Source organism: Balaenoptera acutorostrata, chromosome 9 (genome assembly GCF_949987535.1).
Source record: "Balaenoptera acutorostrata chromosome 9, mBalAcu1.1, whole genome shotgun sequence".
Classification (NCBI taxonomy): Eukaryota; Metazoa; Chordata; class Mammalia; order Artiodactyla; family Balaenopteridae; genus Balaenoptera; species Balaenoptera acutorostrata.
Window position 1 is genome coordinate 94,190,563 of NC_080072.1, and position 60,948 is coordinate 94,251,510.

The 60,948-nt window shown below is 47.0% G+C and overlaps 1 protein-coding gene across 1 annotated transcript; it reads right to left on the bottom strand.

The window, feature by feature from the left end:
- Window positions 1-36,093: 36,093 nt before the first annotated feature.
- On the bottom strand, window positions 36,094-49,046 carry TMPRSS5 (transmembrane serine protease 5). Its single transcript, XM_007171998.2, has 13 exons — window positions 48,961-49,046; window positions 46,633-46,756; window positions 46,149-46,247; window positions 45,520-45,642; window positions 43,915-44,050; window positions 43,453-43,566; window positions 41,895-41,938; window positions 41,042-41,204; window positions 39,924-40,102; window positions 38,222-38,320; window positions 37,598-37,740; window positions 37,162-37,314; window positions 36,094-36,234 (listed from the first exon to the last, which is right to left on the bottom strand). The coding sequence occupies exons 1-13, from the start codon at window positions 48,961-48,963 to the stop codon at window positions 36,226-36,228; spliced, it is 1,389 nt and encodes a 462-aa protein (XP_007172060.2). The 5' UTR covers window positions 48,964-49,046; the 3' UTR covers window positions 36,094-36,225.
- Between the last annotated feature and the right edge of the window lie 11,902 nt (window positions 49,047-60,948).

The following is a 60,948-nucleotide window of genomic DNA, read 5'->3' on the forward strand; positions in this document are numbered from 1 at the left end:
AAAAACACTATGTCTCATATGTTACAGAAGATTGGGGGTATCTAGCTTATTTCTAAGCAGAGCTTGGGATGCTGAGCCATTTCTTTTTAGCATTGTTATGGTTAGGTGAAGTGGGTCTATCCAAGCTCCCTTCTCCCCTTTGGGTCCTTCCAGGATGCCCAGAACCTCCAAGAGGAGTGTAGTCAGCCTAGAGGGTAGGGAGTTGAGCCCACCCTCTATTGCCAACCCCTCCCAAGCCTCCCCCATGAGAGCTCTGGAGTTGCTGGATGATACAAATAAACTTCTAGAGAAACTCAGTGCACATGAGGAAGCAGCCCACATAGTCCCGCAAAGAGCACAGACCACGAGTGTTTACTCAGGGAGTGCCCACCCCACACCAGGAACATTTCAGCCTTACCTATTTGGGCTCCCAGAGTCTGGCTCCCAGCCCCTCTACGAAGGCTGTTTCCAGTAATGAAAACACCTCACCCCTGGCAAGTCCAAATCAGAACGTATGACCTTCCCCTCCGATCTGTTCTTCCCACAGTCTACCAGTCTTAAGAATGACGTTCCCATTCTCCAGGTGCTCAGGTTAGAAACCCAGGATACACCTTTGCCACCCTTCCTTCTACACCCCCCCCCATCCATTCTTTCACCAAGCCTAGAATAATCTATCTCCAAAATTTATCTCTCCAAAAAAACCGAAAACACTAATTCAAAAAGATACATGCACCCCAATGTTCACAGCAGCATTATTTACAATAGCCAAGACAAGGAAGCAAACTAAGTGTCCATCAACAGATGAATGGATACAGAAGATGTGGTATGTATATAATGGAATACTATTCATCCATAAAAAGAATGAAATTTTGCCATTTCCAGCAACATGGATAGATTTGGAGGACATTATTCTAAGTGAAATTAAGTCAGACAGAGAAAGACAAATACTATATGATATCATTTATGTGTGGAATCTAAAAAATACAACAAACTAGTGAATATAAGAAAAGAGTAACACACTTCACAGATAATAGAGAACAAACTAGTGGCTACCAGTGATGAAAGAGAAGGGAGGAAGGGCAATATAGGGATAGGGGAGTAAGAGATACAAACTATTAGGTATAAATAAGCTACAAGCTATATTGTACAACACAAAGAATATAGCCAATATTTTATAACTATAAATAGAGTATAACCTTTTAAAAATGTGAATCACTATATTTTATACCTATAACATATAATATTGTACAGCAAATATACTTTAATAAAAAAGGAAAAAATAATATATATATATATATATCAATTCCTCTACTTCTCTCCTTCACTGCCATGACCCTAGCCCAGGCCACTATCATCTCCCAAGTGCACCCCCAGTTATTCTCTCAGCTCCCACATTTGTCCCCTTTCAGCCTCTTCTCCCCCTAGCAGCTAGAATGAGCAATCCAAAACCATATCTCCTCACATCATCCCCTGCTTTTCTTCAAACTTTTCACTTAAACTGAGAAAAAGAGAAAAGATCCCAATCCCTTACAAGGCCTGTAAGACCCTTCATGTTCTGGTGCATCACCACCTCAGACCTTGTCCCAGGTTGCAGTGCCCTCTCGTCCCTCCTCATCCATCATGGTCCTCAAACACTCCTAGTCTTTTGGCGTGCGCTGTCCCTCATGCCTAGAAGAGGACACTGGCCCAGGCGTGCCAGGGCTCTTTCCTTGCCTGGCTGACCCTAGATCTAACCCTAACCCTAATCCTAACCTTAACCCTAACCCTTCAAGTCTTAGCTTAGAATGCATGTCATTGGAGCAGGCCTTCCCTGACCACCCTAATCTAAATTCGGTTCCTCCATTTTATTCCCTCCTGGTACCCTGTACTTCTCCTTCACAGCTTGTAATTGTGTAATTACGTGTGCAGTACTCTGTTTCATATTTCCTCACCAGACTATGAGCTCCATGAAGGTAGGGGTCATGTGTGTTTCTTCACCCCTCTATTCCTAACTTGGGGGCACAAATATGAGCAGGTCGTTATCCTCAGGGGACTCACACTCTTATGGTAAAGGCACATGCATGTTCTAATTGAACATCTAAGGCATCAAGGCTTTGAGCTTTGACAAGGTGCTAGGGAATGGCCAAGTTAGCCCAAGAGAGCTCCAGTTTCCCGGAGACAGCGGATGAACTGAGGTCGGTCAGTATGCTGGCTATTTGGTCATGGTGCCTACTACACCTACAGCTCCTGCTAAGGGCCAGCTGCCCAACTATGACCTGCTGAATGAGTAGTCATCACCTGTCTTACCTGACACCATTAACATTGCATAATCATGGGCACCTGACAGAGGGCAACCACACCCCTGGCTCTCCAGCATGGCATGGAGTAGCAATGCTCAAACTTTCAGTCTCAGGATATATTTACATGGTTAAAAATTACTGAAGACCACAGAGAACTTTCATTTATAGGGCTTATACCTATTAATATTTACCAATTTTTCTAATTCTGAAAATATTTATTCATTAATTAACTTGAAAATAAAAATAAACTCATCATATCCTAACATAAACAACATATCTTTATGAAAGACAACTAAATTTCCCAAAATAAAAAAAATGGTACTGTTTTACCTTTCTGCAAATCTCCCTAAGTCTGGTTTACTAGAAGACAGATACTCATATTTGCTCCTACACGCAATCTGTTGTGATATTTTGTTTTGGTTGATACATACAAAGAAAATCCAGCCTCACATAAATATGCAGCTGGAAAAGAGGGGGGTATGTTAATAGCCTTTTCAGATTATTGTGGACAGTCTTCTTTAATACTTCATCAAAACTCGACTCAAAGGTTTGTTGTGATGTAGAATCTGAAACCGCATCAGTGAACTTTTCACACTCTGCTACATTCAAATCTATTGGTCTCTCCAGTACTTTAACTGGATCTTTTTACCCGGGCATGATTGTGTAACATCCTGTCTTGGTCATTTGGAAAATATTGGTTTATTGACTTATGTAGATTTTTTCAAATGACATACTTTATTATGCTATATCTAAAAAGTCACATTCATCAATATCACCAGCAATCAGAAAAGTCTTTAAGTATTGGGAAGCTATCCAGTTCATGGTGGATACAAGTTTTCCAAAACCCTAATGTTTACTGGAAACTTCAAATGTCATCATAATCAACACCATCAGTTATTTTCTTGAAGTGGCAGGCTTGCTTCATCTACTTTCAAGAAAATATCTACAAAATATCAAATCTGAATAACCATAGTTTTTCTGTCCATAAATCTCACAAGTAAAATGATGTTCTATGAAAAAAGTGGTGAGTTCAGCTTGGAACTCAGTCACACAGTGCTTTTCCTGGAGATGACCACTGGACTTCAGTGTGTAAGAGAAGCGCTATATGCGTCCTTCACACAGACTTAAAAAAGACATGTCCTCAGGGGTCGAGATATAACCAAATTAATACTCTTTCCTGCTTCATCAAAGACATACTTTAGTGAAACTAGCTTCTTTTTTTTTTTCCTGCGAGTGCATATGACTACTAGAATGGTTTGGTGGCATTGCCTTGATCTGTGCCAAGGTGCCAGCAGTTTTATCCACAATTATTTTTGTGCCATCACTGCAAGTACCCGCACTATGGAAAAGGCAAGTGAAACTAGTATTATCATGAAAATGGTTTTAAACATATAGAACCCCTGAAAAAGGTCTCAGACCCCAGGGGGTCCATAGACCATGCTTTGAATACCACCAGCCCAGAGCAAAAATAATTATCTAGGACAACCAGATTCCCTCTCTGGAATTTTTAAACCAAGAAATACTGGGCCAATAAGGTAGTTGATAGTGAGAAGTGAACTTGAGAACAGCAGCACCCTTATATCAGAGCCAGCAGGGCCCCTATCCCAGGCCCCATACCTCAGGCTTCCTCTCTGATGCTTGAGACCTTTTGGGGCTAGCAGTATCATCCAGCTGGGGCACCCCAAGCCTGGACTAGGGTTTTCACAGGCTCTGTTCCCTGTTTCTTTCCTTCAGGGTGCTCTAGAGCCTCCTATATGTGGGATTGACCAGATATCCTGAAAGCTAGAGGTCTTGCACCAATGTAGTTGTCCCAGGCTTCCTAGGCAGGCCCAGGCTCCAGGAGGGCAGCCTGGCAAAAGCATTCCTTCTACTGGCCAGTGTGGTATTTATTTCATGGGATTGTACAAAATTAGGTGGACCGAATGATACCGTCATATTTCTTTTGGTGACTCTCACTCATGTCAGACACAAGATGAGTTCAGAACTCTACAGCACCAAAAATCCACCACCAGTCCTTGGGCCTGAGGGGGGCTGGGAGGGTATGCATCAGCTCTCACCCATCTGTATTCCGTCCATGGTGCTGCCTTCAGTCTACAATACCCAAGGGCAATGGGGCACCCAAGCTCCCCTACCAGTAGCACCCCACCCCACCCCACCCCAGGTCTCGCAGGTTCCATGCTTCATATCAGACAGTCCTCTGGGGGTGGCTGACCCATCTCCTCCAAGGGTTTTAGGGATCACTGCTCCATATTGCCAATAGGATTTTCCTATCGATGTCCTCTCTTGATTCTGATGGATATTCCTCCAGGTTGGTCTTAAGCCATCCCAGACAAAGGACTGCCCTTCTTCCTCCACCCATGGGTCCCTCATCTATCCTCCCTGCAGGTGGCATTGTATGGAATAGGAGTGGAGTCAATATTGAAAGAAATCATATTCTAAAGTGCCTAGCAAAGTCAAAAGAAGGTATGTTTGTAAAATGTGCTGTTCAAAGTTTATGGTATAAAATTTCAAAGGATGAATCTAACGTACGTAATACAAAGTATTGTTCACAATCCCTTGAAGACTCTGGGTAAGACTTGCGTTTGTGGTCATCATGAACAAAGAAGCACAGTAACAATCTTTGAGAGAGTCATTAGAAGCCAGTACTCACAGGCGGTATGACAGATGATGCAGGGTCATGAATAATGATGCAAACCAACCTTAACTACATGGTATTAGGGAGCTCCAGAGGCAAGATGATTACATTGTTTCTATGAAAACACATTCCTAAGAGACATGGAATTGTGCATAAAAATATCAAAGCTTCCTTTTTCTCAGTAGGAGATATAAAATTAGCCAGGAGCTGCAAATTTTACAGTATAGAACACAAAGAGATGGCTCCTGGGCCTGAAGAGGAAGAGCTGATTATGAAGACTCTTCACGTGCCCAGACTAGACAATAAACAAATACATAAGTACCTCTCCTTTACCCATTATTCTAAATATTCACTGATAAATTACTATACCTCATATGGGCCCATGAACTTTATAATACATTTTTACAACAGCTTTATTAAAATGTAATTCATATGACATTAAAATTCATCCTTTTAGAGTACACAATTCAGTAGTTTTTAGTGTATTCACAGAGATGTGCAACCATGAAAACTATCTAATTATATGACTTTTTATCACTGCAAAGAAATCTTGTCCCCATCCTTTCACTCCCAAACCCTGGCAAACATTCATCTCCTTTCTGACTCTGTAAATTTGCCTATTCTGGACATTTCATATAAATGAAATTACACAATATGCAGTTTTTCATTTCTGGGTTCTTTCACTTAGCATAATGTTTTCATGGTTCACCCATCGTATAAGATGTATCAGTACCTCATTCATTTTTTTTTGACAAATAATATTCCATTGTGTGTTTATACCACATTTTATTTACCCATTCATCATTTGTTGGACATTTGGATTATTTCTGCTTTTTGGCTACTACAAATCATGCTGCTATGTATATTCATGTATAGGTGCTTATGTGGACATATATTTTATATACCTATGAGTGGAATTGCTGGGTCATATGTTGACTCTATATTTTAGCCTTTTGAGAAACTGCCAAACTGTTTTCCAAAGTGGCTGTACCATTTTACATTCCCACCAGCAATTTATGAGAGTTCCAGTTTTTCTACATCCTCACCAAAACTTACTATTGTCTATTTTTTTTTACAACTTGTTTTGTGGACTAATATATGGTCTATCTTGGACAATGTTTCACATGAACTTGTGAAGAAAGCATAGTCTATAATTGGTGGAGTGTTCTATAGATGTCTGTTAGGTCTAGTTCATTTATAGTGTTTTTACTATTTCCATATTGATTTTCTGTCTAGCTGTTCTATACATTATTGAAAGTGGGTATTGAAGTCTCCAACACTTATTGTTGAATTGTCTATTTTCCCTTCAATTCTGCCAGTTTTTACTTCATATATTTTAGAGGTCTCTTGTTAGGTGCATATATGTTTATACCTGTTATGTCTCCCTGAGGAATTGAACCTTTTCAGTATAAAGTTTCCTTCTTTGTCTAATAAATATTTTTGTCTTAAAGTCTATTTTATCTGATATTAATATAGTCACTCCAGCTCTCTTTTGATTTCTTTTTGCATAGAATGTCTTTTTCCATCCTTTTACCTTCAACCTATTGGTCTTCCTCTGTCTGACTTATTTCACTTAGCATAATGCCCTCAAGGTCCACCCATGTTGTTGCAAATGGCAAGATTTCACTCTTTTTTTATAACTGATATCTGAATTTTATATATACATCCATATCTATATGTCATAATTTCTGTATCCATTCATCCATCGATGGACACTTAGGTTGTTTCCATCTTGGCTATTGTAAATAATGCTGCAATGAACACAGGGGTGTATATATATTTTCAAGTTAGTGTTTTTGTTTTCTTCAAATAAATACCCAGAATTGAAATTGTTGGATTATATGGTACTTCTATTTTTAAGTTTTTGAGGAACCGCCATAGTGTTTTCCATCGTGGCTACACCAACAGTGCATGAGCATTCCCTTTTCTCCACATCCTTGCCAATACTTGTTATTTCTTGTCTTTCTGATAATAGCCATTCTAACAGGAGTGAGGTGATATATCATTGTGGTTTTGATTTGTATTTCCTTGATAATTAGTGATATTGAGTGTCTTTTCATGCACTTGCTCATGTATATGTCTTCTTTGAAAAATGTCAATTCAGATTTTCTACCTATTTTTTAATTGGAGTGTTTGAGTCTTTGCTACTGAGATGTAGAAGGGTTTTTTTTGGTTTTGTTTTGTTTTTGGACACTAGTCCCTTATCAGATATATGATTTGAAAATATTTTCTCCTGTCTAGTAGGTTGCCTTTTCATTTTGTTGATGGTTTCCTTTCCTGTGCAATATACAGGTCTTTCACCTCCTTCATTAAACTATTCTTAGGTATTTCATTATTTTTGATGAAGTTGTAAATGGAATTATTTTTTTAATTTCTCTTTCTGATAGTTTGTTATTGTATAGAAATGCAACAGATTTTTGTGTATTGATTTTGTATCATGCAACTTTACTGAATTCATTTATTAGTTCTAACACTTTTTTGATGGAGTCTTTAGGGTTTTCTACAATATATATAATATCATGTCATCTGCAAATAGTGACAGTTTTACTTTGTCCTCTCTGACTTGGATTCCTTTTATTTCTTTTTCTTGACTAATTGCTCTGGCTAGGACTTCCAATACTATGCTGAATAAAAGTGGCAAGAGTGGGCATCCTTCTCTCTTGCCATTCTCTGTCTTTATCACTTTGCCAATCTCTGCCTTTTGATTGTAGTGTCTAGTCCATTTACACTTAATGTAATTACTGCTAAGGTAGGGTTTACATCTTCATTTTGCTGTTTGTTTTCTATGTTTCATGTCTTTTCTATTCCTCTATTCCTCCATTACTGTCTTCTTTGCGCTAAAATATATTTCCTAGTAGGCCACTTTAATTCCTTTGTTTCTTTTATTCTGTTTTTTGAGTTATTTTCCTAGTGCTTGCCTTGGTGATTACAATTAACTTCCTAACTTAAAACAATCTATGTTGGATAAATACTAACTAAATTTCAATAGATTACAAAAACTGCTCCAATAGAGCTCTATTCCTTGCCCACTTCCTGTACTTTTATTGTCATACAAATTATAAATCCATTGAAACAGCCTTTATAACTCCATCCACCCTATCTGAAAGAACATCAGTGAGGTAGAACTTGAGCCATGGCAAGCCAAAGTTATGAGGAAATACAAACTATGAATAACATGAGGGAAAGGAAGCAGAAGCTATAGAGAGGATGAAAAAATAGAGTATTGGGGAAGCATAAGTTACTTGGTAGAGAGTAGAGCAAGGAGCACATTATAGAGAGTCGCAGAGTCACTTAGTGGCCAAACATTAGAAGAAAGACACACAAATTTCTGCTGCTGCTGTCACTTCAGCCACTCTGAAATCAGAACCACTCAACTGTTTCTGCTCTTTTTGAAACCTGTTCAGCCTCTCGTTGGGGTCTTTAAAATAAAATCCCTGTAAAACGACGTAATTTGAGTGACTGCCTGTTCCTTCAAGCCCAAAGAGGTAAATAAATCAGCCAGACAGAGAAAAAGAAAGGGAATTCCAGGCACAGAATTCAGCATGTGCAACAAAACAGCCGAGTGATAAAATAGCTTAGAGTGTTTTAAAAGATGAAAAATGAGGGCCAGAAAAGAGGAAAGGGCTGAGAAACAGGAGAAGAAAAGTAAAAAGAAAAGGATTGTATTTTGCAGTGGTTAGAGGAGATGCTGATGGAGGCTAACAAGAGTTTTCTCATGTAGTTTCTGTGAAGAGAGGACAAGGTACACAGCTTTATATCCTGGGTTTCCAGGAGTGTGTCAGGGTTTGATTCTCCCTCGTGAAATAAAATTCACATTTTATGGCAAGACAAGAAAAATTTAAACATAAAAATATTTTCTCAGCCCTTTGGCCTCCTCTCTCTCCTCTGCTGTGCACTGTGCATGTGCATTATGCATCAATCAAACCTCTCCCATTGGCCGAAATACCTGCTGAACCATAAAGAGCAACATTCTCCCAGTACCAACAAGACAACTCCTTAAAAGAAAACATTCCTTCTTGATTTTGTAAGGGGTCATGATGGCCCACCACTTTGTACTTGCATATCTGAATTGTGTAAACTGTCAGTATTACATCATTTAATATACAGACCTTTAAAGACGCAGACATAGAGAATGGACTTGAGGACATGGGGAGGGGGAAGGGTAAGCTGGGAAGAAGTGAGAGAGGGACATGGACTTATATATACTACCAAATGTAAAATAGATAGCTAGTGGGAAGCAGCCACATAGCACAGGGAGATCAGCTCCGTGCTTTGTGACCATCTAGAGGGGTGGGATAGGGAGGGTGGGAGGGAGACGCAAGAGGGAGGAGATATGGGGATATATGTATATGTATAGCTGATTCACTTTGTTATAAAGCAGAAACTAACACACCATTGTAAAGCAGTTATACTCCAATAAAGATGTTTTAAAAAAATATGTATATATATAGACCTTTGTCTCAAAAAAACCTACATAACTGTGCTTTGACTTCTAACGGATGGAATAGTTCTCAGGGCTTTCTGAGATGCTTTTCCTGTGTTGTAATCTTCAATTTGGCTCGAATAAAATTTTCCATCTCTTTCTTAGATTGACTGATTAATTTTTCTTTCTTTCTTTCTTTTTTTTTTTTGGCTGCCTTGGGTTATCATTGCTGCCCGCAGGCTTTCTTTAGTCTCAGCAAGCGGGGCTACTCTTCGTTGTGGTGTGTGGCCTTCTCCTTTGCGGTGGCTTCTCTTGCTGCAGAGCATGGGCTCTAGACTCATGGGCTTCAGTAGTTGTGGCACGCAGGCTCAATAGTTGTGGCACACAGCCTTAGTTGCTCTGCGGCATGTGGGATCTTCCCAGACCGGGGATCAAACCCATGTCCCCTGCATTGGCAGGCAGATTCTTAACCACTGCACCACCAGGGAAGTTCCCTGAGTAATTTTTTATTGACATCCTATATGGGGTTAACATCCAGAAAATCCAGACTGAAAGGACCTTGTTTTTTAAAGCAGAAATTCTCAAAGTGTGTTGCCCAGACCAGCAGCATCAATGCCACCTGGGAACTCATTAGAAATGCAAATTCTCAAGGCCCACCCTAATCCTACAAAATCAGAAACTCTGGCAGGGAGGAGGGGTTGGGGTGTGTGTCCAGCAGTCTGCATTTTAATAATCCCTCCAGGTGATTCTGGTGCATGCTAAAGAACCATGGATCTGTACATGCAGGCTTCTGCTTGGATCTAATGGGCAGAAGTCCAGGCAGAATGAAGGAGATACACATGCACAGAGCTTGGCAAGGTGATAACATTCGCCCTCTGTGGAGCCCACTTGCGTGTGACTGGGACTGAAGAAGCCTCACTCCAGGTCACAGGAGTCTGTGCATCTCTATCACCGGCTAAGTGTGGAAATGTGGAGGAAGGAGAGAGAGAGGGAAGCATTGCGTGGGGTAAGGGCAGTGACCTCAGGCCACCTCAGTGAGTAGAGGGATCCAGAATATCCTAGACCCAGGCTCATAGTCACTTATTGTAAGATCCCACCTTAGTGTTCCACCTGATTGCAGCTGTACTCTGCTGATTTCAACATAAACTCAAGATTATAGATGCAGGAGAGCAAGTCCTCCTCCCCCAGGCTATGTCTCTTATCCCCTTAATCAGGAGCTGGAATGTTCAATCCTCCCGCAGCCTTGGCCTATCCCGAGATGGTTCCACCCCTCTTCCAACCTCAATGGTCAGCCTTTGTGCAAGACCAGCTCACTCTCCAGCCTTCAGCAGCTTTGATCATGTAGTTTATTGACCACCAACATCAGAATCAATAGGGAAGCTTACCAATAAATTTTAAATCTGAACCCCATCCCAGAGCAATTAAATCAGAATTTCTGGAAGCAGGCCTGAAACCGAGCAGGACCCTGTGGGGCTCCTGGGCATGGAAGACTTCCTGTTCCCTGTTTTTTGTAGGGAACAGACTCCAGCCTCCATGACCTTCCCTGAGTTGCAAAGGGCAGATTCGAACAATTGCTAATCAGGGAAGGGAGGTGATGCAGAGACAAGGGGGGAGCAGCCAAGAAACCACCTGAGGCAAGATTAAAGGAACCAGAGGAGCTCATCAAGATTAGGAGACCACCTGAGACAAGATTAAAGGAGTGCAGGCCCTGCACACACTCTGATCCTTATCAGCAACCCCACCCTTGAACCACTGTATAAAACTCCTCATCAAATCCCCCTGGGTTGGGACATACAGTTTTTTGGGGGCAGGAGCCCACTACGTCCCCCTTTGCCTGGCAAAGCAATAAAGCTGTTATTTTCTACTTCACCCAAAACTCTGTCTCCGAGATTTGATTCAGCACTAGTCCACAGAGGCCAAGTTTTCGGCATCAGGCCCAGCATTGGTATTTTTAAGGTAATTGCCAAGGTGATTCTAACATGCAACCAGGGTAGAGAACCACTGATGATTAAAGTTTCTGTATGAATTCCATCTTCCTTCCCTCGTCTCTGGTGCTTAAGGGAAGGAAGATCCCCTTTGACTTTGGGACTTAGATCCTTGGTAAGGCGGTCCATGAGACCTGGCTATTCTGCAGGCCATGACATGGCAAAAATGTCCAGTAATTAATATATATACAGGAAGTCCCCTACACACAAACCTTCAAGTTGTGAACTTTCAAAGATGCGAACGTGCATTCCATCAACATCAGAGGTGAGTGAAATTGCAGCTTGCCCTCCATCTCCTATTGCTGACAATCCTTCAGTTCTACCATCTCCCACCTCCTCTCCCTCCTCCAGTCAGTAACTCTTCTTGCCTGTTCACTCGATGTCAGCCCCTGTATGCCAGCTGTTGTACTGTATTACTGTACTTTTCAAGGTACTATACTGTAAGATTAAAAATATTTTCTTTATTTCTTGTGTTTGTTTTTTATGTATTATTTGTGTGGAAAGTACTATAAACCTATTACAGGACAGTACTATATAGTGTGTTAGTTGGGTACCTAGGCTAACTTTGCTGGACTTAACGAACAAATTGGACTTACAATTCACTCTCGGAACAGAACTCCTTTGCATGTAAGGGACTTACTGTAATTACAGTTTAATGATATCCTTTATGGGGCAATCATTCCATAAATGTCTATTACATGTGCCGGACATTGGCGATACAGCAGCAAATAAAACAGACAAAAATTCCTACCTTCATGGAGCCTATGAAAATATATACTATGTTAGATGGTGATAAGTACTATGGGTAAAAATAAAGCAGAAAAAGGAATCAGGTATCTCCCAGGGCTAGAGAGGGTTTACTCTTTTTAGAACGTCAAAGACCTGAGGAGTGGACCCTGTGGTCATCTGGGGGAAGAACGATCCAAGCAGCGGGGACAGACCCTGAGTGTGGATGTGCCTGCAATGTGCTAATTTCTTTGCATTCATCATCTTATTTTATTCTCACAGCGAGTCTTTAATGGAGGTATTATCCCCATTGTTACATATGGGATTCAGGAAGGATAAGTAGTCTGCCCAAGTTCACAGCGAGTGTCGGAGCTGAGATTCCAAGTCAGTGTGACCTCAGCAGCCCTGCTTTCAACCACCACTCTACTGCCCTGTCAGCATCACGCCTCACCGCTGCCAGGGGGTCATCACGGGCGACAATGTCTGGGGAGTGACGAGTCCCCCAAGGAGCAAGAGCATGTGTACGGCCCCACTACCTCCATCCCCCCGAGTCTGGCTTCCATGTGGGCATTGATGCTGTCCCTCCCTGCTTCTCTCCTCCTACTTCCCCATTTCCTTCCAACACACACACATGCAACTTTTTGAACAGACCCTGGCCTTCTTCCTGTCCTATCTGTCTCTCCTGGTCTGCTGCCCACAGGGGGACTGTAGACCAGACAACCCAGTGTGTCCCAGCTCACAGGGTTCCAGTGTGACTCCAGCATCTCAGAGTTTCTGTTTAGTAGGTAATACCATCCACTGGGGACTTCCTCATCCCCTTAGCAACTCTCCCGGGCCTCAGGAGAGGCACCTTAGGTGCAAGGCTCAGAGTACTCTTTACTCCGATCCAAAGCCGTCCCAAGGCATTTGATTCCCCACAAGTCTCTAAAGGGCAATTCCTCTAAGAGGAAGGATACCTGCAACTTGCAAGTCTCTAACAGGTCAGCCAGGGGACTGGCCCCAAGAGTGGGCACCTTCTCCTCTCACTCTTCTCTTGGGCTTTCCTTCCTCCCTCTCTCCCCAGTTCGAGAATGGCTTCATGTCAGAACATGAGATGTGCTCTTAGTCATAGAGAAAGGTCATTTCCAGCAGGCATTTAATGGTGAAAACCCACATCGCCATCGTAGGAGCACAGGCAAGAGTCTCCATTTCCTAGGAAGCTGGCTGGACACACTCAGCTCTCAGCTGAAGGCGATGAAATGAAGACACCAGTGCAAGGCACAGCCCTGGTCCCTTCCCTACGTGTCCTCCAGGCCATCCATGCTCATCCAACAAACACTTACCAAGAACCAACTTGGTCCTTTCCACAGCTAGCTGGGAAGACAGAGTCCAACAAGGCAAAGTCCTTGCCTTCAGGGAGCGCTCAGGATGGGAGGGAGGGCCAACAACCCCCCCTCAGAGGCGACCACCGTGACGCCCATGCAGTGTCAGAAGTGTGCGAGCAGACGTGCCAGGACACCAAAGATGAAGGCGTCCCGGGCGAGGGAGAAGTAGGAGTCAGGGAAAGCTTCATGGAAGAAGTAATCACTGACGAGTTTGCAGGATCAGTAGGAGTTGGCCTGGCAAAGGGAGAAGAGTGTGACACCGTCAGGGCAGGAGGAGCACCGTGTGGGCAGGTGTGGGGAGGCAACTCTGAGAGCATGCAAAGGGCAGCAGGGGAAGTTCAAGAGACGGAGTGAGGGAAATGGCACCCGAGAAGTAGGAGGACCAGATTTTGCAGGAGTTTGTGTATTTGATTCAGGAGTTCTGACATTACCCTGGGGACACTGGAGAGCTATGGACAGACCTGAGACAGAGGAATGGCTCAATCCAATGTAGGTTTTAGAAAAATCAATCTGGTGGTGGTGTAGAGTGAGGACGGAGTAAATCAGGGAGACCAGTGAGGAGGCTGAACCCAAAAGCAGAAGGGGAGATGAAGAGAGCCTGAGCTAAGGAGCTGTGAGAAAGAAGAGGAAGGTTCCAGCTCAAGGACCATCAAGGAGGGATTCGGAGGACTCTGATGATTGGAGGAGGAAGGGAGGGAAGAGTCAGGATAACCCCAGGTTTCTGGCTTGGACATTGGAGGACGGAGGATAGAGGGTGATTCCATTGGCTGGGCTGCGGGTAGGGGCCGCCCTTTGTTGTCTGGTACCCAGACCCGGGTGGTTAGTGGCCCAGGGTGTAAGAGCCCAGTAAGGGAGCTGTCTGGGGCTTGGGCTCTGGAGTCGCTGGGTTGCATGTGAAAGGTGCACTTACAGGGGTGTCCTTTACCCTCTCTAGGAACCGGCCAGCCCTGGGAGGGGCAATCCCCCCAGAGTCAGGGAGGCCCAGAGGTCAAAGCATCAGAAAATGAAAACGTATGATTAATACGTGTCAGTTTATTTATCCCCGTCCTGTGTGCCTGGCACAGAGCAGCTGTTCAGTGGATGCTTGCAGAAAATGAAGAAAAGCAGCACAGGAAAAGCCGTTATGTGTCTGGAGGACCAAGGCCAGGAGTGGGAGGTGTTGAGCGGATTGTATTCTGTCCCCAACAGGCCAGAAAGTATAGGCTGAGGGACAGGTGGCAGGAAAGGGGTGTTCTGGGAGGGATGAAGCCTCTTTAGAGCACAAAGTGTTTTAAGAGAGGGGCAGGGCTTCCCTGGTGGCCGTGGTTAAGAATCCGCCTGCCAATGCAGGGCCCTGGTCCGGGAAGATCCCACATGCTGCGGAGCAACTAAGCCCGTGAGCCACAACTACTGAGCCTGTGTGCCACAACTACTGAAGCCCGTGCACCTAGAGCCCGTGCTCCGCAACAAGGGAAGCCACTGCAATGAGAAGCCCACACACCTCAATGAAGAGTAGCCCCTGCTCGCCGCAACTAGAGAAAGCCTGCGTGCAGCAACAAAGACCCAACACAGCCAAAAATAAATAAATAAATAAATTTTTAAAAAAAAGAGAGAGGCAATTTTAGTGGGACCCCACCACTAGGAAATAAATGGAACAGCTGGGGATTCAGGAGGGCTCCAAAGCCCCACTGAGTGGAGCCCCACAGGGCCTTCCCAGGGGTCCACATGGACCCATCATCTCCTTCTGCATAATTACCAACACCGTCCTCCCTCTCCCATCCAGTGTCTAGGATTCTGGCTAGAGCTGCCATCCTCATCCCGGGGCCTGCCCTCGCCTTGAGCCCAGGCAACTTGCATTGTTCCCTGGACTCAGCAGGCTGCCCAGGCCTTGAATCAAAAAGCTACTTTCTTTCTTGTGCTGGCACAAAAGAAAGTTTGGCCTCTTAGATGGATTTTTCCCCACTCTTCCCCACCAGGACCAGACCAGACCCTGAGAAAGGAATTATAAACGACTTTTCTCTTGGCTGAATAGTGAGATCTTCATCGCATCTTTCAAGCTCATTTTGGGGATCAACATTCTCCCCGAGATCCCCAGGGGTGCATGTTCTGGAAGAGGGGAGTGAATGCACTGGGCAGTTTAATACTGATAGTTCTGTCACCAAAAAGCTCCATGTATAAACATGTCCCTGACGGTGACAAAGGGCTTCTGCACATTTGCTTTTATCTGATATTCATAGCCCGGCAAAGGGGAAAGGGAGTGTATTATTCCCATGTTATCCATGTTGGAAACTGAGGCTCAAAACAGTCAAAGAACTTGTCCAAGGTCAGGGCAAGGACAGAGCATCTGAGTCCTGAGGGGAACATTCTGGCCCTGGCCCTGCTGGGAGGCACCGTGCGACCTGCTCCCGGGGTTCAGGGAAAGAGGTGAGCTTCTGGCCTCCTCAGGAGGCACGGGTAATGCAAAGAACACATTGCATTTGGGGCTTTGGGAACCCCCCAAAAATGTGTGCTTGAACCCTGTCTCTAACCCTCACCAGTTGTGTGATCTGGGGTGTGTTACTTAGCCTCTATGAGCCTTGGTTTCCCCATTTACACAAAAAAGAACAGACTGCCCCCTGGCAGGGTTTTTATAAAGATTCAGTGAACCAGCGTAGTTAACATGCCTGGCTCAAGTGCCTGATACGAATGAGGTGTCCCCAAAAGCACTGGTTCCCTCCCTGTTCTTCTGAGCCAGGGGCAGTGGTTTGGCCACAAGAAAAGAGGCCACACACTCAATTCTCAGAGCCATGGTTAGGTTGGAACAAGTTCCTTGCTCTTGCAGAAGCCTGAGTTTGGCGTGACCTGGGAAGCTGACCCCTTGAGGTTTCTGGGCTATGAGTCAGCGGTACGCAATCTCTGAGCACGATGCTCAAAGCCCGGGAATGGGTACCGCACGCCGGAAGCTGAGCAGAAGCCCTCGAGGGTCACTGGGCATCAGTGACTTGTGTCCACTTGGGTGAGCGGTGGCACCAGGGGACCGGGGGAGGGACGGGCTGCTGAACTTGACGGGGACGATCCCATGAACACAGGCAGCTTCCCTGCACCTCCCCGACTTCCCTTAATAGCCCTTTCCCTCCCACTCTCCAAGAACTCATTAAATCCTTCCTTAATGCTATTCTCTTCTGGCGTGAACACCAGAGATAACAAGCCCCATAAAATTGCTCCCAGCAGGAGATTCCTTTTGTTAATCCTGAAATAAACTCTTTCCAACTTCAAGGTGTGGTGACTAGTTTGAAACCTTGACCAACGGGTCAGCTGCCACCCCGTGACCTGATTCTAGAGGGTGCTGGTCCTGTCAATCTGTGCGGCTCTGACTGACTTCATTTACTCAGTCTGTTCCGCTTAGTGTTTGTTCTTGAGAAAAGCCAGCCTGGCCTCTTGGGACCTTCCCTTAACAGACTGAGTTTGCAATGGCTGTCCCCCCCCCCCCCCACACACACACACTCCGTTGTTTCCTATCAATTTAGCTGCTTTTCCTATTCCCTTTCATTCCAATCTCCTCTTAAGTTTTTCAACCCCCTACCTTCAGTGGAAGTTTAACGGGCTCTTTCTCTTTACCTGGAAGGACCAAGGCCAGAAAAAAGGTAGGTGTGAGGAGGATTCAGGAGCCAGGACCACATCACACCCACAGCCTCGGAATCCCACCAGCTTTCTGCACCGGGTCTGTCCCACCCTCTTGGTATCTTGGATCCTGCAATTAAAAGAGAAACAGAGGCTTCCTGGCTCACGGACCCACTAGGACAGTTTACTGACTTCATGATACCTGATACTTCATGATAGTATCATGAATCCAGACCAGGGAGGGCTCAAGCCCAGCTCCGAAGAGCACATTTCCAAAAAGTTCACACGTAGGTAAGTCCCCCTCCCCAACTGTATTGCATGTTGCACAGTTACTACTGAAACCCCATCCTGAATATCATCATCTGATGATAGCACTGAGGGCATTATTGGGAAAAATTATGTACAAAGGCAATGTTCATTCCCAGTGATAAGATATTTGACCTCAGAGGTCTAATGTGAATTCTTATCTTCAACAGGCACAAGAGAGCATGGTGATTAGGCATACAGGCCCTAGAACCAGAGCGTGGGTTCAAATCCCAGCTCTGCCACTTACTAGCCATGTGACTTTGGGCAAGAAGATGCTTAACCTCCTGGTACCTCAATATCCTCATCTGTAAAATGGAGTTAATAAGAGCAATCATCCCATAGGTTGGTGCATACAAAGTGCATAAAACAGTGCCCAGCATATAGTAGGTACTCAGTAAATGGAGCTGTTACCAGCTTCTTGTTGGTGGGCTTTTGTAGTCCATGGAATCTCCATAAGTGTATGCAGGTAGAATTTTCCAGTTGGTTGTGAGGTCTCTCAATAGCCTGACAGTTTGCTGGGATTCTCCTAAAGCCCACAGATCATAGATCAGACAGGTACCAAGATTACACAAATGCCACATGCTGTTCATGGGAAAGACGAACCCTGTGTAGCCACCACACACACACACACACACACACACACACACACACACACACACACACACACACATCCTGCCAGTTTTGAGAGAAGTGCCTCTCAACACCCACACTGAAGAAGTAGGTATTAGTGCAACTCTAACTGTCCAACTTCGGCCATGGTGAGGACCAACTTCTGTCCCCCAGGGAATGACCAACACACACAAATCACATAATGCCCTTTACTCTCAGGGTAGGAATAATCTCGTGTATCTTCAATTTCCATATGTGGTTCGGGATTTCTCAAATATTTGATTTAAATTTCATTTAAAATATATCAAAACCATCTAAAGCACAATGAAAATGTGATATGCCCAATTTGGGTACCTGGAGAACACCAGCCCATTTACTTAGGATGCCAAAATATCTCATTGCTACACAGGCCTCTGAGTTATGTTTTCCCTTAACTAGAGACTGTCCTGAGACTAAAAGTCAAGCTGTGAAAAACCTACTGCTATTTACAACTGCTTAACTGTGAAAATCAGGATTTCTTGGTGCTATATGACTGTTCTGGACTAAATGTTTGTGTTCCTCCAAAATTCATTTGTTGAAGCGTTAACCTCCAATGTGATGGTATTTGGGGGTGGGGCATTTGGGAGGTAATTAGGTTCAGACGAGGTAACAAGGGTAGGGCCCCCATGATAGAATTGGTGTCCTTATAGGAGGAGAAACCAGAACTCTCTCTCTCTCTCCATCAGGTGAGGACATAGTGAGAAGCATACCATCTACAAGCCAGGAAGAGGGGACTCATCAGAAACCAAACCCTTCTAGACCTCACTCTTGGGACTTTCCATCCAGGACTGTGAGAAAATAAATTTACGTTGTTTAAGCCACCTAGTCTATAGTATTTTGTTATGGTAGCCGAAGTTAAGAAATTTTAACAAACTAAATCATAATGAAAATATGTTTTACCATTTTGGGTACATTGGAGACCATTAGCACATTAACTTAGAATACAAAATTAACACATTTTTATGCAGGCTTCTGAATGAAGTTTTCTCCTTTTGATTAAAGAGCGTCCTGAGACTAAAAGTCCAGCTATGAAAAACCCATCGCTATTAGCAATTACTTAGCTGTATAAGTCAAGATTTCCTGGCGCTTTGCAACCAAACCAAAACCTGGAAGTGAACTGGGTCCAGAAACTGATATAACTCTGCAATTTGATGCATGGCCCCTGACTTCAAATTCCTATGCTCATCAAAACGACATTATTGCTCACATTGGTTTTATACTAAGTAGGTATCACCAATTTGGAACTGCAAGCTAAATGAATACTAACAAAACATTGTTTCTGTCTCATCTATTTAAGGGTTCCAAACAAAGATTTTATTTTTAAAATAAGTTAGAAATCTGACTCTATCGGTTATGATGGGTGCCTGTGCCCACATGCGTGCCTCTCCCAGAGGAGCCTCTCAATTATATACGCACAGGCTCGCGTAAGATCTGACTGTGACTCTCTCCGCCTTTAATGCTTTCAGTGACTCCTCTCCATTTCCCATAGAATAAAGTGAGGACTCCTTGGTTCATTCCCACATGTTGTTCACTGGCATCAGACCTGCTCCTGGTCCATAATCATAGGACCACTTGCACAGAATTACTTGGCATTTCCCAGAAATGTCAGGTATTTCACGCTGTTCCCTTGACCCAAAACGCCCTCATCCTTTCTTCCTCTCCCAGCCACATTGCCCCACCCCTGCCCCAACTCAGTTGACACCCATCAGTCAAGGTCCAGCTCAAGTGGAATCTCCTTACCCAGCTCCATGCCTCATCCGTGCTCCTGCAGCACCTTATTCCTGGCCCTGTCCTGAAATGGTTGGTCCAAGTTCCCGCATGACTGTGAGCTTCTACTGAAATAGTGAGATGTTTATATTTACATCCGCACACAACAGGTATTCAATAACAGTGAAGGAAAGAGAGGCAGGGAGGAGGGAGGGAAGAGGAAAGGGAAGAGGTGAGAAGGGAGGAGAGGTAGGAGAGAGGAAGGGATGGTCCAAGGCCAGCAGGGGAGATCCGGCAGGACTGGGTCCTCCATGGTGATGATACTGACAAGGCAGGCACAAAACTAAAGGCAGCCTCTCGTGCCTTGATGGTCCACCTCCTACAATCATGGAAAAAGCCCTTCCAGAATGAGCTATGTTCTGCACTACCTGTACGACTACTCTGTTACTCACTCTTTCAAGATAATAATACCTTTGATATCATTTCAGTCTCAAGACAGTAAGCCTTATGAGGTAGTATTACTCCTATTATATAGATGAGGAAACCAAGACCCAAGGACATAAAGTGATGGGCCAAGGTTTGGACCCAGGATTCCAAGATGAGCCTGATCTGACCCCTCTGAGGGCCCCCGTTTACCCACCATTGTGTTTGTGTGTACGTGTACAGGAGCACGCACACTTTGGCCAGGCACTGGCAGTGGGGGGGGGGGGGGGGGGGAGGGGCGCTTCGGGAAGAGAAGCGAGTTCATCTTTTCTGTTAAAAACATGATTCAATCAAGGCTAGCCATATTGCGAATTTGAGTCAGCATTTTGTCTTGGGCTTTTCATTCTCACAAATATGTTGGTATGGAAACCACACTTCTGAGATTATGATCAAAACATTGTTTGCCTTCATTGGCTTTCTTAAAACCTTACATGCTAATATAGTAGGTGGGAAATTTCTACATTTACCACATCAATTCTTTCTTGGCAGCAAACATCTATCTGTAAATGGCTGTAAAGTAGTTATAGCAAACTCTTTCAAAATATTCCATATTTGTGCTGTTTAGCAAATAATAAATATAACCCATTTTTAGTGTCTGTCTCCAACTAGATCATAAACCCTTCGAAGGTAGTGCTATTTTATTCAGTTCTGGGTGCTGAAGCCTTAGAGGGGTCATGGTACCAAGAAGGCATTCAATAAATGGGGTTTGACTGAATAGATATGACATCTGGCAGATTTGCCCCTACAGGTTGGAAACAATAACCTTTCACATTTGCCTAGCTCTATGCAATCTGAAAAGCCTTCTCATTACTTAATTTTACTGGTATTCCCATCTGCTCTGTGAGTTGCACAGGAAGTATATTATTAGTCCCATTACATAGAGGAGAAAATAGAAACTCAGCAAAGTCCAGTGACAGCTGGGCTCGGTTAACAGCGATAGAAGACAGATTAGGACCCAGACTTCAGGGCTCTGGGGCCAGCACTCTTCTCTCCTTCCACCCAGCCTCCTCTAAATGCGTCCCGCACGTGGTAACAAGAATAACTGAGCCACAGGCTCCATATGAGGCTGGCACACCCTGGGCTGCTCTTGTGTTGATTCTACTGTTTTATGAGTGTCTTCTACAGTGGTTTAGTTTTCTATTAAAATGCTAGAGGTGCCGTAACAGAAAACCGCAGACTGGGTGGCTTAAAGAACAAATCTATTTCTCACAGTTCTGGACCCTGGAAGTCCAAGATCAAGGTGCCATCACGGTGGGTTTCTGGTGAGAACTACCCTCCCCGCTGCCAGATGGCCACTGTGTCCTCACGTGGCCTCTTCTCCATGTGAATGAGGAAGGAGAGAGAGCTCTGGTGTCTGTTCCTCTTATAAGGACAGCATTCCTATGGGATTAGGGCTACACCCTTAAGACCTCATTTAACCTATATTACTTCCCTAAAGGTCCTACTCCAAATACAGTCACATTGAGGGTCAGGACTTCAACACATGCATTGGGAGCAGGGAAGTGGGGACGGGATGGGGGGGAAGGGGGTGGAAGACACAATTCAGTCCATGACCAGATCTCTACAAAGCACATACAGATTCATATCCCAGCTCCTTTCCCACTGCCTTTCCTTGAACCTATACATCTATTTTCCTAATTAACTCTGACTCTCCCTAGTTTTTATTGAATTCTGTGAGAGGGTTTGGAAGTACAATCTATTTCTACACTAGCAGTTTTCTCCATGTTTATCTGAATTAATTTCTTTTTTTTAACATCTTTATTGGAGTATAATTGCTTTACAGTGTTGTGTTAGTTTCTGCTGTATAACAAAGTGAATCAGCTATATGCATACATATATCCCCATATCTCCTCCCTCTTGCATCTCCCTCCCACCCTCTCTATCCCACCCATCTAGGTGGTCACAAAGCACCGAGCTGATCTCCCTGTGCTATGCAGCTGCTTCCCACTAGCTATTTGTTTTACTTTTGGTAGTGTATATATGTCCATGTCCCTCTCTCACTTCATCCCAGCTTACCCTTCCCCCTCCCCGTGTCCTTAAGACCATTCTCTATGTCTGTGTCGTTATTCCTGTCCTGCCCCTAGGTTCACCAGAACCATTTTTTTATTTTAGATTCCATATATATGTGTTAGCCTACAGTATTTGTTTTTCTCTTTCTGACTTACTTCACTCTGTATGACAGACTCTAGGTCCATCCACCTCACTACAAATAACTCAATTTCATTTCTTTTTATGGCTGAGTAATATTCCATTGTATATATGTGCCACATCTTCTTTATCCATTCAACTGTTGATAGATACTTAGGTTGCTTCCATGTCCTGGCTATTGTAAATAGTGCTGCAATGAACATTGTGGTACATGACTCTTTTTGAATTATGGTTTTCTCACGGTATATGCCCAGTAGTGGGGTTTCTGAGTCATATGGTAGTTCTATTTTTAGGTTTTTAAGGAACCTTCATACTGTTCTCCATAGTGGCTGTATCAATTTACATTCCCACCAACAGTGCAAGAGGGTTCCCTTTTCTCCACACCCTCTCCAGCATTTGTTGTTTATAGATTTCTTGATGATGGCCATTCTGACTGGTGTGAGGTGCTACCTCATTGTAGTTTTGATTTGCAAATCTCTAATGATTAGTGATGTTGAACCTCTTTTCATGTGTTTGTTGGCAATCCGTGTATCTTCTTTGGAGAAATGTCTATTTAGGTCTTCTGCCCATTTTTGGATTGGGTTGTTTGTTTTTTTGATATTGAGCTGCATGAGTTGCTTGTATATTTTGGAGATTAATCCTTTGTCAGTTGCTTCATTTGCAAATATTTTCTCCCATTCTGAGGGTTGTCTTTTCTTCTTGTTTATGGTTTCCTTTGCTGTGCAAAAGCTTTTCAGTTTCATTAGGTAGGTCCCATTTGTTTATTTTTGTTTTATTTCCATTTCTCTAGGAGGTGGGTCAAAAAGGATCTTGCTGTGATTTATGTCATAGAGTGTTCTTCCTATGTTTTCCTCTAAGAGTTTTATAGTGTCTGGCCTTACATTTAGGTCTTTAATCCATTTTGAGTTAATTTTGTGTATGGTGTTAGGAAGTGTTCTAATTTCATTCTTTTACATGTAGCTGTCGAGTTTTCCCAGCACCACTTATTGAAGAGACTGTCTTTCTCCATTGTATACACTTGCCTCCTTTATCAAAGATAAGGTGACCATATGTGTGTGGGTTTATCTCTGGGCTTTCTATCCTGTTCCACTGATCTATATTTCTGTTTTTGTGCCAGTACCATATTGTCTTGATTACTGTAGCTTTTTAGTATAGTCTGAACTCAGGGAGCCTGAATCCTCTAGCTCCATTTTTCTTTCTGAAGATTGCTTTGGCTATTCAGGGTCTTTTGTGTTTCCATACAAATTTGAAATTTTTTGTTCTAGTTCTGTGAAAAATGCCATTGGTAATTTGGTAGGGATTGCATTGAATCTGTAGATTGCTTTGGGTAGTAGAGTCATTTCCACAACGTTGATTCTTCCAATCCAAGAATATGGTATCTCTCTCCATCTGTTTGTATCATCTTTAATTTCTTTCATCAGTGTCTTATAGTTTTCTGCATACAGGTCTTTTGTCTCCTTAGGTAGGTTTATTCCTAAGTATTTTATTCTTTTTATTGCAGTGGTAAATGGGAGTGTTTCCTTAATTTCTCTTTCAGATATTGCATCATTATTGTATAGGAATGCAAGAGATTTCTGTGCATTAATTTTGTATCCTGCAACTTTACCAAATTCATTGATTAGCTCTAGTAGTTTTCTGGTAGCATCTTTAGGATTCTCTATGTATAGTATCATGTCATCTGCAAACAGTGACAGTTTTACTTCTTCTTTTCCAATTTAGATTCCTTTTATTTCTTTTTCTTCTCTGATTGCCGTGGCTAAAACTTCCAAAACTATGTTGAATAATAGTGGTGAGAGTTGAGAACCTTGTCTTGTTCCGGATCTTAGAGGAAATGCTTTCAGTTTTTCACCATTGAGAACGACGTTGGCTCTGGGTTTGTCATATATGGCTTTTATTATGTTGAGGTAGGTTCCCTCTTTGCCTACTTACTGGAGAGTTTTTATCATAAATGGGTGTTGAATTTTGTCAAAAGCTTTTTCTGCATCTATTGAGATTATCATATTTGTTAATATGGTGTATCACATTGACTGATTTGTGTATATTGAAGAATGCTTGCATTCCTGGGATAAACCCCACTTGATCATGGTGTATCATCCTCTTAATTTGCTGTTGGATTCTGTTTGCTAGTATTTTGTTGAGAATTTTTGCATCTATGTTCATCAGAGATATTGGCTTATCGTTTTCTTTTTTTGTGACCTCTTTGTCTGGTTTTGGTATCAGGGTGATGGTGGCCTCGTATAATGAGGTTGGGAGTGTTCTTCCATCTGCTATATTTTGGAAGAGTTTGAGAAGGATGGGTGTTAGCTCTTCTCTAAATGTTTGATAGAATTCACCTGTGAAGCCATCTGGTCCTGGGCTTTTGTTTGTTGGAAGATTTTTAATCACAGTTTCAATTTCAGTGCTTGTGATTGGTCTGTTTATATTTTCTATTTCTTCCTGGTTCAGTCTCGGAAGGTTGTGCTTTTCTAAGGATTTGTCCATTTCTTCCACGTTGTCCATTTTATTGGCATATAGTTGTTTGTAGTAATATCTTGTGATCCTTTGTATCTCTGCAGTGTCAGTTGTTATTCTCCTTTTTCATGTCAAATTCTGTTGATCTGGGTCTTCTCCCTTTTTTTCTTGATGCGTCTGGCTAATGGTTTATCAATTTTGTTTATGTTCTCAAAGAATGAGCTTTTCATTTTATTGATCTTTGCTATTGTTTCCTTCATTTCTTTTTCATTTATTTCTGATCTGATCTTTATGATTTCTTTCCTTCCGCTAACTTTGGGATTTTTTTGTTCTTCTTTCTCTAATTGCTTTAGGTTTAAGATTAGATTGTTTATTTGAGATATTTCTTGTTCCTTGAGGTAGGATTGTATTGCTATAAACTTCCCTCTTAGAGCTGCTTTTGCTGCATCCCATAGGTTTTAGGTCATCGTGTTTTCACTGTCATTTGTTTCTAGGTATTTTTTGAGTTCCTCTTTGATTTTGTCAGCAATCTTTGGTTATTTAATAGCATATTGTTTAGCCTCCATGTGTTTGTATTTTTTACAGTTTTTTTCCTGTAACTGATATCTAGTCTCATAGCGCTGTGGTCAGAAAAGATACTTGATACGATTTCAGTTTTCTTAAATTTACTGAGACTTGATTTGTGACCCAAGATATGCTCTATCCTGGAGAATGTTCCATGGGCACTTGAGAAGAAAGTGTATTCTGTTGTTTTTGGATGGGATGTCCTATAAATATCAATTAAGTCCATCTTGTTTAATGTATCATTTAAAGCTTGTGTTTCCCTATTTATTTTCATTTTGGATGATCTGTCCATTGGTGAAAGTGGGGTGTTAAAGTCCCCTACTATGATTGTGTTACTGTCGATTTCCCCTTTTATGGCTGTTAGCATCTATCTTATGTATTGAAGTGCTTCTATGTTGGGTGCATAAATATTTACAATTGTTATATCTTCTTCTTGGATTGATCCCTTGATCATTATGTAGTATCCTTCTTTGTCTCTTGTAATAGTCTTTATTTTAAAGTCTATTTTGTCTGATATGAGAATTGCTACTCCAGCTTTCTTTTGATTTCCATTTGCATGGAATATCTTTTTCCATCCCCTCACTTTCAGTCTGTATGTGTCCTTAGGTCTGAAGTGGGCTTCTTGTAAACAGCATATATATGGGTCTTGTTTTTGTATCCATTCAGCCAATCTATGTCTTTTGGTTGGAGCATTTAATCCTTTTACATTTAAGGTTATTATCGATATGTATGTTCCTATTACCATTTTCTTAATTGTTTGGGGCTTATTATTGTAGGTCTTTTCCTTCTCTTGTGTTTCCTGCCTAGAGAAGTTCCTTTAGCATTTGTTGTAAAGCTGGTTTGTTTGTGCTGAATTCTCTTAACACTTGCTTATCTGTAAAGGTTTTAATTTCTCTGTTGAATCTGAATGAGATCCTTGCTGGGTAGAGTAATCTTGGCTGTAGGTTTTTCCCTTTCATCACTTTAAATATGACCTGCCACCCCCTTCTGGCTTGCAGAGTTTCTGCTGAAAAATCAGCTGTTAACCTTATGGGGATTCCATTGTATGTTATTTGTTGCTTTTGCCTTGTTGCTTTTAATATTTTTTCTCTGTATTTAATTTTTGATAGTTTGATTAATATGTGTCTCAGCATGTTTCTCTTTGGGTTTATCCTGTATGGTACTCTCTGTGTTTCCTGGACTTGATTGACTATTTCCTTTCCCATGTTAGGGAAGTTTTCGACTATAATCTCTTCAAATATTTTCTCAGACCCTTTCTTTTTCTCTTCTTCTTCTGGGACCCCTCTAATTCAAATGTTGGTGCATTTAATGTTGTCCAGAGGTCTCTGAGACTGTCCTCAATTCTTTTCATTCTTTTTTCTTTATTCTGCTCTGTGGCAGTTATTTCCACTATTTTATCTTCCAGCTCACTTATCCGTTCTTCTGCCTCAGTTATTCTGTTATTGATTCCTTCTAGAGTATTTTTGATTTCAGTAATTGTGTTATTCATCACTGTTTTTTTGCTCTTTAGTTCTTCTAGATCCTTGTTAAATGCTTCTTGTATTTTCTCCATTCTGTTCCCAAGATTTTGGATCATCTTTATTATCATTACCCTGAATTCTTTTTCAGGTAGGTTGCCAATTTTGTCTTCATTGCTCCTTCATCTGTAACATATTTCATCTTACCTTGCTCCTTCATCCGTAACATTTTTTTTGCTTTTTTTTGATGGGTGGTGCTGTCTTACTGGTTGTTTGGCCTGAGGTGTCCAGCACTGGAGTTTGCAGGCAGTTGGATAGAGCTGGGTCTTGGTGCTGAGATGAGGACCTCTGGGAGGCCTCACTCCAACTGACATTCCCTGGGGTCTGAGGTTCTCTGTTAGTCCAGTGGTTTGGACTCAGAGCTCCCACCACAGGAGCTCGGCCTGACCTCCAGCCTGGGAACCAAGATCCAGCAAGCTTTGTGGCACAGTAAAAGTAAAATAAATAAAAGGAAGAAAGAAAGAAAACAAGGAGTAGTACAATATCAAAGAATAAAAAACAAAATAAAACTAGAAAGATAAAAAATATATTAGGAGAAATAAAACTATAATTGAAAGAACTGCGACAAGGTAAAAAAAAAACCACAACAGTAAAAAGAATTTAAAAAGGGGGAGGGGGGACAAGCCAAAAGGAGAGAACAATAACAAAGTATAAAGAATAAAATAAAATTGGAAAAATAAAAGATTTATTATGAAAAATAAAAATATTAAAGAATCAACAGCAATGAATCAACAAGGTAAAGCAGAACCCCAATCTAAAAGAGGAAAAAAGAAAAAACAAAACCCTTGGCTACGGGGGCGGAGTTTAGGTGGGGGGTGGGACTTAGGCAGGGGTGGGGATTAGGGTGCAGTGGGACCTAGGCGGGTGGAGGGTGATGTTCAAGCGTGGGGCGGGGCCTCTGCTTAGGACCTGCAGGGGAAGGGGAGAGGCGGCATGTGGAAAGGAGGGCGTCTGGAGTGTGAGGCTCCGGAGTTTGGAGGTAGGGCCCTGGGGGAGGGTGTGTGGGTGGGGTTTAGGCCCCGATCGTTGGAGGGGGTCTCAGAGGGGGTCTCCGAGTGTAGAGGTGGGGCCCCGGGTGGGGGTGTAGGGGCGGGACTTGGGCTCTGCGTGACAGGAGGGAGGCTCCGAGGGCAGAGGATCAGGCCCGGGAGCCCAACAGGCTTCCCGATGCCCAAGTGGACAGGGAAAGCACTGGCCGCATTCCCTTCCGTTCCTTCGCGCCCCTCCCCCCTGTTGCCTCTGGACCCCTAACCATGGGTGGGTCCCGCTGGATGTAGGAACTCCTCCCCTCCCCCAGCCGCCCCTCAGGGGTGCTGGTCCCAGAGGTCCGGCCTTTACATTTGCTCCCCCTTCCCTCCCTCCCCCTCCCTCAGGACCCGCATGGCTGGAGGGGTCCTCGGTGGGCAGACGATCAGGCCCAGAACCTCAGCAGGTTCCTGGGAGCCCAAGTGGGCAGGGGAAACATGGCCACGCTCCCTTTTGATCCTCTGCCCTCCCAGGGGTTCCCCAATTTCCCCCTTCGGGCGTGGGATCCCTTCCCCTCCCCCAGCCGCCCCTCAGGGGCGCCAGTCCCGTCCCGCCTCCACTTCTTCTCCCCCCTTCACTCCCCGCATGCCCCACGTCCTACCTGGTCGCTGGGGGTTCCTCCCGTGCCCTTAGGTGTCCGTGGTCCCCCACTGGTGCCTGGTAGGGGCCCTAGTTGTGAGGAGACGCGGATTCCGCGTCCTCCTAGTCCGCCATCTTGACTCCACCCACCTATCTGAATTAATTTCTGAGAGACCTCGTGAATGGGAATCATAAAGAATCACTCTGGGTATTTTTCCACTGGGCATGAACCCAGGGACCATCATGGGGGCAGGGCTGATGGAAGTGGGGCTCCCTGAAATGTGGCCAGTGCTTCAGAGGAGAGGGGGTGCTCAGAAGAGACCATCTCCTTCTGGCATCTTACCTCTATCTCACTTGATGGACCAGAATAAATTTCAACTCCCATGGAGACAGACAAGAGAAGCCCTCCCTGCTCTGGGATGCTTACTTTATAGGACCCTGTCCTGTAGGGCCAAGACCAGGGTGAGGCAGGAGCCAGCTGGCCCTATGGGATGCTGAGAGCCATGCTTCACTTGCCTCATCCTGTCCTGGCCCTTTTTCACCAGACTCTCCCTGAGGGGAGAAACTCACAGGGCTGAGCTAATGTGCCCACCCAGAGCCCCTGTGCCCCCTTCTAGACCCTGGGATTCAAGCGGCCCTGAGACTGCACAGGCCTCTGTCCCTGAGGGCACACCCCACTGGTGGGCGCCCCCCTCAAAGCAGGATTAGTGCCCCACGTGGCTCCCACAAGGCCCTGGGTAGGACCAGCTCTCCCGACGCCACCATGCTCCGGGACAGAATCCAAAGACTCAAGGATTCTAAATTCACATCTGGCCTTCCACATCCTTAAGAAGGTATATTTGTCATGGCAAGAGGAGAGAACTTTCTTTCCTTTTTATTTGGCCATATTCCATGGCTTGTGGGATCTTAGTTTCCCAACCAGGGGTTGAACCCAGGCCCTCGGCAGTGACAGCACGGAGTCCTAACCACTGGACTGCCAGGGAATTTCTAGGAGAGAACATTTTTAATTTAACAATTTGTTAGTTTGATGTGTCACTTTTAACTATTTATCTGTATGGTGTTTGGCCTTCCACCCACACTCCTGCCCTTAGCCCCACAAATGGTAAAGTGGGCCCGAGGGAAGCAGTCTGGAGAGGGTGACTTAAGATTCAGAAGCCCCTTGGACTTCCCTGGTGATGCAGTGGTTAAGAATCCACCTGCCATGCAGGGGACACGGGTTTGATCCCGGGTCTGGGAAGATCCCACATGCTGCAGAGCAGCTAAGCCTGCGAGCCACAACTACTGAGCCTGCGTGCCACAACTACTGATGCCCGCGTACCTAGAGCCCGTGCTCCACAACAAGAGAAGCCGCCGCAATAAGAAGCCCGTGCACCACAACGAAGAGCAGCCCCTGCTCACCTCAACTAGAGAAAGCCTGCGCGCAGCAACAAAGACCCAGTGCAGCCAAAAATAAATAAATAAAATAATTTATTAAAAAAAAAAAAAGATTCAGAAGCCCCTGTGGGGAAATGACCGCACCCCTCCCTCCCCCCCGACACACACACATGCACTCACACACACTCTACTACAAGTCTGTATTTCTGGTGTATGACCACTGTGATTGATTCTTTCTGGTAATTTATGACCAGGTCTGCCAGGTTAGCGTGTTGAGGGGTGTGGGGTTAGCATGGTCACCCTGAAGGATGAGGACGCTTTTGGTGAGAAAGAAGCATCGTAGTCTGCATGAGAACTGCCCTGACATTGACCATGGAGGGGGCAGTAAAGGTGGTAGGGGCCCTGTATGTGGAAACTGGTCAGAGTCTTCAGGGTTAGGGGACAAATTCTGCAGAGCCTTCCCCAGACTCCTCACACTTCTCCTCCTCCCTCCTCGCCCCTCAGGCCCCTCAGTTTTCCCACAAAACGCACACACACACAGACACACACAAATACACAGGCACTCACACAAAAATACACACAGACACATACAAATACACAGACGTATACCCAGACACACACAGACACAGACGCACACACACACACATATATACACGTACACACACGCAAGACACAGAAACACACAGGCACACAGGCATCCATACACACACAGTACAGATGACATCCCCTCCCAGGGGCCACCCCCCGTCTCTCAGATTTTCCTCTCTTCTGCTCCCTCCCACCACCAGACTGACCCATTAAAACTGACTTTGTACAAAAAGTGGCCCATTTTTGGTGGCCCCAAGAGAAGTACGATGTCATCAAGAGAGAGGTGGGTGGTATAGCCTTGGACACACGTGCAGAGGCGACACTGGATCCTGTCCACAGCTACTTTCAGCTAAAAGGTTCTGGATCCCAGCCCCAGGCCAGGCTAGGCCGTGATAAAAGTCATTTGCTGACTGTGTCCATTAGCAGGGCCATGAGTGACAGCCGAGCCCAGCCTGAGACCCTTTCTTTCGGGGTCCCCACTGGCAGCACTGCCTGTCAGGCGCAGCACGTATGTGCCCCTGGGGTTAGAGGTTCAAGGACCCAAGCTGCCTGCTATTGGTTCCTGCAGGGGGAAGGCTGGAGAGTGGGGGGAGGGGGCACTCTGGCCCCAGGTAGCTGGAGAGTCGGCGTAAGTAGACCCCTCCCAGCCTCACCTTCACTTGCACCCCACAGTCTTTGCAAAAAGACTGACAAGGGTCTGACTTTCTCTAAGTCCCAGCATCATCCCCACCTGCTCCCGCCCCTCCTCCCCCGGATCCGCTGTACAAATACAGGGCTACTGCCAAGCTGTGGGAACAGTAAATCTTCCTCACTCTTTTATTCATGCCCTCGCGTCTGCAGACAGTGCCGAGGAAAAACAAACCCCACCAAATCCCTGCGGGCTCTAGCAGTCTGGCGGCCTCTTCTTTGCTCCTCTCTGATCCCCTCCAGGAGGCAGAGGCCAGGAGAAGTGACCGACCCAGCTCTGATGCGGGCGGCAGCTCCCCCCCACCAATCCCCTGCTTCTGAGGGAGCTCAGCGAGCACCTGTCACATGCTGAGCCCCGTACCACGCTCTGGGGACCAGAAATCAGTGAGACCTGGGGAAACTGGGCAGTCAGTATTCCTGGCTTCCAGCAGCAGCACTGCATCTGCCTCACCTCCCAGCCCTCCCCAAGACCGCAGAGCTTCTGGGTCTGGCAGGGCCAGGCTGTTCGCTCAAAACATTTGGCAAGATGAGTTGCGGCTGCCCTGGGTGCCATCTGAGGAACCAGCGAGGGGAAGGATGGGCAGCCAGGTCAGCTGCGGCCCCTGTGGAAGGAGGGACTCTCGCTCCAACAGCCTCTGGACCAAGGCAGCATCTTGGCAAAAGAGTCCAGATCTTGAGAATTCCTGGGAGCCTCTCCTCCTGCAACTCTGGGCCACCAGGGAAAGCTGCTTTTAAGCTCAATCAGACCAAAGGGGGACTGGAGGAGGCCAAGGGGAGCTGGCTTTTGCCTTTTATACGGAAGAGAGGCAATGGACTTAGCATGACCCACTGTCTCAGTTTGCCCAGCAGTGCAGGGTTTCTGGGGACACGGGACTTTTGGTGTTACAACCGGGACAGTCCTGGGCAATCTGGGAAGGTGGGGTTCCCCTAACTGAGGGGCCGTGGGAAAGGCTCCACCCTCTGTGAGCCTGACATATGGCTCGGGACAGAGGACAGCTTGAACCCAAGCTGCCCGGTAATGCTTCTGCGGGCGGAAAACTTTCTTCACTACTGGCCCACGTGCAGGAGGAAAGGCTGGAGAGCAGGGGGTCCTGTGGGCAGCTCAGGAGCTGTCAGGGGAAAGCAGGCAGAAGAAAAGTGTCTGCGGACTTCAGGGCAGGGAGGAAATTCCCTCACTGTCTCTAGGGAGCTGGCACCCATGGGGCCCCACCCAAAGCCTGGGGTGTTGGGAAGTGAGCTGGGGAGCCCCTGAGAAAAACCTGTCCTTGAACCCTTCGCCAGTGTACACGGGACATGGGGAAAGATGGCTTTAAAATCTTCTGCCTGGTGTCTCATCCTCCCAGGACCCAGAGGGCAGTCAGAGCGCTGTCCTGGAGAGGGCCTGACACAGCAGAGCAAGCTTGTTCCTTTAGATCTGTCCCAGGGAACAAGCTCTTCTCCATGGGTGTCCCGACTGGATGCTGGTGGGGGGCAGATAGATGTCTCCAGAGGCAGCAGAGGTTTGTGTTAAAGGCAGCCTGATAAGGCAGATCCCACGGAGACCCCCTCACCCAGACCCCGTATTTGATAGATGGGAGACCAAACTCCAAGAAGGCTGAGTCACTAGCTCAGGGCAGCACACTCTCCAGTGGTTAAAGACCCAGACAGGACTGTCCACCATCAGATGCCACAGCCAGAGATTCCTTGGAAGGGGGGATGCACAGAAGATAAGCCCCGCCCTGTGAAAGCCCCCGCCTTCCCGTCACATTAGTGACAGATCACACCTTCTGGAGCCAGGACTCCTCTCTCCATTCTGTTGAGTCCCCAGCGTGGTCCACCCCAGCACCAAGCCCAGGAGAAAGCCCGCCAGCAGATTTCCCTGCACTGCTCGGCCCTGGGGCTCCGGGGGCGGTGGAAATCTGCAGAGGGTGTCTGCAGGCTCCGCTCTCCCCTTCCTGGCCTCAGAATGTGTAAGAAAGACCAGCTTCGCCTCTCAGTAGGAAGCTGCTCCCTACCTACGATAAGGAGCCTTCCTAGAGGTGGAGGTGTTTAAGACACAGTTTAAAGGGCCATTAACCATACTGGGCTCCAATGAGTTTAGCAGGAAGCAGAGCCCCAGTGACACAAGCACAAAGATACATTCTGGTGCGTCTAAGTGGGGAGGTGGGGAGGGATCCAGACCCAGGATGACGAGGGAGGCGAAAGAGTGGGAGCAGGTGTAGGTGGGTTCTCTTTTGAGCAACCAGGAGGGTCCTAAGTACATGGCCAGGAGAGGGCAGAAAAGGAAGAAGAGAGAAAAACAGTGGGGAGACTCAGGAAAACCATCTCCTGACAGCTACTGTACCAGCTTCTAGCATTTACAGCATTTCCAGTTTCGTCCTATGGTGGGTGAACCCAACAACACTTCCAAAAATAAAATGCAGGAAACAGCCTGAGAAATGTTTCCGAGGAATGACAGGGTTGCCCCCTTGTTCACAGCAACTCTCCTAGGAGAAGCAGGACTCCACGGAAAGTCTAACAAGGAGAGAGAGCCTGCACCCCGCTGTACCCTCCAGACCCCCAAAGCACAGAGGAGGAGTAGATGAGAGAAGGGCTCTACCCTGGGCCTGGCAGCCAGGACCCACCTTCCTGGGAAGTCTCAGGAGGCTGGCAAGCTCTGCCGAGGCAGGTGGGATGCTGAATCCTTGGGGAGAGACACAGGTTTCCTGCACATAGAAATGCCCTGACTTAGTCAACAATAGGCCCTTGGAGCTCCCTTAGCAATTACCTCCTCACCACTCAGCTTTGTGCCTGGCTGGCCGCTAATAATTTATTGCAAATAAGTCTCATGGCTCCAATAAGGCAGCCGCTTCTCTGCCTCTGAATTCCCTGCAGCGTGTCACACAGCTGGGCACCTAGCTGGTCCTCATTAAAATCCTTCCGGACCTGAATCTTGCTACCCTTCCTTGCTCCCATCTGAAGCCCTGCCCTCCAGCAGCTGGCCCAGGGCACCCACTTTTCCTCAGTTTCCTAAGGGCTGGATTGGCAGTTGCCAATACAGGAAGGGCAGGTGAGAGCCTCTGAGTCTGTAGATCTGACTGGTAGCCTGGTGAAAGATACCAGGACCTTCTATAGGTAAACAGGGAATCGCTATTAGCAAATTCTCTAATTAGGGCTCTCTTTATCGTCCTCCTGTGGAAATACTCATTTGTAACATTTTAAGTCAGACCATGCAGAACTGGAAATCTGTAAGAACATTGCCCAGGAAGGGTCTCTGGCAGGAGCCACTTCCCAGGTTTTGGTTCCCTCACCTATAAAAAAGAGGGATGGCAATGCATGACTATAGGCAGGTGACTAAACCAACCTTCTCATTCTATACTTCTGTGCAATACTGGACCATCTCGTTCATCTGTGTGCAAAACAATGATGTGGATTTGGCATAAAAAGACTCGAAGTTCCCATCCTGGCTTTGGCGCTTATTAGCTGGCTGGTCCTGGGGAAGTCACTTCATCTTTCTGAATGAATTTTCTCACCTGTGAAATGGGCACAATAATAATATCTTCACCACACAGATGGTGTGAGATTTAAATGGGATACCAGGTGTGAGCAGGATTGATAAACTGTAAAATAGTATCCAAGTGTTACTGATTATTAACAGATCATAATGACTGTGGTAAATAAAAACCTCCCTTTAAATAAGCAAACGCCTATGGGCAACAACAGAAACACAAAAAAGATCATCGCTGATGGATTTGCTGGTAACTCTTCCCTGCCCAGGGAGGTCGGCAGCCCTGAAACCGCCTCTTGAAGCGGGGACTCACCAGAGTCGGGTAAGTAAATGCTGATCTCGGATGGAGGCTGGAGGTCGGGGCTCTCAGAACACAGGGTCAGACCACCCACCACCTGCCAGGGCCTCACCCACGTTGCTTCTGCAGTTGGGCAGCAGATTCCCAGCAGCCACTTCCCCAGCTGTTTTTAAACGACAGTAAATTGTGGCCTTTTTTTTCTAATGCACTTCTTTGAAAAGGAAGCAGACCCTCCAGGAATGAATATTCATTTGTACTACCCCTCAAAAAAAATGCTGATAAACTCACGAAAAAGTTGTGTTATTGCTAAACGCTAATTGCATTTCCTTGGGTAAGCACCATAAAAAATTCATTGCAGTTTTTAGAAACAAGATACCAATTGCATTTTAATTGCTAGAGAGGAGAGAGTGGGGGAGAAGCTTAACCAGGAAAATGCTAACTTGGCAGAAACTCAGAAAGACATCTCCCAAGCCAGAAGGCCCAGTCCTGAAACAAGAGCTGAGGAGAGATGGGTCTCGTGGGGAAGCCAGACCCTCCTGGAGGAAGCACTGACTCAGTGGCACTCAGACTTGCAGTATCAGAGCACCTGGAAGGCTGGGGCTTTCTGTTGTCAATCATGACATGTAGATTTAACAAATGTACAGAATTATATGAGCAGGAGTCAGTTCCAGAGCTTTAAGAAACATGTATGGGAGGAAAATTGTAATTCTACTACCCCTTAATGTGGGTGTGAGAGAAAGAGAGAGAAAGGGGGTGGGGGGAGGACGGGACCGAGGCCATACATCATTTCACTTTAATATCAGAAGTCCTGGACCAGTTCACAGAACTGTCATTTAAAACCTACACCCTATTCCAACACCAACAAGAGTGTTCTTACCGTGCCCCCACCCCACCCCCAGCCCCAGCAGGGCCAGCCAGAGCCAAGTGAGAGCAGGAAGTAGGTGAGATCGACAGAAGAGTGGGGCAGATCCTGACTCCATGGGCTTAACCTGGGCCGGTCCAGCCTTGACCCCATCTGCCCAGGAGCTTCCAAGCCTGGGTCAGTAGGGAGGCACTTTCCCCACCTGAGAGCGCAGGGAGAAGGCAGGCCCAGGGCATCCCTGAGCATTCTCCCAAAAGATGCGCACAGGCGCTGGGGAGGGGAGGGGGCAGAAGGGCAGGCTCCTGACTGCCGCCAGCACCCTCTTCCTCTCCAGCTTCCCCCTCTCCACCTCTCGGCTCCCCCACCTTCCCAGCCCAACCCCAGCTTCTCTCCTGTCATTGAGGCTCTCTGGTGAGATAGAGGGACTGGAAATCAGGGCTGGAGGGGAGAGGCCCTGTGGCCTGGAGGCTGTCCGGTGGGTGGTGACTGTCTCTTGTGCAGCGATAAGAGATCCATGCCTTCTGCATCCGGGGCTGCTGCTTCTCCTCCATCTAGTGGACCTGCCAGAGACCCCAGGAAACATGAGGCTGGAACGCAGTGAGACTGAGGAAACAACAGGACCAGGGGAGGGAGTCCTGGGCTGAAAGAGAAAGGAGCTGATCTACAGAGTGGTTCCACCCTCGGTTAGCCGAGTAACTAGCATTTTAATAAATCACTTAACCACTCAGAACCTTCATTTCCACTTCTATCAAATGGGGCTAAAATATCTGCTTCTCTAGGTTTTTTGTAAGGTTTGAATGAGAAGGTGGACGCATAGGTCCCCTGTAAACTCTAAAGTTTATTATCTACCACCTGCCCTGAGCCCAACCTTGCAGAAGGATGCTTCCCACTATCACACCCTGCATTTGTAAAGTACTTTATGCAGATCACATGCTTTTATACACATTCTCACTTGGCTCTTCCACTGAACGGATGAAGTGGAGTGGCCAGCCCAGGATCACACAGAATGAATCCGTTGCTGTACTCAAACTGCTAAATGCTGAGCTCTCTCCCAAGGGCAGGGAGAGCAGGCACGACCAGGGATGAGTCATGGTCATAAGTAAATACATAATAACACCTGGGCCACTCACTCTAAGCCTAGCACTCGGCAGGCCTGACCTCATGTAATCGTCACATATGATAGCATATACAGTAGCCACGATGGTTACTACCAGGACACTGAGGTTTACCAAAGTTAGGAATTTGCCACAGGTTCCACAGGAAATGGCAGATCTGGGCTACAAACTCAGGTCAGCTCCTCCTTAGTGAATGCTTAAATTGATAGAATGGATTCAACGTTATAAGCATCTCTTCTTCCTCCTCCCAGTCTGGGAATATTCCCCAGCCCCCAGCAGGGCCCAGGCCCGAGGGATGAGGGTCACGGTTTCCGAGGGTTAGTGGTCCTTCACAAACGGGTCTGCCCCACCTGCCCCCACCCCCCGACTCACCTGCGCCGTGTCCTGGATCCAGTCTAGGAATTCGGCAACCTTGGCGTAGACGCCGGGGTGGTTGGGCTCTGCGCAGCCGCGGCCCCAGCTGACCACCCCCACCAGGCGCCACGTGCCCTTGTCCAGGCACACCAGGGGACCCCCGCTATCCCCCTGCGGCATCCAGGCCCCGGGACACAGAGAAACAGGCAGTTAGCCAGTCCTTCCTGGTGGAGTGGCGGCAGACCAGTCCCCCAGCCCCGACCCCCGGGGCCAGGAGTACACACCGCATCCCAGGCGGTCCTGCTTCCAGGACGGATCCCGTCTTGCCTCGCGCCCCTTCAACCCTCAGCGCACTGCCCACTTGCCTGGGCGCCCCCGCTCGCGGAGAGGATGTCAGCCGGGCGCCCGGCCGCAGGCCCCGCCCTCCCCGCCCCGGGGCCCCGCCCGCCTGCACCTGGCATGCGTCGGCCCTCTGGTCCAGGTAGCCGGCACACAGCATGCGGGGCGTGAGGGCCCCGCTGTACACGCAAGAGCTGTTGCAGAGCTGGGTGCTGAGCAGGGGCACCACCGTGTCCCGGAGCGTGTCCGACCTGTGGGCTGCGGGAGGCAGATGCGGAGATGGAGGGGCGCAGAGCAAGGGCCGGGAAAGCAGGGCAGCAAGAGGGCCTTAGAGGCCCCGGAGGTGCGGAGGCCCAAAGAGGGGAGCCCAGGATGGGAGCTGTGGACTCTGGGCGAAGAGGCAGGGGTCCGTCAAGACTTGGGGGCTGGGAGCGAAGAGGAGGAGTAGACCCCACACATACACCCTGCTGCTGAGGCCGTGGCCCTCCTGGGAGAAGGGGAGGGGGAGGAAGGGGCCTGGGTTTAGGGGAAAACACCAGGTGGTTCTCCCAGAAAGACCCAGGCAGGGGAGACTGGGGCCCCTGGGTCTGGCCAGGGGTGATGCCAGAGGAGAAGGGCGCTGGCGCTGCCCTGTGGCCAGGGGAGGAGGAGGTGGGAGGTGGAGGTGCCTCACCTTGGGAAAGGATGCCTCCCCGACACCCACACCCCTGTGCGCCCCGGGCCCTGGGAGCTGACTCACTGTGGCTGGGGTCAGTGTGGCCCCAGCCAGACACCCAGCACTGCGAGCCCCTCGGAAAATCCTGCTCTTCAGCCGGCAGGCATACGGCGCCCACGGTGTCTGTGGAGAGGCAGGGGTCCCGGGTCCCACTCCGGTTCGGCCTCCCTGCCCGCGAGCCTGGGCAAAGGACCAGGGCGGGCATGTCCTCCACGCCCCCTCCTGAAACAGTCCTGGCTCCGGCCTCCTGTACAGCCGTGCGGGTCAGGCACTGGCCCACGTGGGAGCTACCATTCACGCAGAGGACTGTGGAAACTGCAGTGTGCCTGGTGCCCTAGGCCGGGCGGTGTACACACGGTGCGTCCCCACCTGGGGCTGAGGGGGGATGGAAACTCCTTCTGGGTGTTTGTACCTAACCTCTCCTAATGAGGACCCATTTTGGATTTTCCCCAGGGTGTGTGGACCCTCTTGGGACATGGTTTCCAAAAGTGTGCGACCTGCCCTGTGGACGGAGCCTGAACCTGATTTTACGTAATGCATAGACCTGCCGTTAGTAAACGCCACTTCGCTGGGAGAAAGTATTTCCTCTTCCGTTCTCTTTCAGCCCCTCTTCTGCACCAAGGAGAAAGAGTCTGTCTGGTGCTACTCTGTGCCTCTCTTCACGCCTGCCCACCCCTTCCAAGCACAGAGAGAGCGGCCTGACGCGGCAGTTCTGCAGAGCACAGCGCCTAGCTGGGACTTGAGCACTGTTTTGCTTTCACTCTGTGCATTTTTCTGGTTATTATCTATTTACTATAAGTCATATGGGTTCTCCAATTAGGTAGTAACCTAAAGTTTCCCTTTAAATATATCCATGTCAATTTAGAAGCATTAACTGTTGAACAACGGTGCAGAGAGCACCCATATACGGTAGAATTTGTGAACGGCATAGAGCAACCACTGTTGCTGGGGAAACCCAAGGCTCCAGGTAGCGATGGGAGGGAGGAGTGCTGAGTGTGTGTGTGTGTGTGTGTGTGTGTGTATGTAGGCGTGCACAGGAGTAGGTGTGCATACTTATGTGAGCCTTGCATGAGTGTGTGAGCGTGTGAGGGCATGCACATGTGTGTGTGTGTGAGCATGTGTGTCTGTAGGTGAGTGCACTTGGCACGTGCATGTGGAAGAGCTGCCCTTCAAGGGCAGATGCAGTGGAGGAGACGCTCTGCCCCGGGAATTGTTTGCCTCGTGAACTTGAAGAGAGTCAATTCCCTCTCTAAAGGTCAGCATCCTTATCTACACACACCGGCCTCAGCTCCCTGTCAGGTTTGTTCTGAGGATGGGGTGAAAGAACACTTGGTAAGGTAAATCTTACTAACCGTAACATGGCGCTAGTTGTTAACTGTTATCCTATTAACTGTCAATACATAGTTCACTGTTATTCACTGTAACCCGGCCGGGACCTGGCACCAGCCTGGGGACGGGGTGGACCAGCCTGTTGGGAGACGGAGCCACTGAGAAGCTCTTCCTGGGACCTCAAGGCAAATCCCACCTGCAGCCCAGATGGGAAAAGGGCCAGAACCTTTGTCCCCAAAAGAGCGTGTGGAAGAGTTGGCGCCACCCCAGGTCCAGGTGATGCCAGAGTCCACGACGGTCACCACATGAAGTGAACGTGGGGTTCACAGCACAAGGGGTCTTAGGAACCCGCGGGGCTCTCGCGCTCCCGGCGCCGCCCCTCTCACCGCAGCCTCACCTGAGAAGTGGAGCGGGGTCCGGAGCTGCAGGAGGGCCACGTCGTAGTCGTGACTCTGGGCACTGTACAGAGGGTGGGCGATGATCCGCTCCACCACAGCCCCCTGGTGCGGCCTGACCGTGCTGTGGCTGACCAGCCCCGCATGGACCCGCCAGCTGGACCGGCGGGACAGCCTGAAACTGCACAAGGGAGCCGAGCTGAGCCCGGGGGAGGAAGGGGCCGGAGACGCTGACATAAATGAGTTGGTGGGGGGAGGAAGCCAACAAGCGCGGCTGTTAGTGGGGGCCGCATCACCAGGCTGCAAGCTCCCAGAACCCAGGCCTCTTAGAATCCCCCAGCAGCTGGCAAGACACTGGGCATGCAGTAGGTGCTTAATAAATGCTCAGGCACTGATGGAGAGAGAAGTGAGACACTATGATCATTGGCCACCACCCCTGCACTCTCCAGCATAACCCCCTTCAAGTACAGCAAACATGGAAGGGCCTTGTGTGATTATCATAGCTCTAAGCCGAGTCAGCAAAGCTTTCCATAGTGCTGTCTCCCCACTTCCTCCCCAGAGGCACTTTGGCTCTCCCAGCCTTGGTTTCCTCACTATAAGATGAGGATTACACCACCTGCCTTGCCCGCCATCAAGAGAAGAGGGCCAAAGAGCTCATTCATTCCTTCCAACCAGCGTTTATTAAGCACCTACTATATTCCAGGCCATGGGGACAAGGCAGGGGAAAAATCAACAAAGGGATTCAGTGGTAAACAAGACTCTTCCCTGCCCCCATGGAGCTTCCAGTGTAAAGGGGAAGAAAGACATTAAACAAATAATTACATGGAAAGTGATTTAATTACAGTGGTGATAAATGTTAAGAAGCATGGAGGGCTGTGAGTGTGAAAGCATCTTAAAAACTTAAAGACGGAACAAAACTAAAGAACCAATATTTGTATTATGACTGCTATTTAGGCAGAGCTGTTCTTGGCACTGAACAGGGAGAATTTCACAAACACCGCCCGGACCCACTCGCAGCAGACATGGGAGGCGGACAGTTGGACATTGTATACAGGACACACCAACGGCAAAAAGGAAAATGCTAGGGGGGCACCCTCCCCCCAGCAGCCCCCAGCCTTGCCTGTGCACGCAGTGCGCTGCGGTCACCACCCAGTGCGGGGCCAGCACGGAGCCCCCGCATGTGTGCCGGGCACCCAGGGCCACGCTGGCCTGCCAGGGCCAGCGCCCGGGAGCCACCGCCTGCCCGCCCACTATCTGGGAAGCCAGGGGCCTGGTCCCACACTCTGCAAACAGACAAGCACTGGTGAGATGGAAAGAAAGCGGGGCGGGTGTCAGCACTGTGCTAACGGCCGAGGCCTGTGGTCCAGCGTGGACGGCTCCCGTTTATCATTCCTGGCCCTAAGCATGGGGCGGGAAGCTGGAAATGTTGGTTACACATCCACCTGCCCCATCAGGCGGTGCGCTTGCTGAGAGCAGGGGTGGCGCCTGCATCATCTTTGGAGCCCCAGGATCTAAGAAAACGCCTGTCCCATAGGAGGGGTCAAACGGTGGCATGTGGACAGACGCGTGGAAGGACAGATGAAGAGATGGCTAGATGACTGGGAAGACGGGTGAAAGGAACTCTGCAAACTGTCTCCCACTGACCCCTCTTTCCCCACCATCCTTAGTCTCCAGAAGCTGCTGTTTCCCCTTTGGGGCGCCCCCAGAGGCCAGGGAACGTCAGAGGCCAGGGCGGGGAGTGAGGCAAGGAGGTTATCCACCCAAACCAGTGGCTGGTGGCGGATGGGACAGAGGTGTAGACGGGGCTCTGTTTGGGCAGAACTGTGTCTGCAAGAAGGGGCCCTGCAGGCAGGTGGGCAAGGTACCCCACCCCAGAGCCAGCTGAGCTTCCCAGTGGGGATGTCCCACCCTGAGGGCACGGGGGAGACGCCCTCCTCCCACCGCCTCCTTCCCGGACCCAGGACAGGACTCACCAGAGCATCTGAGGGAAACAATTTGACCAGAAGTACAGCTGTCCCTGCAAAACAGAGGCAGCGCCAGCAGGAAGCTGGGCGGGGCCCACCCCAGGCTGCACACCCACCCGAGGGCCTGGGGGAGGGGGGCGTTGTTGGAGGGAGCAGAGGGGGCCTCTCTGTAGCCACAACCACCTGCTTCCTGCCCCCACCCAAGCCCGCAGGCCCCTGCTTGTAGCAGGTCTCTGGGACAGCAGCTGTGCTCTGCCCAGTCGTCCCAGGCACACAGGACTTCGAGGTCCTCCAGTTGGATTTGGGCAGGGCCCAGAGTTACAAATGGAGCGCTCATGACTGTGACAATCGGCTGTTCCCACTAAGGACCCTGAGTAAATGCGTGCTCAGCGGATGAGTGGGTAAGAGAGTGAGTGAACCGACTCAGTTCTTCGCCCCGTGCTGCTGCCTCAGATGACTCCACTCTCCCCCAAGCCCTTTGCCCGGCCCTGCGTACTCAGATGCCTGCTCTCCTCTTTCCCCTCCTCCTTCCTAGCATAAACCTCAACTCCTGGGAGTTCCCTGGCGGTCCAGTGGTTAGGACTCGACGCTTTCACTGCTGAGGGCCCAGGTTCAATCCCTGGTTGGGGAGCTAAGATCCCGCAAGCCACACAGTGAAGCCTAATATAAATAAATAAATAAAAATTTAAAACATACTGTTAAAAAGAAAAAAAAATCAACTCCTTTTGGAGCAAAGCCCTCTTTCTTGACTTCTCTCTTGCCCCCAGCATCCTAATGCCTGGATTCTACTAGTTTCCCAAATCCACGGCCCCCCGGCTCTCCTGGCAGAGTCAGTCCCACCCCTACTTCCCTTTGCCCATTAAGGTATCTAAGACAGGGACCCCACATTCCCCTGATCGGCCCACAGGGGACAGGAGCCGGATAGGAGGGGACTGAGGTTCAGGCGGGAACAGTGGTGAAGGGGTGAGAAGGCTATAGAGCAGGGGCAGGAGGAGGCTGCTGGAAAGCTTGAGGACACCCAGACAGGGTGAAACCCGCTCAGCTTGCACCCACCCCCAGGATTTGGGGAAGGGGCCATCCCAGAGCCCTCTCTTCTCTGGAGAGTCTCCAGGTTCCAGACAGTCAACCATCTCTCTCCTGAGATAGCAGAATTATCCAAATAAAGTGCGGCAGGAGTGAGAGGGACTAGTTTGGAGACAGGAGCCTGGTTTCAAGACTTGGTTTGGCTGCTTATCAGTTCTGTGACCTTGCACAAGGCCCTTTACTTCATTGAGTCTCAGTTTCCCCACCTGTAAAATGGGAATAGGAGTACCATTTCAAATCCTCTGACAATAACACCCAATCCTGCCGTTCTTGTGAGGGGCAAATAAGATGATGTATGTGAAACTTTGGGTGGGCAGGGCTCCTGTGAACTGAGTTAGTAATTTCTAATTGGGAAATATTCCTCTTTGTTGTCCTATCTCACACCTTCAGTGTCCTCGCCACCAGGCTCTCGTGATAGGAAGATTTTTGCTGGATTGTTCACCAGGAAGTGAGGGGCATCACTCAGCCCCCTGAGAAGCCCTACCTGGGCTGCCACACCTCCTCCGGGAAGCCTCCCAGTCTAGGAGAGAGCTGAGCAAACTGCCTGGAGCTGTTGAGCCTGATGTCAGACAGGTTCACTGCCTTGTGGTCTGTGAGTCTTGGCAGGAGAAGGGAATAAAACGGGAGGAAATTGGCTTTAAACTGACGATCGGCACGAGAGATGGGGGTTAAGTATAACCGGAATGTGATACTATACCAGTGTAGTGACTGAGAAAGACTTTGACAGTGACCTCTTCTGGGATTTATATTTGTTAAAAATCAAGGATGTTCAAAGGAGAGAAACAGACTGGGGCACCATCACGCCCAGAGGCCAGGAGATGACCAAAATGACCTCTTGCCATTTCCTGAGTACTTTGATGGTGACAGACAGATAGAGGTCTTCAGTGCTCCTCCCCCACCCACCAGCTCTCCACCCTCCCCAGGCCCCAGCTCTGGCCCCAGCTACCTGAGATGCCCAAGGCTCCGGCAGATCCGTACCCCCAGGGCAGAGCTCCAGCCCTCGTGGCAGACCAGGAGCCAGTCTGGCCGGGCCCTCACCTGCACTTCCAGCAAGAAGTCCTCGGTGTTTATTCTGAAAGACACTGAAACCACAGTATGAAAGCCACATCCCACCTGCTGTGGGATGGAGGGGCGGCATGGGCAGGGCGAGCCGGACCTGGCCACCGTGGGACCTAAAGAGGCCTTCATGATGGCATCTGGGTCACCCCATATCAGGCTCCCTGTTCCCCAGGGAGCCGTCCGGTTCCGAGAACAAAATAACCCCTCTTGGTGCAGCCTTTTAGGTTTGTGTTTTAACCAAGTGCTTTTAAACAGGCTCCATCACTAAGTGTCACAGCAACCCTATGGGGTAAGAATTCCCATCCTCACATTCTGCAGAGGGAGGTAAGGCACGGAGGTTAAGCGACCCGTCCTAGGTCACAGAATCTGCAAGTGATGGATCCAGGTCTTCTGATTTCAAATCTCATGACAATACTAGTGATGGTTCCTGTTTATTGAGCATTTGCTTTTTCCAGGCTCTGTGCTAAGCCTTTTTTTTTTTTTTTTTTTTTTTTTAACTAGCTAAGGGGGAGATTTGGGGGAATTTTTTTTTTAATTTTTTATTTAATTATTTATGGCTGTGTTGGGTCTTCGTTTCTGTGCGAGGGCTTTCTCTAGTTGCGGTGAGCGGAGGCCACTCTTCATCGCGGTGCGCGGGCCTCTCACTATCGCGGCCTCTCTTGTTGCGGAGCACAGGCTCCAGATGCGCTGGCTCAGTAGTTGTGGCTCACGGGCCCAGTCGCTCCGCGGCATGTGGGATCTTCCCAGACCAGGGCTCGAACCCGTGTCCCCTGCATTGGCAGGCGGATTCTCAACCACTGCGCCACCAGGGAAGCCCTGTGCTAAGCCCTTTTATTTTATGCTCTTATTATGCTTACAACTTCATGCAGTAACTATTTTCATCTCCACTTCATGGAGAAGGAAATGGAAGCTCAAAGCAGTAACGGACCCAAAGGCACACACAGCTCGCAAAAGCAGGCTCCAAGCTGACCCTAACTAACCTCTGTAACTGATTCTACCCACAGCCTTAGCAGCACCGTATCTTCAGATCCTCAACTCTTACCTGGAGGGGAGGGGACAAGATTTGGGTGTGGGATGCGGAGACAACGTGGCGAGACGTTCCCAGCCCTCTGTGCGTTCTTTGCCCCTGGGCCCAGACCCTTGCCGGTCCCAGGCTGGCTCCCACACACACCTGGCTCCTCTTCCCCACACTGCAGCCTCACGCTGCCCAAAGGGCGAGTCGCCATCTCTCCTGGCAGCCTGGGCTCTTGGCCGTGCCCCAGCTAGAGATCAAGACCGTCCCCCGGGAGTACTGAAAGCTCTAAATCAGAGATCAGCTCTACAAGGCTGGGCCGTGTCCCCACCCTCACAGTACGGGAGACACAGGTGGGTGGCAGCGAACTCGTGGCCCTTCAGTTTGGTCCTCTTGCCCCCAGCCAGAAGGGAGGATCCCAGAGCTGTGCAGGGGCCTGGGGCCCAGGTGGGAGTCCTGCGACCTTGGGGCGTGGCCCACCTGCTCTGGGAAGCGAGGGGAGCAGGGCTTCCTCACCGCTGGCCTCTGAGCAGTTCAAGCTCACCTCCTCATCCTGCAGGGTCCCGGGAACAGGCTGAGAGGCAGCCGGCCACAGATACAGTGCTTCAGAGGGCAAAAAAAGACAAGGAGAGGCTGGGGGAAGGAAGGGCTTCCCCTAGGAGAGGGCCAAGGAGCATAGCAAGGGACGGGCAGCAGAGGGAGGCAAAGGCAGCCTCCGGGGGGCTCCTCACCACCACCCTGCCCGAGGCAGGTCCCCCGCAACGTGCAGAAGAGAGCCATGGCGCTCTCAATGTCTCTGTCTCTGTCTCTGTTTCTCTCTCTCCCTCTGACTGGGAAAGATCTCTTGGAAAAGTTTGACAAGGGCCTCCCTGGATCATCCACTCGAGCACATTTCTCACTGTAGGACTGAAATGTTCTTCTTTACATAGAGCCCGAGTCCCTCCTGCTGGCCCTTCGCCCCGTTTCTAGCTGCTGTCTACTCAGAGTAGATGGAAAAGACGCTCATCCCACCTGCCTTGAACACCTGCTCAGCACCCGTTCCTCTCTCCCAGCATCCCCCAGATCCTGTTCATTGCCCCTCCCCTGCCACTGAAGGTCCCAGCACTGACCTAGAAGCCAGGAGCCAATGCTTGCACCAGCCAGCAACACCAGGGCTCCCAGCACCGCCCAGCCGCGCTGCCCTGTGCACCAGCGCCAGGCCCAAGAGACTGTGGGGGAGGAGGGCAGGGGAGCGTCTGGGGGCCCTGCCTCCGCCTGCCAGCCTCACTTCACCCCGAGACGCCACCCCGGGACCAGACAGCCCCCGAGTCGCGGCGGGAGTTTGCCCAAATGCACCTGCCCGCCTCCCCCTGCCCCATCATCCTGGGGTGGGTAGGGGGCAGAGCTCTGATCACTGGAGCCTCGGAGCCACTCAAGCCCCCACATGGGAAACAGAGCAAAGCAGGTAAGGGATAAATAGTGAGACAGCCTCTCACCATCAGTCATTTAAGGCTGACCTGGGAAGATCTGGGGAAAAAGAATCTGGAGGATGTAGGAAGATTGTCCCTTCACTGCCCCCACCCTGTCATTCCCCGATGGCCCGGTCTGGCCTACTGGGTTGCTGCTGGGCCTCGGGCCTCCGCAGTGGGTCTCCTGGTTCTGCTCTGAAGATCCAGGATCCTGGACTCTCCTCTGCATCCTGAGCCTCCATGGGGGCTCGGCCATACAGCAACAGGCTCTGGGGAAACAGCTGTCAGTCACTCACCAAGGAGAGAAATCACCACCGACCGCAAGAAGTCCCCACTCTCTAACTCCAGCCGGGCCCTCGTTGCCCCTTGCGAGCCTTTTTTCATCTTGGGGACGCCATGTGTGTTCCCATAGATGCCCCTCGGGCCTCCCTGCTCTCCTGGAGCCCCTAGCCCCGCCCACCTTTCTCTCACACAGCCAGTAAGTGTCAGAGCAGAGACCTGAGCCCAGATTGGGCCAACTCCAATGCCCACACTCTTCACCACCCCCTCACCTTGGTTCCCACCAGCATGGAGGACATCCACTGAATCCCTGGACATCCCTCCTCAGATCCTAAGATCCCATCCTTCCTCATTCCCTCCTATCTCGGAGGAAAAACTGCCCCTCCCCTACGAACCATGCATTCATTCACCCAGTAAATAGTATTCAGCCCAAGTGGACAGCCCACGGTGGGGGATACTGTAAGGAGTTCAGGGTAAATTAACGTGGACCTCCACAACCGCCGCCTCAAAGAACCTACTTGTGAGTCCTGAAGATAAGTCATGTAAACAAAGCAGCACATGTTCAGTGACAGAAGAGAAGTTCAGTTTAACTAACATTGGAATTCCAAAGAAGAGCTTACTTCTTGTTGGGGAGATCAAGAAAGGCTTCCTGGAAGAGGCAGCCTCTGAGACAGGCCCTCATAGATGAATAGGGTTTGAACTGACATATATGGTCATTGGGTGTTCCAGGAAAAAGGTGTTGAGGAGGCAAAGGAATGGGAGTAAGAAAGCATAGAGTGGGGTAGGTCAGACATTTGCCTAAAATTCATGTGCCATGAAGAAGAGTAATGGAAAGTAAGATCTTGGCAAAAACACTGGACCAGCAGGTCAAAGCTAGGTCTACAGCCTGCTATATGAACTTGGTAACTCATCAGCCCTCCAAATTTCAACTTTCTCCTTTATGAAATAAGAGTGATAACCCCTGCTACCCATTGAATAGTCTCCCCCATCTAGCTTTGTCTCCATTCCTTCTCCATGCCAGAGCAATCTTTCTAAAATGCAAACATTAGCAAGTTAACACCATCTTTAAAGTATCTAATGATCTTTGTAGCCTTCAGGGTAAATCCAAATCTCCCTTGCATAGCTCGCAGCATCCTCCGTGATCTCGCCCCTCCTCACCTCTCCATCCTCACCTGGCAGCACTAACTCCTCCACAGCGGAACTCAGGGTGATACTAACACACGTGCCTGTCCTTAGCATCCTCACGCACTCACACCACGGAGTCATGGCACCTGCTGTCCCCTTCCCCACATACTGACTCCTATGACCTTGCAAGACTCAGCTTAAGTGTCATTTTTCCAGGAAGCTTTCTTCAACCCAGGTAGCACCTATTGTGACCCTCTATTATGCTCATTTACTTCTCTCTCTCTCTCCTTCCTCTCTGGTCTAGGCATCCCAGAGTCTAGCTCAAGACCTAGCACAAAGTGGGAATTCAGTTAATGCACACTGAATAAAAGGAAGGAAGGAAGGGAGGGAGGGAGGGAGAAAGAAAACAGATTATGTGGCTGAAAGGGTTTTATAAAATACAACACAAATATTAAGTATAATAAATAATATATTAATAAGAAATACATATAAACTATGGGTCCTTTCTTTAATGAATTTATAATCCAGTAAAGTAGAAAGAGTCCCTTAAGGTTGAAGTAAGTCCTGTCTCCCCAGCAGACCACCTTCCCTTGTCAACATGGCTTGGTCTAGAGAGAATTCCAGGGCATGCTCAGCCTTTCTTCCTGTCTCAGTATCAAGGGAGCCTGGCTTGAAGTTCAGCCTCTGAACAAACTGGCCTCACCTCGGGCGCTGCCCCACCTCAACACTCACCTGTCCAAGGCCATGTGGTAGCCTGCAAAAATGGTCTTTAATGGTACAGGACTTCTTCGTCCTTATTTTGAGGAAGAGTTCATGTAATAATGATTTGCTAAGTGCTCCCTACAGGCAAAGCAACTGGCTAGGCATATGGGGGACAAGAGTGGGAAATAAAAGTCATCCCCGGGAAAAACCAAACCAGGAGGTTGACCACACAAGGTCCCCTCTAGGGCCCCCTCTCCTCTGCACCAGAGCTGCCAGAGGAGACTCCTTCCAAGAGGCTAGAATTCCAAGGGTGGGGTCAGGGGTGGGAGTAGAAAGAAAGAGAGGTCAGAGCAGGGTATGGCCTTACCATATGGGTCCGTGACACCAATGCAAAACCTCAAGGTCTGCTAGGTAACGTTCTGCTCCTGTTCTTGGGTCAGCATTGATTAAATAGCCCGGCCAGCTTGGTTGGAAGATGAGGTCTCCCTAGTTCACACATGGCTTCTCCCTTCACCGTCCTCCACACACACACACACACACACACACACACACACCAGAAAGACAATGAACTCTGCTCAGAAACCATGAATAGATCCCTTGTTGCAAGAAAGGGAGTCAAGGGCTAGCCTGGGCTGGGCAGCCTCAGCCCCTCCCATCAGCTAACTGGAAGCTTAGAAGCAGAGAAAAAGGTTAGGAGGAGGAGGGGAAGCCAGCTACTGTTGCTGAGCAACAAGATTCCTTGTGCCAAAATGTGTGCCCCATGCATGCTGGCACAATCCCCCCACTTCCTGCTGACAGGGCTGTATTCAAGAGACTGATATTAGCATTTGTTGAAATGTTTCTGAGTCCTCTGGATGATATCTCAATTCTGTGTGGGTTGGCTTTTCCAGCAGTCTGGGGCTATCACCATGTTGAAATTGGAATGTTGATGAGGGATCTTTGTGGCCTGTCTCCTCAGGGCTGCACCGGTCACTCCAATGCCAGGGAAATGGGGCCTCTCCACCCCACTGCCCTGGGGACCAGTTCCTATAGGAGACCTCAGTGCTATGTTGCTTCAAAGCACAAGGTGGCCCAGCTGAGCCCGGGATGGGCTGAACACACCTGGGAGCCATATGTCTTTAGTCAAGGAGGAAGAAGAGGTCCCAAGGAAGGGAAAGAGTAGTGTGGTTCCCCTTCCTCCAAATGCCTCTCATAGATCCCTCAGATGAGACAGTTAAGAACACGGGCTTTAGAGTCAGGCCTTCATCCAACCCCAGTTCTGCCACTTCCCTTACTCAGCCTCACCTGTAAAGTTATGATAATATTACCTACCTCATAGGGTTTATGCTGGAATTAAATGAGCTATTGAATATAAAATTCTTAGCTTTATAGCTAGTATCTAGCACAGACTCTATTCAGTAAATATTAGCTGCTATTATTATTATTAATGATTACTGTTGAACCTCACTCACAATGAAGGGACAGAGGTCAGCTATGAGTCATAGAAGCAGGAGGAGAACAGGGTGGCTGGAGCTGAGATGCTCTTGGCTAAGTGCTGAGGTCTCCTAGGACAATACTCTTCAGCCTACAAATCTGTATACTTACTGTGTGTCAGGAACTAGCCTGGGCATGGGGAATGAATAAGTCACAGGCTAGGAGCTTGCAGGCTGGGAGGAGAGACAGGAACAGATATAAAGAACTGTTTGTTTGGGTTTTTTTTGTAAAAAGTGAAATAACAGAAGCTTGAACACAGAGGTATAGGAGAATAAATGAATAGCTGACTCCTTTTCTCAGAGGACCCAGAGAAGCCTTCACAATGGAGGAGACATTTGAGCTCAGTTTTGAGAAATGAGATGGCAATCACATAGAAGGGCATTTCAAATATAGTACAGAGATGTCAGTGAAAATGGGCAAAGTCCCCCCCCCCAATTGTCTCCTCCATAGCAATGAGAAAACTGCAAAAAATTTGTCAGAATTAACTTTTTTAGAACTCTGGAAATTAACTAAAGGCTTATAACAATATGGGAAGAGTTTATTAGAGAAAAATGACAGACCACAGCTAACATCATACTCAATGGTGTAAAGCTAAAAACTTTTCCTCGAAGATAAGGAAAAAGACAAGGATGCCCACTATTGCCACTTTTATTCAACATAATATTGGCAGTCAAGTCAAGTCAAACTGGGCAAGCAAAAAAATAATTAAAGGCATCCAACTTGGAAAGGAAGAAGTAAAAACTGTCATTATTTGCAGATGACATGATATTATATCTAGAAAACTCTAAAGAGTCCATCAAAAAGCTGTTAAAATAAATGAATTCAGTAAAGTTTCAGGATACAAAATCAATAAACAAAAATCTGGTGTGTTTCCATAGACTAATAACTATCAGAAAGAGAAATTAGGAAAATGATCCCATTTACAATTGCATCAAAAATAATAAAATGCCTAGGAATAAATTTAACCAAGGAGGTGAAAGACCTGTACACTGAAAACCATAAGACATTGATACAAGAAATTGTAGAAGACACAAATAAATGGAAAGATATTTTGTGCTCATGGATAGGAAGAATTAACATTGTTAAAATGTCCATACTACCCAAAGCAATCTACAGAGTCAACACAATCCCTATCAAAAGACCAATGGTATTTTTCACAGAAATAGAACAAACAATCCTAAAATTTGTACAGAACTACAAAAGACTCTCAAATAGTCAAAGCAATCTTCAGAAAGAAGAACGAAACTGGAGGCCTCACACGCCCTGATTTCAAACTATATTACAAAGCTATAGTAATCAAAACAGTATAGCACTGGCATAAAAACAGACACATAGATCAGTGGAACAGAATAGAGAGCCCAGCAATAAACCCATGGTCTATACATTTGTGACAAAGGAGGCAAGAATATACAATGAGGAAGGGTAGTCTCTTCAATAAATGGTGTTGGGAAAACTGAACAGCTACATGTAAAAGAATGAAACCAGACCCTTATCTTACACCATACAGGAAAATCAACTCAAAATTTATTATAGACTTATATATAAGGCCTGATACTGTAAAACTCCTAGAAGAAAACACAGGGAGTGAGCTCCTTGACACTGGTCTTGGCAATGATTTTTTGGATTTGACACCAAAAGTAAAGGCAACGAAAGCAAAAATAAACAAGCGGGACAACATAAAATTAAAAGGCTCTGCACAGCAAAAGAAACCATCAGTAAAATGAAAAGGCAACATGTAGAATGGGAGAAAAATTTGCAAGTTATATATTTCATAAGAGGTTAATGTGCAAAATATACAAGAACTCATACAACTCAATGGCCAAGAAAAAAAAAATCCAATTTTTAAGTGGGAAGAGGATCTGAATAAGCATTTTTCCAAAGAAGACATATAAATGGCCAACAGGTACATGAAAATGTGTTCCACATCACTAATCATCAGGGAAATACAAATCAAAACCACAATAAGATATCACCTCACACCTGTTAGAATGGCAGGCATCAAAAATACAAGAGATAACAAGTGTTGGTGAGGATGTGGAGAAAATGGAACACTTGTGCACTGTTGGCAGAAATGCAAATTGGTGCAGCCACTATGGAAAAAGGTATGGAGGTTTCTCAAAAAATTTAAAATAGAACTACCATAAGATCCAGCAGTCCTGCTTTTGGATATATATCCAAAGGAAATGAAAACAGGATATGGAAGACATGTCTGCACTCCTATGTTCATTGCAGCGTTAGTCATAGTAGCCAAGATGTGGAGAAACCTGTGTCCATCAATGGATGAATGGATACTGAAGATGTGGTCTATATATACAATGGAATATTACTCAGCCATGAGAAAGAAGGAAATCCTGACATTTGCAACAACAGGAATGGACCTTGAGGGCATTATGCTAAGTGACATAAGCCAGACAGAGAAAGACAAACACTGCATGGTATTGCTTACATGTGGGATCTAAATAAAAAGTCAAACTCACAGACACAGAGTAGAAAAGTGATTGCCAGTCTAGGGGTGGGAGAAATAGGGAGAGGTTAGTTAAAGTGTACAAAATTTCTGTTATATGATGAATAAGGTCTGAGTATCTTATTCCTCTTATAATTAATGTAAGTTATAACATGGATGACTATAGCTTATAACGATGTAATATATAACTGAAATTGGCTGAGACAATAGAACTTAAATGTTCTCACCAAAAAATGAAAAGGTAAATATATGAGGTGATAGATGTGTTAATGAACTAGACAGAAGATACAGATAGCAAATCATGATGTACACTTTAAATATCTTACAATTTTATTGGACAATTATACCTTTATAAAACATTTTTTAGAAGAGTGATTCTAGATTAAACTGAGGTTAGCTTCTTCCTGGCTGTTGTCTCTGCCTGGCTGTCCAAGAAGTCTCTCTTCTTTATCTCTCTGATATTCCTTCCATCCAAGATGAGCCATTCTGGGTTGCCCTGGCCATTTCCCTGGTTTGGACAGAATACCCACCTCTAGAGTGAGGTAGCAGGAGCCTAGGGTTCGAAATTTAAGGAGGCACTCACTAGCAAACGGACTGTCAGCACTTGATTACCTTAAGAGTGATGCCTTCTTAAATCACGTGCCCTAGTGTGCCTTATTGGAAACCAGCTGAAGCAGAACCCCTGTGTGTTCTTCCCCTGGTAATTCAGATGCAGTCTCACCTTAGTCCTGGCCCTGCTCCCTGGCCTCCTCCCCACTGATACTCCCTGACTCCCCAGTACCGCCTCTACGGATGAGCCTCGACTCCTAAGCCTTGAGACCCTTGTTTTCTCTCCTTCTTCAGCCACTATTCTGAAAAACAACAAGGGCCTTTTGCAACTGCCCTTCAGCTGGGTTCTGACACCTCCAGACAGATAACACTGTGATCTTTCTCCTCCACCCGAATGGAAAGACCCACGTGCAAGTTATACAGAATTCTCAGACCTATAAAGTTCTTTTAAAGAGACCACTGAATCTACCATCTCTCCTATCAGAGGAGAAAACGGATGCTCTGAAAGGTGAACAAGTCACAGCATATTGGAGGCCATCCAAGCCCAAGTCTCCTGACACCTGGTCCAGGGTCTTCCCCACTCCCATACATGCCCCACAAGCCACTTATTCACTAAACAGGCAGGCTTAGAGAGAAGAAATTCCGCCTGTGGACCACAGCTCCGGCCAGTGCCTATGGAGTTCCATCGTGATCATGATCTCCCCTTCGTGTCTGCCAGTGAATGACAGCTTCAGCCCTTGTTTGTGGATTTAACCCTGCCCGTGATCTTCTCTGACTGCCTCCCATACGGTTTTCAGACTTGCTTAAACAGCCTCCATAATCACTCTCTCTTTATCCTCTGGAGAGGGAAATGTTAGTGCTTCAGGTGGAAAGCATACATGGTGTAAGACACAGTCTGGAGATTCTGGAACGCTCTGTACATCCCCCTCAGTCCCATCCACTCCCTTCTTTGGCTTTGTCTACCAACAATGCATCCCCCATCCTCATCCAGTCTATCTGTAGCATGTATGCACGGTATCCCCGGACCCCCTCAAACAGCCCCCACCTCCTTCAAGTTCAGTTTGGATCATCCCACTGAGGTTAGTTCAAGCCACCAGACCCTCTACTGCCATCCCACAGCCTAATGGGGCCCAGGCACATACCCTTTCCCTCCAGCCCTCTGGAGAGTGGTTTTCTCAATGAAGAAATGAATGACTCCTAAGTCTAATAAGAGGGAAGCTTTAATGAGAGAAAATTGGGAAAACACTAGATCCAGTTACCTTATTCCAGACCATTACTGCATATCGATAAGCAGTGAAGAAACCCCAAGTGTCTGTTGCCATATTGCTTGCTTTGGATACAGAGAAATGGATACAAGTGTATTTAGAAGGAAAAGAAATCTCTGTGGTCTCATATGGTAATCAGCTGCTTACTCATTAGCATACTGTCTCTGAGTACTCTCTTCTGTCTTGTTATTCTGACTGAAGTCTAGAAGAGGGGATGCCCAAGGAAGTGTGGAGGACAGCCCCTCAGAAGGGTCCTAAAGGGCCTGGAGGTGACTCTTACTCAGTCTTCTCCCCTCACTGCCCCCTTCCCTCTCCAGCAAGACTCCACTGGCAAGAAGTTTGAATTTTTCTTGGCAAGTAGAAATCTGGACTATCTTGGGCTCATCTTTGCCTTCTCCCAACTCCTCACCTTCCATCAGTCATTCAAACTGGCCATCTCTCAAATCTACCCCTCTCCCAAACCCACAGCCACCTGCATGACCATCCACCAGGATATTCCCCAGAATGACTGTAACAGCCACCCAGTTGATCTCCTGCCTCCAGTCTATTCCATTCTAATCAGTCTGTACCTTTACTTCTTTTCAGCCAATCCAGATGCTCAAGTATCAATATGGAAGGATAAAATAAATGAAAATGGACCCTTCTTTTTTCTACTGCGCTGCCAAAGTAACATTTCCTAGAGCAAGTCTAAATAGATGAAAAACCTTCCATGGCTCCCCAAGCTCCCATGATAAAAGCATTCATTCATTTACTCATTCATTAATTCAGCAGGTGTTTGTTGGTCCTACCAAGTGCCAGACACTGTTCTAGATTCTGGAGTTACATTAATGAATGAGTCAGGCAGAGCCCCTGCCCTCAAGGAATTTATAGTCTAGCTCCGTCAAGCCAACAATTAGAGTGCAGTCTCTGATGGGGAAGAACAGGGTGTGGTGGGAGCACCTAACTTGCACCCAGGGTGTCCTCAGCATGGCACGGAGGGTTCTTTCCAAGTTTACCCAACATACTTTTCTAGCCCCATCTTTTTCCTCCCCTTAAGTCTTTTCCCATAAACCAGTCACTAGTCCTTCTTAGACTAAACCACAGCACCTGTGTTCATGCTGTCCCCTATTCCTGAAATACCCTTCCCCCTTTTACTAATTAATTATTTTAGTCCATCAGTCAGCCAATATATATTTATTGAGAATGTACTATGTGCCAGGCACTGTGCAAACACCAAAGATACAATGCTGAGCAAAACCAGACACAATCCCTGCCCGGTTTGAGTTTGCCGGTTAGTGGGAGGAGACACACATGAATCAAAGGACCACAGAAAGTGCACAGTTACAGCTCTGAAGAAGTGCTAGGAGAGGTACAAGGTGCTAATGAGAGCATGTAACAGACATATGACTGAGTCTGAAGACTCAGCAAAGACTTCTCCAAGGAAGGGGCGATTGGGCTGGGATCTGGGAGGGGCGAGAGTGCTCCAAGCAAAGGCAACAGGCAAATTCCCTGTGGCAGGAGAGAGTGAGGTGCCCTCAAGGGACTGAAAGAAGCCAGAGTGGGTGAGTGAAGAGAAGAGATGAGAAGAGGCTGGAGCGGTGGGTAGGCCAGATTAGGCAGAGCCTTTAGAGCCAAGGTAAAGATCGGTCCTTATCCCCAGAGCAATGGCAATCATTTTTAAAAAGCAGCCCAGGGACATGATCAGCTTGCCACCATCCTTTAAGACCCAAGTCAAATGTCCCTCTACCTTCCCAACACCCCAGACAGTCCCCACCCTGGATGGCCCCCTAGCAGCCCATGCACCACGCGCACATGTGACATGTGAGGGTTACTCAGTGGCAAGTCCTCAACATCAGGGACCCTGTCCTCTTCATCTTTGTCCTCTCAGCTGCACACGTGTCTAGCATATGGTAAGTACTCAGTAAAGATTTGTTGCGGCAATCAACCAATCAACATGTGTAGTTGCCAATTTTATTTCCTCCCCTCCACCATCCTGCCCAGCCAGGAAGGTTCTACCCTACTGCCTTAATTCAGACTCCTATGATCCCTCGCCTCCTAAGCAATCTCCCTGCCTCCCTTCTTTCCCCCTCACAATCCATCCTCCAAGTGGCTACCAGGTTTCCTTCCTAAACAAAGGTCAGACCAGACCACTCTGCTCCTTGCATAAGCCTTCACTGACTCCCCATTGCCTGCAGGATCAAATTCAAATTCTTTAGGCTAACTATTCAATGCACTTCATGATCTAATCTCAAACTAATCCTTCTGGCCTCATGTTTCATTGCATCCTTCCTTCCCTGGACCCTATATTCCAACTACAATCAAAATCCTAGAATATTCCTTAAGCAGACCTCCACTCCCACTCCCATGCCTCTGCTTAGGCTGTGCTTCCCTCATGTTTTCATAATTGGAAAACTGCTGGTGCTTCAAGATATAGCTCAACTGCTAACCTATCACAAAACTTCTCCTCTCATCCCCCAAATCCAAAATTAATGGCTTCTTTTTTTGTATAAATATAGTTATTCCTAGCACCAGGCCCAGTAACCAACACATCATAGCCCCATTCTGTCCCTGCTCTGCACTCTCCCTCATCAGCCACTAAGGCAGCCCTGAAGAGTGGGAAGGACAGGAAAGCAGCTCTCTCTCCCCATGTGGGATCCTGCATTCCTAGGAGGAAAGAGAAACAAAGCCACCCTTGTTCAAATCTTCAGACAAAAAAAATATGACCCAACCCATATTCTAGGAAATGATTTCTAAGTCTACAAAGAACCATCCATTGTTTCTGAACGATTTCTCAAGCTCAGAAATAAAATATCAAGTTTTGTAATTTACATACTATAAATAAAAGTGACCCCCCAAATTGCTCATTTTGTTTAGCAAAGACTTCTTTTTCACTTTGTTTAAAAGCCAGTAAAAAAAAAAAAGCCATTTACTTTGGGAGCTGTTCAAATTTATATCTGAAGACCTAAACTTATGAAATGCTCAGCTGAGTATGGGCTGTGAGAATTCCCCACATGGTGAGTCAGTGCTGTCACTATTGGACACAAAGGACGTTTTTCATCTGCTTTAATTAAGACACAAAGGAGTAGCAAAAAATATCAATTATGTGGTTGATTAAAAGTACTTTCCTAAACATCTGCTCCAGGTCAGCAATAACTAACACTTTAAATCAATGTTTAGTGACTGACATGACTGTAAAATCTCGTGCAGAGAAAATAAGTCACTCTCTCCATGTGCAACTTTCTTTGATACCCACTTTGTCACCCACTGGTCTTTTCTTTCTTCTCCAAGACTGGCTTTCATCAATTGTCCAAAGCCCATCAATGGCTGACTGCATGCAATGGGGGTGGGGCACTGAGCAAAGTTCTCTGCTCTCTTGGAATTCACAGTCCAACGCAGACACGCATATGCAGAACAGAGTCAACAAAATGGCCCCAGTAATATGTCATATCGTACATCTGCGAAATCAGATTTTTCTTTGTTTTTACATCATCTTGTGTGGAGACAGCTCCTTTGAAGTTTATTTTGTTTACATGACCACCCTGGGAGGTAAGATAAGCAGGGACTTCTATCTCCATTTTTTTTGTTGTTATATTTTTAAGTAATTTTTATTGGAGTATAGTTGCTTTACAACGTTGTGTTAGTTTCTACTATACAGCAAAGTGAATCAGCTATCTGTATACACATATCCCCCCTTCTTTGGATTTCCTTCCCATTTAGGTCACTGCAGAGCATCGAGTAGAGTTCCCTGCACTATACAGTATGTTCTCATTAGTTATCTATTTTATACATAGTGTCAATAGTGTATATATGTCAATCCCAATCTCCCAATTCATCTACCCCCACTTTCCCCCTTGGTATCTATATCTTTGTTCTCTATGTCTGTGTCTCTATTTCTGCTTTGCAAATAAGATCATCTATAACATTTTTCTAGATTCCTCATATATGAGTTAATATACAGTATTTGTTTTTCTTTTTCTGACTTACTTCACTCTGTATGACAGTCTCTAGGTCCATCCACGTCTCTACAAATGACCCAATTTCGTTCCTTTTTATGGCTGAGTAATATTCCATTGTATATATGTGACACATCTTCTTTAGACATTCATCTGTCGATGGACACTTAGGTTGCTTCCATGTCCTGGCTATTGTAAATAGTGCTGCAATGAACATTGTGGTACATGACTCTTTCTGAATTATGATCTTCTCAGGGTATATGCCCAGTAGTGGGATTGCTGGGTCATATGGTAATTCTATTTTTAGTTTTTTAAGGAATCTCCATACTGTTCTCCATAGTATCTGCATCAATTTACATTCCCACCAACAGTGCAAGAGGGTTCCCTTTTCTCCACACCCTCTCAAGCATTTATTGTTTGTAGATTTTTTTGATGATGGCCATTCTGACCACTCCAAGGTCACGCTGGTGGACCAAGTGACAGGGGCAACAGGTAAGTCCGAATCTTATGACTTTAGATCCAGAGTTCTCTCCCCCCTCTCCAGGGCTGCCTCCCACAGACCTGGGAAGACCACAGAGAGACTGACAACATCAGTGCCCTTGTAGTAAGAGGCAGGTCTAGGGCTGGGGTTTAGGTGGGGGAGACAGGAAGAGGCTTGAAGAACTTGGCCAGCTTGGACAGGTGGGGTGGAAGCAGCTGACAAATCCAGTTGAAGGGGATTTTCAGAAACCTTTTAAATTATGGGAGAGAACGGACTTGCTATGTGGCAAGATGAGGAAAGAGGCAGATGAAAATGCAGGGCCTTGACTTTGACTGTGGTTCCCATATACTTTTAAAAGACACATCCAGGGTAGGAAATTCCAAATGCCAGTTCAGCTTCCCTCTCTTTTCCTGCCAGAACAGGAGCAAAGTTCTTAGGGCTTGGAGCTGCATCAGGGATGCCTGGAATCAGCAACAAGCTCTGCCAGTCTCATCTCTGATCTCTGCCAGTTCGTGAGCCAGTTACTAAGCAGCTGTCCCACTAACTTGCCTAATTAAATTAGAGCCCACTGGATGCTTTATTGACCTCAAGCTCACTCCAGTGAGTAGGCCCACTTGGAAGGTGATGATGTTCATGGCTGTTGGTTAACAGATTAAATAAAATGGTCACAGACAATAAAGAGTGATAGGAAAAGTCCCCTCTCTGTAAACAAAGCATCTAAAGGGCAGCAGCTAGAGTGTGACCTGTAGGTGATTTATCTGATGTTATGGGTTGAATTGTACCCCCCACCAAAAAAAACTTCATATGTTGAAATCCTAACCCCAGTGCCTCAGACCATGACCTTATTTGGATACAGTGTCTTTATAGAGGTAACCAAGTTAAAATGAGGTCATTAGGATGGGCCCTGATCCAATATGACTGGTGTCTGTAAAAGGGGGGGAATCTTGGACAGAGGGAAGACAGTATGAGACACATGGAGAGAAGATGGCCAAGGAGAGAGAGACCTGGAACAGATCTTTCCCTCACAGCCCTCAGAAGGTAGCAATTCTGCCAACACCTTGATTTTAGATTTCTTGCCTCCAGAACTATGAGATGATACATTTCTGTTATTTAAGCCACCAAATTTCTGGTGCTTTGTTATAGCAGTCCTCACCAACTAATATGTCTGGGGACACATGAGAGCCAGAAAGACCCCTGGGTGAGAAGGAAGTTGCATGAGAACAATGAAAAGAGCATCAGCTCTGGAATCAAACAAACTCGGGTTGGAACCCTGACTTTGTACTACCCACTGTGTGTCCTTGGGCATGACACTTAACCTCTCTGTGCCTTGATTCCTCATTTGTAAAATCAGGGCAGTAGTATCTTTCTCAAAGGACTGTTCTTAGGATTAAATGTGAAAACATAGTCTTTGGCCTCTGCAGATCCAGGTCACACATGGTCCCTCAGCAACTAGGTGCAGTCACCAGCATAAATTCTGACCAGCTAACAACAAAGATGATAATGGATATGAGTCACTTGTGTAAAATAACTACAAAGTGGACAAGAGCCTGATATTACCACACCCTCTGTGGGATTCTGTGAACATTATGATGAATGCCCCACTATATTTATCACACACTTGCTCTTTCTCCCTCTCTCTCTCACTGGAGACTTCAGATTTATGCTCAGAAGTCCCCCTCCTTCACTTCTCCTGCCAGACTTGGGCCAGAGGAGAGAGTTCATTCAGCAGCCCCCAGGGCCTGCCTCTCACCACTTCACTCTTGAGCTCACTCCTGCAGACAGCCAAATAGATTTTGAGAAAAAAAAAAAGCACTTTGCTTTGCCTTTTCGGTTACCTGGTTTTAGAAAAAAAAAAGCTTGTTACTTAAACCCTTCCACTTCCACCCCAAAATAATAATCATCATAACAAAACCAAATGGAAAACCACTTCCAGTAACAATAAGGTCATATATTAGTAAAGCCCTATTTGTCCAGATTTGTTGGGAGATTGGCTGTTTTGGTTAACTGCCCATTCTATTTAAAAGTTATCCTGGAGAGGGCAGACAGCAGAAACAAGAAGAACTACAATCCTGCAGCCTGTGGAACAAAAACCACATTCACAGAAAGATAGACAAGATGAAAAGGCAGAGGGCTATGTACCAGATGTAGGAACAAGATAAAACCCCAGAAAAACAACTCAATGAAGTGGGGA

What these genes read in the sequence shown, in the direction of transcription:
- TMPRSS5 (XM_007171998.2), bottom strand. An exon ending in CCCCTCGCTTCCCAGAGCAG is followed by an intron (nt 44,051 to 45,519) that starts GTGGGCCACGCC and finishes CTGTGGTTTCAG; the next exon opens with TGTCTTTCAGAATAAACACC. An exon ending in GAGGAGGTGTGGCAGCCCAG is followed by an intron (nt 41,939 to 43,452) that starts GTAGGGCTTCTC and finishes TCTGTTTTGCAG; the next exon opens with GGACAGCTGTACTTCTGGTC.